The sequence below is a fragment of the Oncorhynchus tshawytscha genome, linkage group LG14, assembly GCF_018296145.1.
Source record: "Oncorhynchus tshawytscha isolate Ot180627B linkage group LG14, Otsh_v2.0, whole genome shotgun sequence".
NCBI classification, from domain to species: Eukaryota; Metazoa; Chordata; class Actinopteri; order Salmoniformes; family Salmonidae; genus Oncorhynchus; species Oncorhynchus tshawytscha.
In genome coordinates, this window is record NC_056442.1 from 2,551,335 (window position 1) to 2,622,288 (window position 70,954).

Consider the following 70,954-nt stretch of genomic DNA (forward strand, 5'->3'; position numbering starts at 1 on the left):
CAGTGCCTCCTGAGAGAAGATGCCAGACATTATTGCTTCAGAAGCAGATCTAGTGTCAGTTTTCACCTACAGAAGGAGGATAGGGCTGGGGTAAAGTTGGCTGACTGTGGATCAGTGGCTGGAAGCCTACTGTGGCAGACCGGCTCATCCCTTCAGAGTGTCTGCTCAAAGTGGGGTTTATAAGCTGTGTTGTAACGCTTGTCTGTTTGGTTCGTTAGATTGACAAGTACAAGGTTAAAAGGGGGCATAAGAAATAATATAAAGTAATTTCCTCTCCCTTGACTCCTCCCCTTTATCCATGCCAATCTAAAAAAAAAAAGACAGGTGAAAAAATAAATATATATGCAGGTTCCTCCTTGCATACAGCGCATAATAATTCAAAAGACCATTTATTTGTCCTTTTCTTAAAGTATAATTTTACAGTGTGGTGTGTTTGTAGAGTGCGCCAAGGCAGATTGGGGGGGGGTAATAATAACCATCCATGCATGTTTCACAACAACAAAAAAACTATAATTATTCAAACAAAATAAGAAGGCAGTTCTGATCCTGAAATAACACCTTACACAAAGAAGATGCCAAAAAAAAACAATCTAAGACCTTGCAGTCTAAAAAATATTATGGAAGAAGTGAGGGGAGACATGACCTGTAGTGCTTTAGGGCAGGACCTGGAAGGATACAGTCCATACAGCATTCTAACCCCCCATTAGGTTCTAATCTAGAACCATCAACAGTCTTGTCCTCTCAGGAGGTTCTGGGTTGCCACTTTTTTCTCCCCAGTATGCTTTTTGTTTGGGGGGGCGTTCCCTCCTCACTTTGCTCCTCCACAGCTCGTCTGTCAAGGCCACAGTTTTAGCAGACATGTTGTGTCTAATCCATTGCGGTTTCAACCCAGTCCCTTGGGGCAATGCCATTTACTGTTGGCAAATTCTCTCAACGAGATATTGTTTCGTCACTGTCACGTTGTATGTCCTGATGATTTTTTTTTTGCGTGCATTGGGTATTTACAATGTATCATAGATGAAATATGAAACCACTACAATGTAAAGATGGCATTTTCCATGTATTCTTGGTAGTGGGCACACTGCTGTATAGACAAAAACAACAACTTCGAAGTGTGAACTGTAGCTCCAGAATTCAAAATCACACCATGGCCAAAACTATTGTTAGCAAAAACGGTTCAGGGCAGATGGAACTCAAAACAATTATTAACAAAGTATTAAAAAAATTTAAGAATTGGACCAAAAAGTTCCTCTTCAATTACTTTCTACTTCCTTTCAAATCAGCAAAAACAACATCTAGGAAATTGAAATAAAATAGCCTATGATTCTTCATATCAAGGGCTTCTTTTTTTGCAGGGATTTTGCTCGTTTCAGACAATTCTCCCAGTAAAACAAAAAAGAAATTACAACAAACCACACATTCATGTTACCAACTGAAACACAGCCATCTACTTTCGTTGCAGATAGAATCCTCGAAGAACAATCAGAAACGCTGGGCGAGTCAATTAGCTTGTTTACCAGCAGTTACTGTAGATCATGACCCTGCTTTAGAATGCTTCTTCTGTTATTCTCAACGGGCAGACATTTGTAAGACTGTAGCTGTGTTCAAGTAGGACAAAATGTGGAAGGGAAAAAAGGTAAGAAAACCAAGAAGCAGAGTTATTTTCACTTCAAGTGAGCAGAGATCAAACAAGCCTTCACCCGCCCTGCCATTGTCAACTGGTGCACACGGGGTGATACCGGTTTTAATTCTCTATTCAACATGTCCTCACTTGAAACCTACTATAGTATAGTGGTGGAACTGCATCAACCAAGACCCGGTCAGCCAGTGACAGGCCAAACCTCATCCCCATGCACTACAAAGCAGAGAAAACAATAGCAACGCTTATTATTTTCCCCATTTGATTTGACATTGGTCTTCCTTTTCAGTTTTGAAGTCACATACCAGGGGCCAATCCAGGACAGCCTTGCTGCATCATTGCTGTAGGTTGGGAGGGAGGTCGAGGGAAGGAAGGTTTTAACGATTCCAAAACATTAACAAACTATGTACACCTTCCCATCACCGTTCTGTTTCACTTCCTGTACACACATTGCACACACATCATTGTCTTTCATCTCAGTTTCTCAAAAACACTGTACACACAACCCTGCAGACAGGAGTATGTTTTTTTTCTCTGTCAGCAGTGATGTGTCTCTATGGGGCAGAGAGAAAGAGAAGGTCGAGATTCTTCCCACTCAAAGTTCTAGAAATCATAGAATTCCAATTCTACGATGGAAACAGAGACACTTGAAGAGCTTAATTGGCCCGATCCAGAGGGCAGGAGTCAAGGGTGACAAAGGACGCTGTTCCTCCTGGAGAGAAGAGAGCGCTCCGGCCTGGGTCTAGTCTTAAATCGACTGTTTGATCAGCCGATCAATAAACTGGGTGTCTTGAAGGTATTGAGTGATAGTGTGCAAAGAGATTTGGGGAGGTGAGTTGCAGGTTAAAGGGGTTGGTTGCCCTCGTGTCATGCTGTTACTCTTTTGTCGTCTGGACAGCGGGTGGGGGCGCCACGGGCCCCACCTCCTCTGTGGTGCTCTCCCAGCTCTCCTGTGCTCTCTGCGGTGGCCGCTGGGGCGTGTTCATGTGCTGGGCAGCCGGACCCGTATAGGGCTGGGCGTGGGGGTGGTTGTTCTGCTGCAGAGAGACATGGAAACAGGGAGAAAGAGGTGTCAGCATTCAATATGAGCTTTCTGTAAATTCTGGAGCAGTGCCACACAGTGTGTGTGTGTGTGTGTGTGTGTGTGTGTGTGTGCTACCTGCTGAAACTGCATGGCAGGAGCAGGGTTATGGGGGTACAGCGCTGTGTCCTCGGGAGGGGAGGAGTCGTGATCTTCTGTTGCCTCCTGATCATCTGGCTCCTGAAAGAAAATACAGACAATGGAATCAGCCAAGGAGAGCTCTGTTACATTACCACACACACTGACAAAAACATGCAAACACCCATCCCACGCGCACACACCTTCCGTACCTCCTCGGGGCAAAGTTCACAGGCCTTGGCCAGGGTCATGCGTGCGGAATGTGAGCGCTCCAGGAAGTACCCGTTGGAGGTCTCGTTGCTCTGGACGGGGGGAGACCAGTTGTTGTAGGTGTACTGGGGGTTCCCTGTGTAGGGCCTCCTCTCCAGCTCGTCCCCCAGCCACTCCACCGCCCACGTCCACTTACGCTTCAGGTCCCCGTTACTCTGGGAGCACAACAGAGAGAGAGAGACAGTTCTAATGTTAACACAGTTCTATTCCTGATACACCATTCAAGATATCCAGACACAAACATACTGTACATACTTGAAACACCATTCTAAAATGACTGATCTGGTAGGCAGAGAGGAGCAAGAGGTGACTACCATATCTAGTCTACTATTGTCATGTTTACCTGTAGTATCTGGTAGGCCACAGTACAGTTGCTGAACAGAGCCACCATGCACTTGATACACTGGTAGGCCCGTTTCTGGTAGTGGTTCTTAGAGCGCTGAATGGTGTCAAACAGGCCATCCCTGTCGTCTGGTATACCCTTCAGCACGTTGTGGATCCTGTGGGTCTGCCAGGAGTCCTCTATCAGCAGTATCTGCAGCAGCAGGTCCAGGTAAGGCCTCAGCTCATACGTGTAGGAGTACGCCACCTAGGGGTCGAGACAGGTAGACGGGTGAGGTAAACAAAAACGCTGTGTGTGAGTGAGAGTCATCCGTGTTAACCCCTTACCTGCCAGAGCAGCTCAGACAGCACGGTAGAGGAGAACTGGGGGTTTTCCCAGCAGCTGAAGCGCAGCAGCTTGACCGTCTCCTCAGAGTTGCTGCAGTCCTCGATGATCTTCTTCACATAGCTGGTCCTAACGAAGAGGATCTCTGACACCAGCTGTTGCAGGGGCATGATGGGGGTGGTCAGGTTAGCGTCTCCATACGGGTTGGCCAGGGACGGGTTACCTAGAGGACAGTGAGATACATTTATATCCATTTGCACACTTCGCTTTATTCTAAGAACGCAAATAAGAGTAAAGAAACAGGAGAGAGAGAGAGAGAGAGAATGACAGACAGTGAACCCGAGAGAGAGATTGGAACCATTAGAGAATGAATGAAACACAGAGATAGAGAGAACGAGAGAGAAAGAAAGGAGAGCAGAAGAGACAGCAACCATAAGGCGGTGACAAAGAGAGTGAAACATACCATTGATGGACGACTGCATGCGTGTGGAGACGTCACAGCAGCGCAGTAGCTGGGAGACCACAGCGTAGAGCTTGGTCAGTTCTGCATACTGGTACTTTATGGGAGGGCCAGGCCCCTCGTCTAGAGCCACAAGCATGAAGGTAGCAGGGACACTCAGCTTCAACAACTGGGTCTTCTCTGCCAGACCTGGGGGGAGAGGGAGGGAGGAAGAGAAACCATGTTTTATTCCAGCAAGAAACAAACCAACAGCGTTTCTCCTGCACACGCACGTAGTCTTACCCAGGTTGGCGTACATGACGAAGAGGTTGAAGAACTGCTGCAGGTGTCGGCCGTGCTCTGACACCTCTCTCCTAAGCAGGTTCAACACTGCCCTCAACAGGTGATCACTCAGACTCAGGTTATCACAGCCCTGATGCAGGAGGTCAAAGGTTACAGGTCATTTTTTAAATTTACCCATGCACCCCCTGTCGGATATATATATATATATATATATATATATATATATATATATATATACTTATTTTTACAGCTTTTCTGCTACATATATGTACATACACTTAGCATCCATGGGACTTTCATATAAAGCAGTCACATAACGATACATTACCAACCATAAACTCTTTAATCCCGCCCCTCAGCCACTCTCAGCCCATCCCACCTATCACCCTAGACCATCCTCGTTTGGTTTCCATATATTTTTGAATTGTGATGTTTTACATAAGTTTTTTAACCTTTCTAAAACGTATAGTATCCACAGATTGTGAGCTAAAGATGAAAACCTTTTCCATGAGTATTATATTATTTAGTGACTACGGCTTTCCAAATCGCCAAACGCTGCTATTTGTAAGGTTAATTTTAATTGCATGTTATGACTTTTTAACCATTCCGTGAACCTGTGACCAGAAACAAGCTACATTGGGGAAATACCAGAATAAATTATGTCTTCGCAGCAAAATCTACAGAGCTGAGATTGCTGTATGCCCCATATATATAGCATTCTGATGGTGGCAAGAATTTTATATACATTTAAATGTAAAAACAATAAGTGTTCTGTTTCTAATCATAATATCATTAATAAATATAACACCATTTTCAAACATTTAATTTTTTCCATAAAGATTATTATTTTATTTTTTAATAATCAGAATATTTGTTTAACCATAACATTTGTTCTATCTTTTCTGGAGGATAAAACTGAAATTGTAACCAGCTTTGTATGGCTTAGAGGTCAAACGGTTATGATTTTTCAACGCCGATATCGATTATTGGAGGACCAAAAAAGCCGATACCGACAAATCGGCCGATTAAAAAATAATAATCTTTTTTACATTTTTTAAAAGTTTACCCCTTTTTCTCCCCAATTTCGTGGTATCCAATTGTTGTAGTAGCTACTATCTTGTCTCATCGCTACAACTCCCGTACGGGCTCGGGAGAGACGAAGGTTGAAATGCGTCCTCCGATACACAACCCAACCAGCAGCTTCTTAACCTGGCAACCTTGGTTAGCGCGCACTGCGCCCGGCCCGCCACAGGAGTCGCTGGTGCGCGATGAGACAAGGACATCCCTACCGACCAAGCCCTCCCTAACCCGAACGACGCTAGCCCAATTGTGCGTCGCCCCACGGACCTCCCGGTCGCGGCCGGTTACGACAGAGCCTGGGCGCGAACCCAGAGACTCTGATGGCACAGCTGGCGCTGCAGTACAGCGCCCTTAACCACTGCGCCACCCGGGAGGCCCAATAATGACAATTACAACAATACTGAATGAACACTTATTTTAACTTAATATAATACATCAATAAAATCAATTTAGCCTCAAATAAATAATGAAACACGTTCAATTTGGTTTAAATAATGCAAAAACAAAGTGTTGGAGAAGAAAGTAAAAGTGCAATATGTGCTATGTAAGAAAGCTAACGTTTCAGTTCCTTGCTCAGAACATATGAAAGCTGGTGGTTCCTTTTAACATGAGTCTTCAATATTCCCAGGTAAGAAGTTTTAGGTTGTAGTTATTATAGCACTTATAGGACCATTTCCCTCTATACCATTTGTATTTCATTAACCTTTGACTATTAGATGTTCTTATAGGCACTTTAGTATTGCCAGTGTAACAGTATAGTTTTCGTCCCTCTCCTCGCTCCTCCCTGGGCTCAAACCAGCAACACAACAGCCACCCTCGAAGCAGCGTTACCCATGCAGAGCAAGGGGAACAACTACTAGAAGACTCAGAGCGAGTGACGTTTGAAATGCTATTAGCGCACGTTAACTAGCTAGCCATTTCACTTCGGTTACACCAGCCTCATCTCGGGAGTTGATAGGCTTGAAGTCATAAACAGCGCAATGCTTGACGCACAACGAAGAGCTGCTGGCAAAACGCACGAAAGTGCTGTTTGAATGAATGTTTACGCGCCTGCTTCTGCCTACCACCGCTCGGTCAGATACATATGCTTGTCAGATTATATGCAATGCAGGACACGCTAGATAATATCTAGTAAGATCATCAACCTTGTGTAGTTACCTAGTGATTATGATTGATTGTTTTTTTACAAGATAAATGTAATGCTAGCTAGCAACTTATCTTGGATTACTGCATTCGCGTAACAGGCAAGTCTCCTTGTGGAGTGCAACGAGAGAGGCAGGTCGTTATTGCGTTGGACTAGTTAACTGTAAGGTTGCAAGATTGGATCCCCCGAGCTGACAAGGTGAAAATCTGTCGTTCTGCCCCTGAACGAGGCCGTTAACCCACCGTTCCTAGGCCGTCATTGAAAATAAGAACGTGTTCTTAACTGACTTGCCTAGTTAAATAAAAGGTATATATTTTTTTTTTTTTACATTGGCAAATCGGCGCCCAAAAATACCGATTTCCGATTGTTATGAAAACTTGAAATCGGCCCCAATTAATCGGCCGACCTCTAATGGCTTGTTTAACAAAGGGCAATACTTTAAACAAAATTTAATTTTCAATTCATAAAAAATGAAAATTTGTAATCTGTATAAATCTGTATACATTTTTTAACAAAGGATGAGCCTTAATCTACTGGAGAACCATTTTGGGTTTAAGTACAACTTATACGTAAGTGAAGCTTTTAGTTAGAGGTTTAAAGTGTTAATATTTAAATCATTTTAGCCCTCCAAAGTGATATTCATTATATAAATAGGTATTTGCTCATATGATTTTTAAAAACGAGTCATCTGGAGTAGGCAGTGCCATTATTAAGTAAGTAAACTGTGATAGGACCAAAGAGTTAATCAATGTGATTTTTCCATAAATAGACAAGTATTTACCTCTACATGGTTGCAGAATCTTGTTTTTTGCTAACTTTCTATTGAAATTGATTGTGGTAAGTTCATTTATATCTCTCACTCCCCCTTTACTCCCTCCGTACCTGTGTGGACCCGTCAGGGGAGCTGGCAGGGGCGGGGCATGGCCCGTCCGCCAGGGAGAAGTGGGCGATGAAGACGATGAGTTTGGCGAAGGCCCCCCGGACCTCGGCACTGGGACACTCCAGCAGGTACTCAGAGAAGCGCGTGGGGTACGCAAACAGAACGTTGTGGGCAAACCAGCAGCGGACGTTCTTACTGTGGCGCAGCAGGATGCACAGGGCGTCATACCTGAGAGAGAGGGAGAGAAGGTGGGGGAGGGAGGAGAGTAGACAGAAAGAGGGAAAAGGAGAGAGACGAGGGAAAGAGAGTTACAAGGCTGTCTTGCAATATAAAGAAAGCACACACTTTCTCCCTCTCACAGACAACCCACTCACCAGTCACCGGCGGGCCCCCGGACTACTTTCTTGGTGTGAAACCCAGTGGTGAAGAGGAACCTAGCTGCTAGCTGGATGCTGATCATGGCTATCTCCTCTGCCTCTGGCAGCAGGTGGTCCTGACCCGGGGGAGGGTTGAGGTAGACGCTGTTGCAGGTCAGCAGCTTCTTGACGAACTGGAAGTACTCCAAGCTGTACTGCATGCGGCTGTGCATGAACTGGACGTTCTGCTTCCTCACACTGCATTCAATGGCCCCCGGCATCGTCACCTGGGAGGGGGAATTCATTAGTATGGTTATGAGCATTACGTCATTTACACACAAACAGACTCATTCACGCCCACAGGTTCTTGCCTCTGCACTTTATCACAAACAAATACACACTATCACACACACACACACACACAGTCCTGATCCCCACCTGTCGTGGTGTAGTGGGAGACACAGTCAGCTCTGAGATGCACCTGGCCAGCTCTCCGTCTGCCTCCACTGCGGCCCCTCCCCCTGCCGCGTCCATCCTCTCATAGAACAGGATGTAGGCGTTCCACCATCTCTTCTGCCTCCTGTAGGACATCTTCTTCATCATGTGGTCAAACACCTCTCCCATGTACTCCCCCCCGAAGCACTGGCTCTTCATCTCCTCGTCGTCGTCCATCTTGCACTCCGTCACGTCACCGTCGTCAAACTTGTACCAGCGCTCCTTCTGCCCGCTGTCGGCGCTACCGCCGGTGCCACCGTCTCGCTGGCTGATATAGGAGTAGTAGTGGCCGCCGCTGGCCTGGCCTGAATGCACCAGCACCCCCACCAGGCGGTACTTAGAACTGCAGCCTGGTGGGTCGGGTTCCGATGGTTCGTTCTGCATGATCATCTGAGAGGGAAAGAAGGAGGGAGGAGTGACTGACTAGAGACAATGTTTGGACTAATGATGAGTTTCCTTGCCAATGCTGCTTCTGTTTACTCTTTCATGGTTTCTGTTTAGAACTTTGTGAAACATTTATAGAGCTCTAATACACAAATCAAATTTGATATAAAAGTAATCTACCTGGCTCTCCGGGTTGCCGTCATCTCCCTCCAGCTTGGCCACCCCGGCCACAGTGTAGGGCTCCATGTCCAGCTCCCTGGGGAACTCAAAGTAGTCGTTGAACTTGATGGCACACTCCCTCTCCCAGTCGTAGTCAAACCTTTTCAGCTGGATGGCCAGCACTGGAGGAAGCTTCTTGATCAGCAGACGCTTCACTGTGTCCACCTGTAGTGGATAAAACAAAACAGTAAGAAATGTCATCCTAAAGTATCTATCCATATCGACACTGCTATTTTGCAATGGAATGAAAACAAAGGACTGAGTACTCAACAGGAATGATGAAGGACAGGAGAAGAGTGAGGTACCTTCTTGTTACACTTCTCACAGTGGTATGCGTTGGCTCCCTCCAGCAAGTCTCCTTTGACGTACTGCTCCATAGAGTCCAGCAGGTTCTGGTGGTTCCTGATGTCCACGTTCAACGTGGTGAATGACTCCTCACACTCATACCTGGGAACAAGATGGTGGAACAGTTTCACTTATTATATTTCAGGCCTGTGATAACTGAGAACTATTTTTGTGTCACTAACCACATTTCCATCCACATTTCTGAGAGTAGTCATACCTTATATATACACACTTTTTTTTTTAAATGATCACGACAGCTAGTTTCAGTACAATTTTATAAAAGGCGACACAGATCATTTGTTCGTTTAACATGGTGGGATCTTTGTTAAAAATGTATTATGCGAGAAATGGCGGTGAAAACACTTTTATGCACAAACATTTATATAATAATCATCACATGGAAGTAGACTTGGAGTCATGCGATGACACGGTGTGGGTCCTCCCACTACGGTTCAGGAAACCATGCCGTTTATTAGGCTACAGATTAAAGGTGAAGAGCTTGACGCTCCTTTCCAATAAATATCATGGGTCTTATTCTGGTGACAAGACGATAAATACATGACTGCTGTTGGACAAATAAAAAAAATCCAGAATAATGTCATCATTGTAGACTAGCCGACCCACACCGACTCAGAGCTGTTAGCTAGAGCGCACACGTTAAGACCAGAGTAGGCACATTGTCTACTTAACAACAGTTTTTGTGACAAAACTATTGGTTGAGTGGAAAATCCAATAGAAACACATTGCACTTCAGATTTTTATTCGATACACGAGAAGTTATGCAAAAAAGTACATTTTGTGTGCACTACGTCATCACACACTAATTTTTTATATTTTTAAGTCCATTTGGTGGAAATACCACACTGGTGGGAAAATGCACATATTTTCTTTATACAGGTTTTAGAATATTCGCATAATAAAAATCTGGAGGATGAGTGGTGGTTCATTTGGTTCCACCAGTGTTAGTAAGTGGATGAAAATCACTCACCTGTGTGGGCAGTCACGGCAGATTTTCTGGTCAGCAAAGGAACCTCCAAGCACCTTGCTGAGCATGGAGGAGTGGCCCATGGCCTTCAGAGCCTCATCCAGACTGTCCACTAAAGAGTTGAAGAACTCCAGGGCATCGTGCTGCTCTCGCAGATTCACCGGCTCACCCCATAACCTACAGGAGAAAGATCAATAGAGATAGCTCTTAGTCTTCCAAGACCGTTTGTGTGAAATTGGTTTTAAAATAAACAGCTTGTAATCTGTATACCACTACATTCCTTGACATTTCATTGTTTTACCTCAGCCTGCTATCGTTACAAATCAGCTGGGCTTGACAATCTGGACCCTCTATTTCTGAAACTATCCGCCGCCATTGTCGCAACCCCTATTACCATCCCGTTCAACCTCTCTTTCATATCGTCTGAGATCCCCAAGGATTGGAAAGCTGCCGCAGTCATCCCCCTCTTCAAAGGGGGAGACACCCTGGACCCAAACTGTTACAGACTTATATCCATCCTGCCCTGCCTATCTAAGGTTTTCAAAAGCCAAGTCAACAAACAGGTCACTGACCATCTCCAATCCCACCGTACCTTCTCCGCTGTGCAATCGGGTTTCCGAGCCGGTCACGGGTGCACCTCAGCCACGCTCAAGGTACTAAACGATATCATAACCGCCATCGATAAAAGACAGTACTGTGCAGCTGTCTTCATCGACCTTGCCAAGGCGTTCGACTCTGTCAATCACCATATTCTTAATCGGCAGACTCAGTAGCCTCGGTTTTTCGGATGACTGCCTTGCCTGGTTCACCAATTACTTTGCAGACAGAGTTCAGTGTGTCAAATCGGAGGGCATGTTGTCCGGTCCTCTGGCAGTCTCTATGGGGGTGCCACAGGGTTCAATCCTCGGGCCGACTCTTTTCTCTGCATATATCAATGATGTTGCTCTTGCTGTGGGCGATTCCCTGATCCACCTCTACGCAGACGACACCATTCTATATACTTCCGGCCCGTCCTTGGACACTGTGCTATCTAACCTCCAAACGAGCTTCAATGCCATACAACACTCCTTCCGTGGCCTCCAACTGCTCTTAAATGCTAGTAAAACCAAATGCATGCTTTTCAACCGTTCGCTGCCTGCACCCCTGACCAGCATCACCACCCTGGATGGTTCCGACCTTGAATATGTGGACATCTATAAGTACCTAGGTGTCTGGCTAGACTGTAAACTCTCCTTCCAGACTCATATCAAACATCTCCAATCGAAAATCAAATCAAGAATCGGCTTTCTATTCAGCAACAAAGCCTCCTTCACTCACGCCGCCAAACTTACCCTAGTAAAACTGACTATCCTACCGATCCTTGACGATGTCATCTACAAAATTGCTTCCAACACTCTACTCAGCAAACTGGATGCAGTATATCACAGTGCCATCCATTTTGTCACTAAAGCACCTTATACCACCCACCACTGCGACTTGTATGCTCTAGTTGGCTGGCCCTCGCTACATATTCGCCAGACCCACTGGCTCCAGGTCATCTACAAGTCCATGCTAGGTAAAGCTCCGCCTTATCTCAGTTCACTGGTCACGATGGCAACACCCATCCGTAGCACACGCTCCAGCAGGTGTATCTCACTGATCATCCCTAAAGCCAACACCTCATTTGGCCGCCTTTCGTTCCAGTTCTCTGCTGCCTGTGACTGGAACGAATTGCAAAAATCGCTGAAGTTGGAGACTTTTATCTCCCTCACCAACTTCAAACATCTGCTGTCTGAGCAGTTAACCGATCGCTGCAGCTGTACATAGTCTATCGGTAAATAGCCCACCCATTTTTACCTACCTCATCCCCATACTGTTTTTATTCATTTACTTTTCTGCTCTTTTGCACACCAATATCTCTACCTGTACATGACCATCTGATCATTTATCACTCCAGTGTTATTAATCTGCAAAATTGTAATTATTCGCCTACCTCCTCATGCCTTTTGCACACAATGTATATAGACTCCCTTTTTTTTCCTACTGTGTTATTGACTTGTTAATTGTTTACTCCATGTGTAACTCTGTGTTGTCTGTTCACACTGCTATGCTTTATCTTGGCCAGGTCGCAGTTGCAAATGAGAACTTGTTCTCAACTAGCCTACCTGGTTAAATAAAGGTGAAATAAATAAAAATAGCTCACCTGAACTGTTTCCAGAAGCCTCGGGGTACGTAGTACTGCAGTCGGGAGGAGGCCAGGTGACCAAAGATGACCTGTAGGTGGCGTAGCACCCCAATGTTGTACTCCTTCCTGTCCTCAGACTTACTCAGCGAGGGCTTGTCGTCAAACTGGTGTTGGTAGGCGAACACCTCCTCCCGCGCCGTTCCGTCTGCATTAGTCTGAGGAGGGAAAGTAACAATACACTGGATAGATTATTTAAGTTCAAATTGTACATCTTGGTTCTTCTACACAACATCCATAAACACTCGGTAATATGAACTTCAGAGGGATTTCATTTCCCTAGTCCCTTACCTCTATACCAAGGGTTGGGGTTGCCATAAAAAGCATCTCAGATTGTAGCTTTAAGCGAGTCATTTTGCAATTATTAAATCTGAAGAGTGAATACAGTTTTGATTGATTCCCAGTCAGTCCAGTCACCTCGTTCTCCTGCTTCTCGTCCCCGGACAGTTCATCGTCCACGTCGGTGCCGGTGCCCTCCACGGCCAGGACACCGTTACGGATGGGCGGGATCATGTAGAGCTGCTGGATGACCGAGTTCATGTAGCAGGTGGCCCCCGCGTTCTTCAGCCCCACAAAGCCTTTGGTGGGCCGCGGCCCCACTGGGGGGAGGTATTCCCACTCTGTCAGAGCCTCACAACCTGAGAGACAGGGAGAGAAGGAGAGGGAGTTGTTCAACGTTTATCCATTCCACATATATGATCAACACAACAATAAATATCAGAAAAACATTTATAATTCATTGGGGAGAGGTACAATTTACCAGTATAGAGAGGAATGTGTGAGATAAATAATAATTGGGAATTTCAGATTAAGTACCTAGGTAGTACATGTCAGTGAGTGTATAGTCGGTGTACCTAGGTAGTACATATCTGTGAGTGTATCAACAATCTGCTTGAGGTTCCGGACACAGCCGACCGGCAGAGCCACCAACAACTCGAAGCCGGCGTTGATGGAGGCGGGGCTGCTACAGACAGGGATGGCCTGCTCCGTAGGGAACTCCCCACTCTTCACGTACTGCAGGTACACGTTAGACGCCGGGAAGATGAAGTCATCTATCAACTCCTGGAGAAAGAGTGGGGTGAATTAACAGAATGGACAAAGCATCATCTTATGGTGGCTTGTCCTGTGACTATATTGAGTGAACTATTTGGCAACCATATTGGATTTCATAAACAACACAATGACCCACCTTTATGAGGTTGGCCCCGCCCTTCTCACAGCCAATGTAGTACTTCTTCTCTGGTGTCTGGAAGGCCAGCAGCTCCTTGGTGACCCCCAGGTGACCTTCTAGAATGGTCTCCTCCACCCCCGTCTCTCCTGTCCGCTTCACCTCATCCTAACGATAAAAACACCAAACTGCCATTTAGCGGTAATATTTATGAGAGATATGAAAGCCCATCTTAGGCCTTCTCTAAACTACATCATATTAAACTGCATTTCATTTCCTAATAATGAAAAGACTTCTTGTCCAATACCCTGATCTTCTTGAGCCAGTCGATCTCATTGTTGAGCAGCGCCTCAGCGTTGGGCAGGTTGATGTTGCTGTTGTAGGCGTAGTTCAGCAGGTGCCTCAGCAGCGTAAAGTAGTCCCCTGCGTGCTTCGCCCTCTCCTTTGCCGTGCTCTGGAGGAGAGAGGAAGGATACGTGTTACAACAACAAGGGGTCCCAATGGAGTGGGGTGAAGAGTTTCAGTGAGTTACATTTCCTCTTCTAATTATGAAGGCTGGGATTGAGAGATGGTAAACTGATCCGAGGTCTGTCCTTAAGGGCAACTTCTACCCAGAGCTGAAGAATGACTATTGTGTCAGTAGGGGAGAGGGAAGAGATGGGAGATGGAAGGATACGCACCCCTAAGACAGTGAAGAGGAGGGTGATGAAGAAGAGGAGGGGTCTGTGTCCCATACAGCACCTAGTGGCCATGAGGAAGAACTGTTCCTGAGCCATCTGACGAACTGACCTGGAGACAGACAGGAAGATGACAACAGGTTGATTTCTCTGTCAAAAAGATGCTTTTAACCTCTTGAGCTTATGGCTCAATACTGCCCCCGTTGGAGGAAGTGCGTGCCCATAGTAAACTGAAAATATTTTTTCCAAAATTGCTAATATATGCATATAATAATAATTATTGAATAGAAAACACTCTAAAGTTTCTAAAACCGTTTAAATTATGTCTGTATGTAAAGCAGAACTCTCAGGGCAGCCTTTCTCCCAAACTCTCTCTTGTCAAGAGAAAAGTTGGGTCAACTTTGACGTCATCGCCCCCACCCTTCCCAGGCAGCTACCGATCTGGGAACAGTATGTATTTGTTCAGCGCGATGTCTGCTTTCAATTGGCACGTTCATTGTTTGAATTTCGCGCTCCCTCATCCTTTGGCGGGCGAAAATGCCCGGTTCACTCTCACATACATGCACTCTATTGCGCGCGGCCGATTTGGAGAACGTTCTTTTCCGATAGACACCAGTTGAAGCCGGTTCGTTTGTTTGCGATTATCATTGTTTTACATGATAAAAACATCATTTTGCTCGATTCTGCACTTAGTTTGACCAGTTTAGTCGACATATAATATGTAATTTTGAAGTTTGATGCGCAAGAGTGCGGGACCAGAAGGAGCAGAAGTTATTTTGGGTGCATTTCAGCTGAAGCTGTTAGCATATGCTAATACAAAGACGCACAACTTGAAACCAAACGATGTATTGGGTAAGTATGACTCCTTCTACGTCTTCTGATCGAAGAACATCAAAGGTAAGGGAATATTTATGTGGTTATTTTGGGTTTCTGTGGACTCCAAACGTAGAGGAGACACTGCTAATATCTGAGCGCCGACTCATAGCATAGACTAGAATTCTGTAACGTTAAAAATAAATGTAACACAGCGGTTGTATTAAGAAGAAGTGTATCTTTGTAACTATATGTAGAACATGTATATTTAGTCATGTTTATTGCTTGTTATCTGACGTTATCTGTCGGAGCTATCATAATTTCTCCGGACATTTTGAGTAGCATTTTTTGAAATGTCGTCATTGTAAACAGAGATTTATGGATATTAATGGCATATTATTGAAAAAAAAAAATGTACTGTGTAACATGTAATATTACTGTCATCTGATGAAGATTTTCAAAAGGTTAGTGAATTATTTATTTTTTAATCCTACTTTAAAATTTTATATTTTCTGGGACAAAATGGCCGCCGCTTGCCTTTTGTTTCGGTGGTGGTCTAATATAAATGTGTGCTATGTTTTCGCCGTAAAACATTTTAGAAATCTGACTTGCTGGGTAGATGAACAAGGTGTTTATCTTTCATTTGAGCTATTGGACTTGTGTAGGTGTGGAGGTTAAATATGTCTAAGAATATTTTTTCGCATTTTGCGTTATGCTAATGAGCTTGAGCCGTAGTCACGATCCCGGATCCGGGATGGGTAGCATCAAGAGGTTTTAACATAGTCTGATGACATTTTTATATCGGCTTGTTTTTGTGAGATTAAGTTTGAACACCAAGAGGCGGTTTTCCCGACACAGATTAAGCCTAGTCCTATACTAAACTCAATGGAGAATCCATTGAAAATGCTTTTCAGTCCAGGATTAGTCTGTGTCCAGGAAATGCCCTGAATGAACAGATCCACAACACAGACATAGATTAACAGCCAGATGCAGACATACTTGCTGTGGCAGTGCAGTAGCAGGTCTATGATGTAAGTCTGCCAGGCCTTCTCCTTACTGAGAGTGTCCAGAGCGGTGGGCAGCAGGGCAAAACACAGGGTCATGATCTCCAGTGCCTCACAGCACACCATCTCATCCTCCCCGTCCGGCTCCTTACCCGCATTTGTCTGTAGAGGTGATGAACACACACCGCTGTGAGTTTATAGAAGACACAGAAACTCTCCATACAAACCCCTAGAAGTCTGCAATACACACCTTAAGAACCAAGCACACACCATCTCAGTTTAGAAAGGGTTTTACCTTCTCATAGATCTGACTGATCTCTTCATTAGAGCTGAAGACCAGCTGTACCGTGCCACAGCCTGAAGCCCACACGATCTTCTGCACCGCCCGGATCACACAGAGGTCTGGGATGTACTTGGATGCTTGGAAGAAGTTCTGGGCGTTCGGGGGCAGAGACTGCCAAAAAAAGTGAGCAGACGTTTACGGTCTTACTCTTTTTGACTAGCCGTTGTTACCCGGTTGAACACATGTGTAAGCACTCGTCTCAATAGACGCGCCGTCTCACCTCGTCAGAGATCTGTTGGGCCAGTCGTATGGCCACGTTGCGGAGCATGCACTCCGAGGCGGGGTTCGGGATATTCTGTAGAGCACTCTGGAGGACCAGGGCCTGGTCGTGGGTCGCCTGGTTGATCTGGAGAGGAACAAAATCAAAAGACAGTGGATTGAGAACACCAGTCATATTCAAGCTCATTCAAATACACAATGAAGGTACGTTGAGGTGATCATGGTCTGTCCATTCAGGGTCTGGTAACAAGGGTCCTGCTTAGAGGTCGACCGATTATGATTTTTCAACGCCGATACCGATTATTGGAGGAACAAAAAAAGCAGATACCGATTAATCTGACAATTTTTTTTACAACAATACTGAATGAACACTTATTTTAACTTAATATAATACATCAATAAAAATCCATTTAGCCTCAAATAAATACTGAAACATGTTCAACTTGGTTTAAATAATGCAAAAACAAAGTGTAATAACTACCCCGCTAACTAGCTAGCCATTTCATATCAGTTACACCAGCCATTAGGCTGATAGGCTTGAAATCATAAACAGCGCTGTGCTTGCGAAGAGCTGCTGGCAAAACGCACGAAAGTGCTGTTTGAATGAATACTTACGAGCCTGCTGCTGCCTACCATCGCTCAGTCAGACTGCTCTATCAAATCATAGACTTTATAATAACATAACACACAGAAATACGAGCCTTTGGTCATTAATATGGTCGAATCCGGAAACTATAATTTCGAAAACAAAACGTTTATTATTTCAATGAAATACGGAACCGTTCGGTATTTTATCTAACGGGTGGCATCCTTAAGTCTAAATATTCTTGTTACATTGCACAACCTTCAATGTTATGTCATAATTACGTAAAATTCTGGCAAATTAGTTCGCAATGAGCCAGGCTGCCCAAACTGTTGCGGCAGGGTAGCCGAGTGGTTAGAGCGTTGGACTAGTAACCGAAAGGTTGCAAGTTCAAATCCCCGAGCTGACAAGGTACAAAATCTGTTGTTCTGCCCCTGAACAGGCAGTTAACCCACTGTTCCTAGGCCTACATTGAAAATAAGAATTTGTTCTTAACTAACTTGACTAGTAAAATAAAGGTAAAATATATATATATATATATATATATATACCCTGACTCTGCATGCAATGAACGCAAGAGAAGTGACACAATTTCACCTGGTTAATATTGCCTGCTAACCTGGATTTCTATTAGCTAAATATGCAGGTTTAAAAATATATACTTCTGTGTATTCATTTTAAGAAAGGCATTGGTGTTTATGGTTAGGTACAGTTAGTGTAAAGGCTTTTGTTAAATCATCCCCCAGCGTTGCATCGATTATATGCAACACAGGACACGCTAGATAAACTAGTAATATCATCAAGCATGTGTAGTTATAACTAGTGATTATGATTGATTGTTTTTTATAAGATAAGTTTAATGCTAGCTTGCAACTTACCTTGGCTTCTACTGCATTCGTGTAACAGGCAGGCTCCTCGTGGAGTGCAATGAGAGGCAGGTGGTTAGAGCGTTGGACTAGTTAACTGTAAGGTTGCAAGATTGGATCCCCGAGCTGACATGGTGAAAATCTGTCGTTCTGCCCCTGAACAAGGCAGTTAACCCACCGTTCCTAGGAATGTGTTCTTAACTGACTTGCCTAGTTAAATAAAGGTATATATATAAAAAAAAAGTTTAATTAAATTAAATGTATAAAAATTTAATTGGCAAAATCGGCACTCAAAAATACAGATTTCCGACTGTTATGAAAACTTGAAATCGGCCCTAATTAATCGGCCATTCCGATTAATCGGTCGACCTCTAGTCCTACTACCCTCATTGTTCTGCACTCGTCTAAGCTGTAGTAATACAAGGTTTTCCCCGTATTTACAGAGGTAATATAACGGCAATACAAAAGCGTTATTTACCGGCGATGCAGGGCTGGTCCCCTCCACTACGGGCTGGCAGGCCTCGGCCACAGCTTTGACGTGTCCGAACCCCACGGCGGTCAGCAGCAGCTTGGCGATCTTCAGGGCATTGAGGTACGCCCCCCGTCGCGTCTCCATGTCGGCCGACGGCAGGAAGTTGTTCCTGGTGAGCATACTCAGTACGAGTGGGAGGCCGCCGCTCTTCAGGAAGTTGTACTGGAAGTCGCTGGCGTCCTCGCCGAGGGTGCCGCTGGCCGGCATCAGCAATGCATACACCACCTGGGGAATCAATCCAATCAAAGGTGGCAGGAGGATGTGAAGAGTGTAAGGGGTAATGAATCAATCGCGTAAACCACCACACACACAGTGGTGTGTGTTACCAACCTCAGTGAGGTAGAGGACTTGTGAGGGCGAGGGGCCAAAGAAGCGGGAGTCCAGTGTGGGGCTCAGGCTGTTCTCTCCCAGCTTGGCATGATCCAGACAGATAGCGCGCAGGTTCTCCATGGTACCGTTGTCTACACACAGCTCAACCAGAACATCAGTCAGTCAGGATGAATCATTTCAAACCACAATAAGAGAGAGAGAGAGAGACGCAGAGGAAGGATGAGAGATGCTGTTTTGGGGCCACAGAAGGACAGCAAGCTATAATGAGAAAGAATGAGAGCGTGAGAGAGAAAGACAGTGTACCTGGAGGCATAAGCTTCATGAGGAGCCTGGCTCCATCTCGCAGCAGAGGCATGTTGAGGGTACAGCCCAGGTCTGCTACCTGCCACAGGAACGAGATGTAGCGCAGGTGGAGAGACATGATCTACAGAGAGCAAGACGTTACTCAGGAGAAGATGACACATTTGACATTTCTCACGTGAGGAAAGGTGTGTGTGTGTGTGTTTCTTACCACTCCAGGCAGGCAGCCCTCCACCTCTGGGTTGGGCCCTTCGCTGAAGTGGTTGCCATGGTTACTGGGTGAGCCGGTGGAGGAGTCCGAGGAGCTGTCAGGACTGGAGGGCACGGTGGCACTCACCTGGGTCAGCTTGGCTGTGATCAACTACACACAAAATACCGATTTGAACCAAACGCTAACAGATACCAATTACTTTGCAGACAGAGTTCAGTGTGTCAAATCGGAGGGCATGCTGTCCGGTCCTCTGGCAGTCTCTATGGGGGTACCACAGGGTTCAATTCTCGGGCCGACTCTTTTCTCTGTGTATATCAATGATGTTGCTCTTGCTGCGGGCGATTCCCTGATCCACCTCTACGCAGACGACACCATTCTATATACTTTCGGCCCGTCATTGGACACTGTGCTATCTAACCTCCAAACAAGCTTCAATGCCATACAACACTCCTTCCGTGGCCTCCAACTGCTCTTAAACGCTAGTAAAACCAAATGCATGCTTTTCAACCGATCGCTGCCTGCACCCGCATGCCCGACTAGCATCACCACCCTGGATGGTTCCGACCTTGAATATGTGGACATCTATAAGTACCTAGGTGTCTGGCTAGACTGCAAACTCTCCTTCCAGACTCATATCAAACATCTCCAATCAAAAATCAAATCAAGAGTCGGCTTTCTATTCCGCAACAAAGCCTCCTTCACTCACGCCGCCAAGCTTACCCTAGTAAAACTGACTATCCTACCAATCCTCGACTTCGGCGATGTCATCTACAAAATGGCTTCCAACACTCTACTCAGCAAACTGGATGCAGTATATCACAGTGCCATCCGTTTTGTCACTAAAGCACCTTATACCACCCACCACTGCGACTTGTATGCTCTAGTCGGCTGGCCCTCGCTACATATTCGTCGCCAGACCCACTGGCTCCAGGTCATCTACAAGTCCATGCTAGGTAAAGCTCCGCCTTATCTCAGTTCACTGGTCACGATGGCAACACCCATCCGTAGCACGCGCTCCAGCAGGTGTATCTCACTGATCATCCCTAAAGCCAACACCTCATTTAGCCGCCTTTCGTTCCAGTACTCTGCTGCCTGTGACTGGAACGAATTGCAAAAATCGCTGAAGTTGGAGACTTTTATCTCCCTCACCAACTTCAAACATCAGCTATCTGAGCAGCTAACCGATCGCTGCAGCTGTACATAGTCTATTGGTAAATAGCCCACCCATTTTCACCTACCTCATCCCCATACTGTTTTTATTTATTTACTTTTCTGCTCTTTTGCACACCAATATCTCTACCTGTACATGACCATGACCATCTGATCATATATCACTCCAGTGTTAATCTGCAAAATTGTAACTATTCGTCTACCTCCTCATGCCTTTTGCACACATTGTACATTGTATATAGACTCCCCCTTTGTTTTCTACTGTGTTATTGACTTGTTAATTTGTTTACTCCATGTGTAACTCTGTGTTGTCTGCTCACACTGCTATGCTTTATCTTGGCCAGGTCGCAGTTGTAAATGAGAACTTGTTCTCAACTAGCCTACCTGGTTAAATAAAGGTGAAATATATTTTTTTTTTTTAAATAAAAGATACACTGCTTTCATCATCTAATCCTAGTAGATTAGTGATTTCAGGAGGGAGTAAAATTGTATTTAAACACATCGGAACTAAGCCCTAATTCAAAACCAGTGCATGGGCCATTGATTACGAAATGACTAGCTCACTGCTTTGTCCTTGAGGTTGAGCTGTCCAATCAGCTTCCTGTCATCCGCTGGGTCGACAACCTCCCCGCCAATGAAGAGCTCTATCTTGGTGTGCGTGGCATTGGCCTTGATGCGTGTGAGGATGCCGCGGCGCACCGAGCCGATGGTGTCATTGGTGTGAGACCAGATGTCCAGGTCATCCACCTGACGACCCTGGTTAGGGAAACGCACGATCAACGTGATGTGCTTCCCCCGGAACGCCCTGAGAGAAAGAAAGGGGAGAAAGAAAGAGAGGGATTGGTCAGTCAAAATATTGGCGCTGAGACTCTGACAAACTTAGTTAGACCTCGCTTTTACAAGTGTGTGTTGGTGTGAGTCCGTGTGTGTGTGAATCTCTCTCCTACCTGGACATGGGCAGTATGGACCTCTCCTCGTGGTAGTCGCTGTCACATTCGTTGATGTACTCCTTGAGCACGGTGAGCACGCGAACCATGCGGATGGCCTCCTGCCGGGCACAGTTGATGCTGTCCTTGTCCCCGTCCAGGACACACAGCGTGTCGTACGACGCCTTCAGACGGTCAAAACACAACTGGATGAAGTCCTCGTGGATCTCCACCTGGTTGACCTGCAGCTTGGGCCCCAGGTTGGTGTAGATCTCCTTCAGCAGGTCGATGGCTCGGCTGGCGATGTCATCAGTACCCTGGATCACCACCTGGTAGAACAATGCAAAGCGGTTTTGTGCACTATCCTCCTCCAGGGTAAATCCAGGAACCAGATTGGTGTCTATAAAAGCTTACAACAGCGATAAGAGGAGTTTTAACTCAAATGCAGTCCAGTCCTTTGAGCTCCAGGTTCTACAGTATGTTCAGAAATCTTTAGAACATTGATAAGCTTTTTAACACTCACCCTCCAGAGGTAGTCCAGTCCTATGAGCTCCAGGTCATCCATCATGTAGGCCCTGCGTTTGGCCACCAGTTTGCCCTCGCGGCAGTTGACAGCCTTGAAGAACCTCTCGAAGCACTTCATGCCATTCTCCGTGAGCAGGGACGGGTCCAGCTGCAGAACATTGTTCTCAAAGAAGTCCTTGTTGATGTCCGGGTCCAGGTCTGGCTCATCTCCCATTAGCTTAGAGTACCTAGAGTTGGAAAAGACAGTATAAAGACATTATAAAGGCTCATACTTGCCTATAACAAATGATAAAGTATGATCCCAGCAGGCTTTAAGTGAAGTGCTACCAATAACATTTGAGTTGAACTAACCTGGAATATTTAAAAAGGGAAATCATATTTAATATACATCAAAGGCTGGTCTAAACAAATGTGTACGTACCATTTGAAGCACGCCTCCCGGTCACACAGGAAGACGGCGCTCTCAGCCAGACACCTCCAGATCTGCTTGGCCTGAGGAGCACATAGCCACAACTGTCCGTCCTTCAACAGGAACCTGGAGAACAAGATGGTTCAAAGCAGTTAGACACTAACAGAGGACTCAGAACGGCCACTTTCTTTCCCACAGACTGAGAAATGCCAATGTTTTCATCCTGAGATACCTGTAGACAGCCGCCTGCCTTACCTCAGGAAGTTGAGCCTCTCCTGAACCTCCTGAACATGACTGTAGCGACTTCCCACTCTGACCGTCTGAGGGTCAAAGTCTGCGTGTTCAGCTTTGGAGAACGGTCTCATGGTCTCCATGTAGGCAGACAGGTTCTCAGCCACCAGCGTGACCAGGGCATGGTTGTGCTGCAGCTGGTTGATCAGGTCATGACGATAGAACACATGAGGACTCCTCTGGGTCTGACTGTATGGGGAAGAGGAAAGGGAAGGAGAGAAATGTAATATTTCATCACAAGCTTTGACTCAATGGGAAAAAGAGATGAGACAAGAGCAAGAGAGAAAGGGAGAGAGAGTCTTTCGTTACCTGAGGTTCTGAGGAGCTTCCCCAAACAGGCTGCAGATCTCTCTGATCTGCTTCAGGGCTGGTATGACCCACTTGTCGTTGGTGCGCAGCTCCTCGATGAAGCGGTCTATCCACTGGATCTTCTGGGTGTCTCTGTCCTGTTGGAACACACAGAAGCACAGAGCAGGGTCCTAGCCATTAGGGACCATCGTAGCAAAACATTTTGCAACAAAAAACAAGAGATTCTCATTTGACAAGTTCAGGAAGAACGTCCCAGTTTCCGTCTGTTTTCTTTCGTTTGGTGCCTAATGAATACAACCCAGTAGCAGTAACAGTAGTTTTACCTGAGAGCAGCTGTAGTCCAGTATCTTGATGTGTGCGCTGAGGGCCTGGTCCATGATGTCCACGGGGACGTCATCACTGTGAGCCAGGTTCCACAGCAGGTTGAGCACCTTGTGGGCCATCACTCCATCCTTATCGTCCTCCGCCAGACGACGGATCAGCTCCAGCAGCTTCTCACGCTGCTTCTTACTCGCATTCGTCCAACTCTCCTTGAAGCAATCAAAGAGATGGTCGAGCTGCTCTGGAGAGAAGTCCCAGGCAAGTTTGGCCAGAAGGTCATGGACATTCTTCACTATGGCTTCGTGCTTACCAGCCTGACATAGAAACAGACACAGAAGACACTTAGGCATGGTTCTAAAAACAACCCCTTCCCCTACCCATAAAGGAAAAAGTCTCTCTAGCAAAATATATATTTTTCACAAATGAGAATAACCTGTATAGGTTTAATGAATAGGAAGTACATTAAAATTCAAGATGGAGCCATCCCCATATTGCTGAGACCCATTTTCCATGACACGTTTAACTCAGTACCTGCGCTGCCCAGATGTTGTCCAGGTCCTGCATGGTGAGGGCTTTCTCCTTGATGACGAAGCGGAGTATCTTCTCTAGTTTCTCTACGTACTGAGGCTGGTGGAGGCTGTCCCTCAGCACGATGGAGAGGATGTGGTTCTGCTGGATCCACTCCTGAGAGAAAGGGAGAGGAAGACAAACATCAGGCATAGCAGGTGTAAATGAGAACTTGTTCTCAACTTGCCTACCTGGCTAAATAAATACAAATAAATTAGCATTCCTGTGGAGAAATTCCCTGTCCAATTCCACTGACAGGAATTGACTATTAAACTCTGATGAGCAATTTAAAAGCTCTATACAAATCCAGTCCATTACCATTCATAAGGAGTAACTGTGGTGACTCACCGCCATGCGTTCTGCCGTCAGCCACTCCTCCTCCTCGGGGTTGCCATGCCGATGCGTATAGTAGGACACGCTGGAGATGACCTTGTTGACCTCATTCAAAGCATTCATCTTGCCGTTGAACGAGGAAATCTGCAATAACCTGGGGACAAATTAAAAGCATAACCATCTTATCGAAAATTCCACCCAAAAGCTATTTTTTGGTATTTATTTCATTAGTCCATTGTTGACAGAGTCCCAAATGTTTTACATGTCAGAAAAATACCAGCTGTATTTTGAAAGTTACACATATTGAAAAATGTTTTGCATGTCAACAATGGACTAATGAAAGAAATATCTAAACAGTTTTTGGGTGGAGTTTTCCCATAATAATAAAACAGCAGTTGACCGGCCAAAACACTCATCACACGAGGTGCTTAAACCCCAATGTGAATTTTAATTCTATACAATAACAACCTAAAAAGAAAACAACTGAAGGTTTCTCACCTAAGGATCATTTTCAACCGAAATATCTCCAAGTTCTTGACAGTCTCCTCCTGACCAGGCACCCTGGAGGCCAGGTTCTTCAGGGACTTGATGATCATGGACAGGGCATCGTTCTTGGCCTCGTTCTTGGCCTCCTTCTTCAGCTCCTCATCCGTCAGATTCTCCAGGAACTGAGGAACCATCTCGATCACTGGCAGGAAGTACTTCTTCACTGTGTGCAAGGTCAGGAACTCATAGCACTGGCCGAACGGCCTGGAGGGAAGACATACACGGGTTAGGACACGCACACGTCCCTTACATTGGTCCATCTGCGCTAACATACTTGATGAGGGCAGCGATGATCTGTACGTTGAGTGCCTGTCCGCTCATGAAGCGGTCGTGTAGAGTCTGAAACCCGTTCAGCGTGCCAAACTTATTAATCAGGTCCACCAACCAGCCCTGAGAGAGAGAGATGGAGAGAAAACAATGAACGGCTAATTACTGACGACAGCTTTATTCATGTTGAAAACTTGGATATACTGTATCGAGCGAGGAATCCTGAGTGAGCGAGGGTGAGTTGGGGCCTACCTTGGGTGAGCGAGGGTCAGGTGGACGGGCGAAGAGCTCGTCGTCGGCCAGCGTGGCCCCGGCGGGGATGGTCTCAGAGGGCCGCGTGCCGTTGTAGATGTGGAACTTGCAGTGGGGGTTGGTGGCTGTGGCCAGTAGCTCCAGTAAGGGGAACCAGTCCTGAGGAAGCTTGGTCACACACAGCTCCACCAGCCGGTGTGTGTTGGTGATGATACACCTCTGTGGAAGGAAGGACAATCAGTTGTAGTTCAAACAGGAAGTGCTAGTGTGCGCACACACACACACACACACACACACACACACACACACACACACACACACACACACACACACACGAGGCCCTTACATGGATCTCAAACTTCCACCCGCTGACAGCCTCGTCTGTGAGGATCTTAGTGAAGGAGATGGTCAGGCCGTCCCTGAAAAACCTCTGGCACGCCTCACACTTCACATCAATCCCTGCAGAAAGAGGCAATGATTAAAGGCAGAAAACAAAGAGAGATCAATAGAAGACAAATTAAAAAGATGTTGTCCTATATGGATGTATATTGTATACGATGATGGACACACCTTTTTTACATAAGTCTATAGCAGCTTCAAGTAGAACTTCTAATTCCCCCTTTGGCAGGACTGGGACTACCCATCGGGGCCTGTTGATCATGTCGTCCAGCTTGGCCAGGTCAGTGTGAGGGAAGGCAGGCTCCTCCTCCTCCAGAGCAGGGGCAGAGTCTCCTTGGCCCTGCTCCTCCTCCGCCGCCGGTGGGCTCACAGGAGACGGCTCCGTGGTCGACGGGTTGGGGGACACCGCCTGCAACGCGCACACACATTAATATTAAAACTAAGTAAGTACGAAAGCATATGGCATTGCAGATCGCTCCATATTAGTCAGTCAACTTCACGCAGACATACAGTTGATATGCGGGTAACCTTGTTCACTGATAATTGGGGAACTATCCATAGACAGACACACATCACCCCGACACTCACCTGGGCCTGTGTGGGTGGGGGCTGGCTCTGAGAATCAGCAGGTGCCTGGCCCTGGCTATCATTGCCCCCCACGGGGGAGCCACGGGTGGTGACCGTCATGATCGACACGGGCAGATCTTGGCAGTCTTGTCCGCTTTAGGAGGCCCTGGCCTGGAGGGGAATCACTGCCTGGGTAGGGAAGGAGAACCAGAGGCCGGCTGAGAGGGAACGCTCCGGCTGCTGAGGCTCAGGGAGGGTTGCAGAGACCATCGCAGAACCTGTGGGACAGAGATGTGATGTTCACTAGATTGTACACAGATTAGCTGTGTACAATCTAGTGAACATCACATGGTCAACTTCAGACCACTGTTGAGGTGTAAAAATAGCTGAGAAACAACACAGGTGCATCCAAAGGCCATGATTCCACAGTATGTTTGCAAGACAACTAAGTGAGACCAATTCAAATGACTCTCACTCTGCCACTATCTGGGTCTAGACATTAAAATGCTAATACGCATGCTTGACAACGGGGTGGAATTATGACATACAGACACACACACCCTAGCCCTAATACCAACAGACAGAACCCCCCGCCCCACAATGCCATCACCTCTCCTATTTCCAGTTTAGCTGTGCTGCAGACAGCACAGGACTATCAACCATATGCCACACTGGCCTATTAATAGTCTCTGTCGAACTGGTTCAGAGATATCTAGACTGTGCAAGACAGTATACAGCTACTGACAAACTGTTGATTGGTCACACAGAGCATGACCCTACCCTAACAAACTGCAGCTCCTAGGTTACTCACATCTCACTACAGCAAGACATGCATGGGATATTGAGGTTTCAAGATATCACCTGGCTATATTAGCCAAGCCTAATACAATAACTAAACAAGAACAATTGAACAAGGAGAACAAGCCATTGTGCGCTTACTGATAAACAATGTATTCTTAATAATTGCCCAAAATTATTAATAATAGCATATTGGATTGAAATCAGGCCATCTATGCTTAGCTGCCAGTGCCACTGACATAAAGTTGTGGTAGTCCAACAATGTGTCCCAGTACTGTAACAGTGTTTCATAACTCCAGTCCTCCAGTAGCCCCAACAGCACACATTTTTGTTGGAGCCCCAGACAAGCACACCTGATTCAACTTGTCAACTAATCATCAAGCCCTCAATGAGTGGAATCAGGGGATTTTGTCCAGGCCTATAAGAAAAATGTGTGATGTTGGGGGGTACTGGACTGGAGTTGGGAAACACTGCACTATAACATAAGTGAGTCTGTATAGAATATTGACCTTACACAACAGCAGAGTGACAAAGCAAAACATCTTAAATCACTATGAGTCAGGATGGAAGAGATAGGCCCTAAACCTGTTGTTAGGCTGAGGCTCCTTCAATCCACTCAAGTGCCTCAAGGTAACATTAAGATTAGGGGATAGGGTTTCTGGGTAGGAAAGGTCTGTGTGTCTAGTTGTGAGACACTGGAAGTCTTGAGACACATTAAGACAGTCTCCAGCTGAGTTACGATCCTCTGGGCTCAGTTTACAGGTTTATTATTGGCTGTCTTCAGTTTCCCGTCTTCAGATGTATCCGCTTCCATCTAATGGAAGAGGTTAGTATTAGGGAAGGGGAATCTGATCCTAGATCTGTGGTTTGGGCCGACTTCTACCTCAAGCATCATCAGGCAAGCCGACAGGAGTAGGCTACAGCTGACAGCTACAATGTGAATGGAAGTTAACAAGCCAATCGGAATCAATGACCCAAGGAGCAAGACCGGTTGAGGAACCAATCAGATGAAAAGAAACCTTGAGTCTTGAGAAAGCACCTAACCGGGCCATAAACCAGGGTTTCCCCAACCCTCTCCTCAGCACCCCCAGACGTTCCACATTTGTGTTCTAACCATAAACCGGCACACCTGATTTAATTAGTCAAAGGCTTGATGATTAGTTGAATAACTGAACAAGTGGTGCACGTTTAGGGTTAAAACTAAAATGTGAAAACTTCTGGAGGGGGTTGAGAAACACTGGTTTTCAGCTTACTGAAAATATAGTAATTACACCTGGTACAGCTGCCATGGCAGTTTATTTGCAGCAAGTATTCAGGTCATCATGGTCAAGGCTTAGTTTTGCTGACTTGAGTAAAACTTGAAGTGAGCCCAGCTAGGTCAGGACTGAGGAAACGCAAACCTTTTCGGTGGAATGAAGTCATTTGTATCCGGAAATGCACAAAGTAAGCATATTACCAGGCCTAAAAATCGTCAACAATGACATATTGACAATGCCTTGCTTGCAAATAACTCAAATCGATTCTTTGTCAATAGATATAATGCCAGCCCCTACCTTGGCTAGTCTCAAAAACCGACACTAGGCAGAGGCAACTACAGTCGGGTTTTGAAGACTACCCTTGGCTACACCTTCAGTTTCCGTTTTGGAGACATGTCTGTCTGCATCAAACTGTCAAGACATTTGGACATTCCTTGTGACAGCCGTTGGTTTTACAAGGAGCTTGGCACAAAGGAAAACATTTATGTAACGACAAATGACAAGGTTGTTTGCATGATGTGTGTGAATAAAAATGTACTTGGTCTTAGGCTTGCTAATCATTCTTATCACGATCCGCTTTCCTCACCAGAACCTCTTTCTGTGAGGACACGTCATTGAGTAACATTGTGCAGCTAACTAATTAAATCAAGTAATTTGGGGACTGGAGTATAAGGAAAACTTGATTTAATTACAGCAAACTCAATCTCAAAATAAGTGTTACTGTCACATTGTATGATGTATTTTAGATATGAGAGACCGCTAACTAGCCAGCATCAGCCAACAACTAACGTAGCTAACTACACTTGCTAGATTAAAAAGCATTAGCCAAATATTTCAAACAATGCGAAAATAACCAGCCTGCAAACACTGCCTGGAACACGGTTAATTGATGTGAAAAATAACTTCATGCAACAGGAGTCTGGACGATAACTAATGCATAACGATAGACAAGGCCCGTAACGTTAGTTAGCTACTGACAAGCATTGCAAGGGCCTTCTCCTTACTCAACATCGGTAGTAGCGCTAACATGCTAGTTAACGTTAGCTAATGGCGCTGCCGTCGCCACAACAATCAACCGTCTGTGTGCATTGGTAGGTTGTTGATCAAACACCAGCCCATATCTGTCAACACCACTAGTCCAAGAAGTTAGCCAACATCTTGTCTGGTTGAGACTGACCTTGAACTAGCTATGTGGAAACCGTTATATTTCAAAATCCAAACAATTAACAGGTTGATATGGGAAACGTCAGCCATTTTGCCACAGCCAAAAATAACAGCTAACTTAACTAGCCAACGTTACATACAGAAACAAACCGGCATTTCAGCATTCATTCTGCCGATGTCAGGCACCTTGCTTGCCATTACTCTCGCCTCTTTATCCAATGAAAAGCATATGTGTAACGTTATACCTTGTAACTAGACCGCTATAACGTTTCATTGTTAATGATTACTCAGATATGTCGTTATCTAGCTATACTAGCCAGTTAGCACCATTGTTGCTAGCTACCCAATGTTACTTACCCCAAAATTTGATGCAACTTCCTTGAGTTGACTTGTCCTGTCTATGAATCTTTCTATTCTGGGTTCCGCTAAGTGTCAACGTGTGTTACATACTATTTTCATACATGCATCCAGATCTGCTAATATGATCTCTCTTCCTTGCTTATTTTTTTGTCTGCACTTGGGTGTTTTTCCTGCGTCACCATCAACCCCCCCTCTACTGTAGTCTAGCACAGTTTTCCCAGCCAGTCCGTGGTAAACGCAGCTGACGGAGGCCGTGTTCGAGAGGATCAAAACCGTCATGTATCATGGGTAAATTGTGACTTGCTGACTGATCTACAAGTAATAATGAGCAGTTATTTACGATGTAAAGTTCCTTGTAGATCAGTCAGTCTGTAGTCGCCTGCACTGTCAGCGCCAATGTCGAACAAGCCCATTAAGGTAACGTTTAACAATTAAAGTGATCGTTCACTTCACATTTAGTTTGTCAAAAAGGTGCCTTCAGAAAGTATTCACACCCCTTGACTTTTCCCACATTTTGTTGTGTTACAGCCTGAATTTAAAGTGTATTAAATTGAGATTTTGTGTCACTGGCATACACACAATACCCAATCATGTCCACGTGGAATTATGTTATTTGATTTTTTTTTTACAAATTAATACAATTTAAAAGCTGAAATGTCTTGAGTCAATACGTATTCATCATCTTTGTTATGGCAAGCCTAAATAATTTCAGGAGTAAAAATGTGCTTAACAAGTCACATAATAACTTGGATGTGCTTACTCTGTGTGTAATAATATTGTTTAACATGATTTTTAAGACACTGCATCTCAGTGCTAGAGGCGTCACTACATACACCCTGGTTCGAATGCAAGCTGTATCACAACCGGCCGTGATTGGGAGTCCCATAGGGTGGTGCAAAATTGGCTCCGCATCGCCTGGGTTTGGCCGGTGTAGGCCATCATTGTAAATAAGAATTAGTTCTTAACTGACTTGCCTAGTTAAATAAAACATACAATTATCTGTTTGGTCCCTGAATTTTAAACACAGATTCAACCACAAAGACCAGGGAAGTTTACCAATGCCTCGCAAAGAAGGGCACCTGGCCACTCTTCATCTATCAGCGAATATCTGTGGACCGACCAAGGTCCACTGTCACCCAGGAGCCTGTGTCCATGACATCGACTCCCTCCTGCCCACGGTTCTGGCCAACTACTCCAATATTGACACCATCGTCACTCATGTAGGTTTTAACGACCTGGTAGTGCTCCAGTTCTCCATGTCAGAATAAGCAACAGAGGACTTGGAAATCATATCAACTCCTGCAGAAAAGGCACTATGGTTATTGTGAGTAACCTAACTGATGTTCCTTTAACCTTCTAGTGAGTTAATACAAACTGTTATCTCCTACCATTCTGATAAAACGTGGTTGTAATGTTAATCATTTGTTTTTTATTCCATTGGTCACCTCGAGGCAGATGGCATTGGGGCAGCAGGGTAGCCTAGTGGTTAGAGTGGTGGACTAGTAACCAGAAGGTTGCAAGTTCAAACCCCCGAGCTGTCGTTCTGCCCCTGAACAGGCAGTTAACCCACTGTTCCTTGGCTGTCATTGAAAATAAGAATTTGTTCTTAACTGACTTGCCTAGTTAAATAAAGGTAAAATAAAAAATTGAATATGGCACTTTTAAATGTTAGAGCAATCACAAGTAAAACCTTTCTTATGAATGACCTAATTACAGAGCACAAAGTTTATTGCATGTTACTCACAGAAATATGGCCGTCATCTACAGCAAGGTAAGATAGCATTTCTTAATAATGCGTTCAGCATTACCCTGTGCTATGGGCAACAAGGTAGCAAGAAATAGAAAGTGGTGATCAGATGAACAATGGAGGATATGTCAATTCAAAGCCCCTTGGTAATAACTAGGTCCAGAGAATGGCCACAGTTATGGGTGTGCCCAGTAACATGTTGGATAAAGTCCATAGAGCTTAAAAGATTAATACATTGAATGGCCTTGGAGTCAGTCTCTTTGTCAACATGAATATTACAATTGCCCAACACTATGATTTTATCATAGTTCTCAAGAGCAATAGACAAGAGTTCAGATAAATCAGTAAAGAAAGTGGGGCAGTGCTTTGGTGGCCTATTGAGTCTTATGGCCAGCCAATGGTGGCTGACATTTAAACACGATGCTCAAAAAACCCAAAGTCGCCAAACGAAAAGTCCTTACAGCTGAGAGCATTACTGAAAATAGAGGCTGTCCCCCTCCACTTTTTCCTTTTCTGATAGAGCATGAAAAGCTGTAGTCCGGGGGGAGACTTCAATAAGAGCAGCACTTTCCTCCACATCCAAATGTAATGAGTTTGCAGTGTATTTCAGAGATAAGATTAGATAACATTAGGCTCGGTATCAGTCAAGCAAGATCTGATTAGAAGTTTGATGACGTGCCCTAGCCTACCAAGCAAAGGCACTATGGATTTATTTTCCCTGGTTGACACAGACATGCTCAGGAAAGTGATATCACAACTTAAGCCTTCTACCTGACTTCTCGATCCTATCCCCACCACCTTCTTCACAACCGTTTTCTATTGCATATCTGAAGAAGTGCAAGCTATAGTTTATCACTCCCTGTTCACAGGCACTTTCCCCACTGCACTAAAAACTGTTAGGGTGAAACCCCTTCTGAAGAAAAGTTGTCTATTATTCAGCTCTTAGCAATTTTGGGGCAAATCTCCAACTTTCCATTCTTAAGCAAAATTCTGGTGAAATTAGTGTTCGAACAGCTAAATGCTTTTTTAAGTGCCAACTGTATTTTTGAACAATTCTAATCTGTTTTTTTTAATGCCCACCACAGCACAGAGACAGTCTTAGTTAAAGTGGTAAATGATCCTAGAGGCAACACAGATGCCAAACAACTTTCTGTCTTTGTACTCTTAGATTAAGGTGCTGCATTTGACACTGTTGACCATGATGTCCTTCTGGAAAGACTAGAGAGGTGGGTTGGCTTCTCCGGTCCAGTTCTAAATTGTTTTAGGACCTATTTAACCAGTCAAGTGTTTTTGTAACATAAAAATTCATATCACATGTGCGTTCCACATGGTTCGATTTTGGGTCCGGTACTGTTCAGTTTATATATGTTACCCCTTGGCAGCATTATCAGAAAGCACAGCATTGATTTCCACTGCTACGCAGACGATATGCAACTTTATTTTGTGTGTCACGAAAGGATTTTAGCTCCAAGGATAAATTATTAGACTGTATTAGTGATTTAAATACTTGGATAGCTCACAACGTCCTCCAGCTAAATCATCATAAGATCAAGGTACTTATTGTTGGAGCCAAAGCACAAAGAGAGAATCTAGTCGCACATTTTAATTCATGCTCTTCTGTATGGTCTACCCAAAAAAGCCATTGGCCAACTGCAAAACATACAGAATGCTACAGCATGGGTACTGACAAAGACCAGACGGAGAGAACACACTACACCGGTTTTAAGGTCTCTGCACTGGCTGCCTGTGAGTTTTAGAGTACATTTTAAGATTCTTCCATTGGTTTTTAAATCAATCCACGGTTGTGCACCCCAATATATGTCAGACATGCTTTTAAGTTATTTACCCAGTTGGTCCCTCTGGCACTGGCCTTTTAACTATCCCAAATCCTTGGACTAAGATGCATGGAGAGACAGCCTTTAGTTATTATGCCCCAAGCCACTGGAATAGCCTGCCAGAGAACCTGAGGGGGGGCAAAACTGTGGACATATTTAAAAATATATATTTTTAGCTTTGCTTTTCCTTAGGGTTCTTTTTGGTTGTTCAGTTGGGTGTCATTATTTTTTACCTGTAAAGCACATTGCATTGCATTCCATGTCTGAAATGTGCTGTATAAATAAAGCTTGATTGGATTTGATTTGACCTATTGGTAGATTGGTAAACATTTTAAAAAGCAGACATTGAATATCCCTTTGAGCATGGTAAAGTTATTAATTACACTTTGGATGCTGTATCAATACATCCAGTCACTGCAAATATACAGGCTTCCTTTCTAACTCAGTTGCCAGAGAGGAATGAAATATCTCAGGGATCTGACCATGAGGCTAATGGTGACATTAAAATAGTTACAGAGTTCAATGGCTGTGATAGGAGAAATCTGAGAATGGATCAACAACATTGTAGTTAATCTACACTACTAACCTAAATGACAGAATGAAGAGATGGAAGCCATTACAGAATAAAAATATTCCAAAACATGCATCCTGTTGTGGCAAATACATTAACTTTATGTCTTGAATACAAAGCGTTATGTTTGGGCAAATCCAACACAACACATCACTTAGTATTATCTTCATATTTTCATGCATGGCTTTATGGGTAACCTAAAACACAAGGCCAAATATATGCTGGAGTTGCTTACCAAGATGACATTGAATGATCCTAAGTGGCCTAATTACGGTTTTGACTAAAAATCGTCTTGAAAATCTATGGCAAGACTTGAAAATGGCTGTCTAACAATGATCAACAATCAACTTGACAGAGCTTGAAGAATTAAAAAAATAATAAATGGGCAAATACTGTACAATCCAGATGTGCAAAGCTATTAGACACTTACCCAGAAAGACTCAGTTGTAATCACTGCCAAAGGTGACTCAAGGATGTGAATACTTACATGAATTAGATATTTCTGTACTTAATTTTCAAGAATTTCTAAAAACATGTTTTCACTTTGTCATTATGGGGTATTGTGTGTAGATGGGTGAGGATTAAAACAAATATTTAATCAATTTTGAATTCAGGCAACAGACTTTGACAACAGACTTTCAGCACACTTATAGGGAAGAACACTCAACAAGCACAGTGCTTACACAAATGACTGATGATTGGCTGAGAGAAATTGATGATAAAATGATCGTGGGGGCTGTCTTGTTAGACTTCAGTGCAGCTTTTGAGTCTGCTGCTGGAAAAGCGTATGTGTTATGGCTTTACACCCCCTGCTATAATGTGGATAAAGAGTTACTTGTCTAACAGAACACAGAGGGTGTTCTTTAATGGAAGCCTCTCAAGCACAATCAAGGTAGAATCATGAATTCCCCAGTATAGCTGTTTAGGCCCCTTGCTTCTTTCCATTTTTACTAATGACATGCCACTGGCTTTGAGTAAGGTCATTGTGTCTATGTATGCGGATGACTCAACACTATACACGTCAGCTACTGCAGCAACTGAAATGACTGCAACACTTAACGAAGAGCTGCAGTTAGTTTTGAAATGGGTAGCAAGGAATAAGCTAGTCCTAAATATTTCTAAAACTAAAAGCATTGTATTTGGAACAAATCATTCACTAAACCCTAAACCTCAACTACGTCTTGTAATGAATAATGTGGAAATTGAGGTGACTAAACTGCTTGGAGTAACCCTGGATTGTAAACTGTCATGGTCAAAACAGTTTACAACAGTAGTTAAAATGGGGAGAAGTCTGTCCATAATAATGCACTGCTATGCCTTCTTAACAACACTATCATCAAGGCAGGTCCTACAGGCTCTAGTTTTGTCGCACCTAGACTACTGTTTAGTAGTGTGGTCAGGTGAAAATGACAGTTGGCTCAGAACAGGGCAGCAGGGCTGGCCCTTTAAAGTTCAGCAGCTAATGGGGATCCTTAATAAATACAAATACAACAACATGTGAAATAGGTCAAGGGCTATGAATAGTTTCTGAAGGCAGTGTATGTTGTGCCCATATGAATGGTAGTAATCATTGAATAGTAGAGACTTGTTTTCTGGTGACAACAGCTACTTTCAAATGAAATAAAACAGAGAAAATGTTAGCAAAATATGGTGTTCTGTTTCTAAGTAAAATGACTGAACATAAAGGTACAACTACATTTGACTCTCGTAATTGCTTCCTTATGAACCTGGATCTGAGGGCAGTTATGGTAACTAACATCTACAGTATTTTCATAGACCTAGATAGATATTTCATAGACCTAAATATCTATCTTCACTATCTGGAATGGACCTACATTGAATGGAAAGGAATAATGATAAGAAACAAGTGCAGGCCTATTCTATCCCTATTGGTTAATAACATCAACACAGAATAGAGTACAGGATTCATTCCATGCCATCCTGTTACAGTGTTCCAGTGATGGTGAATGTTAAGGCTGGCTTCGTCTCCATCAATAATAAATAGTTGAAAGAACAATGTATAAACACTGCACATTTAGTCAATAAATGAACATCCTTCAATCAAACAAATGCAATAAGCAATAGGCCTATAGGGCTATTTAATTCACAGGAAGGGTTAAACAGGATATCAAGCACAGGTTATTATAATTTTTGTTTGTACTTTTTACCACTTTTTCTCCACATGTTCGTGATATCCAATTGGTAGTTACAGTCTTGTCGCATCGCTACAACTCCCGTACCGACTCCAGAGAGGCGAAGGTCGAAAGTCATGCGTCCTCTGAAACACGACCCTGACAAGCCACACTGCTACTTGACACACTGCTCGCCGAAAGCCAGCCCCACCATTGTGTCGGAGGAAACACCGTACAACTGGCGATTGTGTCAGCGAAAAAGCACAGGTTATGAAGGATAGTGAAATGACATACAAAATAAATAACATTGTTCCATAAGCCACTGTTAAATATGTCAATGGAGAATTAAGAGGCAAATTTTACACTATATCGTTTTTAGTGCGACTCTGCGAGAGACTTGGAGATGAAGTCTGACAGGGTACCAGTGTCCGTCCGGCTCCTGATGACTTCCATCTCCCTGTTGGTCCAAATCGATCTGTAGAATGGGGTGATGCCATATTCCTCACTAGTTGGTCTCCTGGGACCAGTCCCCTTTCTTGAGGAGCCGATCTCTGTTTCACCGCCTCTTTCATTGTATGGTTTTCCATATTTTCCCTGCCATCAACCTCGATGTTGGCGCATTCGGAGAGATGAGGGTAGAAACTACCCCGGTCTGATGTTGGCTCTGATAGGGACGCGTGAGGAGGAGTGAGTTCTCTCGCTAAGTCTTCATGGTGATCCATGCCCCAGAGTGCGCTTTCACACAACATCCCTGTGTAGAACAAGACAGTAAATATAGTATGAGTTTATACTGTATTTTCTGCTGTAGTTGAAGTGTTACTCGAATTACAACTGAAAAGCCTCCATGCTCTAAACTGTATTTTCGCCGTGTTTTAGTATCTCTACCTTATCAGTTACACCATTGTCATTGCGTTGCCCTCCATGTCAAATGACTCACGCTGATTACAAAACCCATATAACACAAAAAGCGTTGAGAATGGCTGTGATGTGTTGTCGATCGTACAAACTCAGTATTTAAAGAAATAAACGTTCAAGGTCTTACCTGCTTCACCTTTGGCAATGCTGCACTTGATTCAGCTGTAGGCTATTGGTTCTTATCTTCCTGGAGTTACACTATAGATGGTCTGGGAATGATTTCTCTACTGTCTCTGGTTACACACCGCGCATAAGCACTTTACTGAAGGAAGGGATTTTTTTTGGAAAAGTACATTGAATTAAAGACGAACAGGAAATACTGCCAACTGTTATGATCATTGTAAAATGAAAATTGCTGTGACGTAATGTCAGAGCAATTTTATGTTAGTTTTAAAAAAGTAGTTGGTTCACGTGTTGGTTCACTACAAATCAATGTTTGTTTGATTCCAAATCACCTTGACATTTGACCCTCCTTGAAGGGTCTGGAAATTTCCCGACAAAACTGAACATGAACGTTACTTTGATCCTGAGCACTAAATCCACCTTTTACAGCAATGATCAAAGTAACTTTGCATCAGTTCACACTTTATTTTAGGGAGCCAAATGTTTTTTGGAAAGCATACCAGGAAGTATCCGTTTTTACAATTTAGTGTCTTGTCTTGTTTTGTCTTGTCTTGTGTTACACGTGGTGTTGTGACACTTGTAAAAATGTATTGGGGGAACAACAGCATTTATAGCTCGTGGGAAAGCATCATAATTGTTTCTTTGAAAGCGTTGGGATTCAAAACACAACAGTGTAGTTTATATTGCCACTACAAAATGCAGGGCCTAATCTGTGTGTTCAGTCATGAAAACGCTCAGAAAAGACAGACATCTAAACTTTACAACTGTTTATGGTTTTTGCAGACTATGTCAAGTCATAATATATTAGAAAAATAAAATAGCTTCCTTTTGCATCCAAAGACTGAAATGCGTTATTTACTTCAAATACACCATATTCCTATGAGGCTGTTAACCCTTAATCTCACATGCAGCCTGCAACATTGACCTGGACACTATTTCAGGACGACGGACAAGGACTTCCAACCAATAACAGTTCAGGCAACTGTGTGTGTTCTATACTACTGATTTACAGACCTACAAAACATTAGGAACACATTCCTACTATTGAGTTGCACCCCCTTTTGCCTTCAGAACAGCCTCAATTTGTCAGGGTATGGACTCTACAAGGTGTCGAAAGCGTTCTACATGGATGCTGGCCCATGTTGACTTCATACTTCCCACAGTTGGGTTAAGTTGGCTGGATGTCCTTCTGGTAGTGGACCATTCCTGATACAGATGGTAAACTTTTGAGCGTGAAAAACCCTGCATCGTTGCAGATCTTGACACAAACCAGTGTGCCTGGCACCTACTACCATCTCCCGTTCAAAGGTACTTAAATCTTTTGTCTTGCCCATTCACCCTCTGAATGGCACACATGCACAATCCCTGTCTCAATTATCTCAAGGCTTAAAAATCCTCTTTAACCTGTCTCCTCCCCCTTCATCTACACTGATTGAAGTGGATTTAACAGATGACATCAATAAAAGAACATGGCTTTCACCTGGATTCACTTGATCATTTTATGGAATGTTTTGTTCACTCAGTGTATATTGTATCCACAGGAGGTTGGTGGCACCTTAATTGGGGAAGACAGGCTTGTGGTAATTGCTGGAGCAGAATAGGCAGAATGGTATCAAATACATCAAACGTGTGGTTTCCATGTGTTTGATGTCATTCCATTCACTCCGTTCCAGACATTATTATGAGCTGTCCTCCCCTCAGCAGCCTCTACTGATTTGATCAACTACCAAGAGAAAGAATACACATTGAGAATAATAAAATAATTGGAAGAATTGAAGATAGGATTCATGCAACAAGAAGATGGGACTGATGATGGGATGATGGGAGATGGGATGCCATGTAATGTCTAATTCTCACCATATGGTGGCAGTGTAATCGTGTGTGTGTGTGTGTGTGTGTGTGTGTGTGTGTGTGTGTGTGTGTGTGTGTGTGTGTGTGTGTGTGTGTGTGTGTGTGTGTGTGTGTGTGTGTATGTGTGTGTGTGAGAGAGAGAGGAGTTAGGGGTTCTGTACATAGAGAGTACAAACCAGGAGGACGAGGACAGAGAGATACCAGAGAGATGGTGAGTATGTCTGTTTGTTGATTTTAACATCAAGTCATTCTAGTTTTGCTTTAGACAACTATGATATCTCATATCGCTCTCTTCTTCTTCGCTGTTTGTGTTCGCAGTACGGATTCATAAACACCTGTCTGAAATCACTGGTCATTGAGAAATTTGGTGAAGAAACATGGGAGAAACTGAGGTCTGGTATTTTGTGTACTAAGTAACTGTTGATGTAAATTTGAAACGATTCAGGACATGAGTATGCCAATTCTCTCTATCTCTTCAGGACCCTGGCAGAGGTCCAGGACACGTTCATGACTTATGAGATATACGATGATGTCATAACTCTGCGTCTGGTGCAGGAAGCATGTACTATGCTGGGTAAGTACCAGTCTCTACGTTCTTTACAATTCTATAACAGTGTTTAATCTTGAACCAGAAACACAGGTCAGTGTTTTTGATACCCTTATATCAGTGGTTAGGAGTGTCTACCTCCTCGGGGAAGGGGGTGTGTTTGGCCAGGTGTTAACAACGTCCCTGCTGAGGCCCTCCAGGTGAGGTCAGGTGTTAACAACGTCCCTGCTGAGGCCCTCCAGGTGTGGCACAGGTGACCCAAGTGTGGCCCAGGTGTTCTGTACCCGAGGGGTCACCCCAGAGCCTGTGGACATGACACGGTATCAGGGTTAGAATTATGGGACAGTCTACAGTCCCAAACTAAGGGGAGAGATAGGCACCATTTAGCTTGACAGTTGGTGATGATATAGTGATGACAATGATGATGATGTGGTGGTGTTGTGGCCACAGACATGCCTTCTGAGGTGGTGCTGAAGCTTTTCGGGGAGTACTTCTTCAGCTTCTGTAAGATGGCGGGGTACGACACCATGCTGCGTACGCTAGGGGGGAACCTGGTGGAATTCATTGAGAACCTGGATGCCCTTCACAGCTACCTGGCTCTCTCCTACCAGGTGACCTTCTCTTTACGGCCTCTACAATGGATCAACTACTACGTATTTCAATCCATTAGAGCCCAGATATTTAAAAAAAGATTATGTATGCAATAAATATCCTTCTTCCAGGAGATGAACGCTCCCTCGTTCCGTGTGGAGAAGAACGATGATGGAAGGATGTTGCTTCATTACTACTCGGACAGGAAAGGCCTATATCACATTGTGCCAGGTACGGTAATCATCCATACCTAAAGTGTACCTTTAATCTAAGGAGGTTATCTCTTTTCTCTCTGTGCAGGCATCATTGAGGCGGTGGCCAAAGACTTCTTTGACAGCGAAGTGAGCATGACCATCCTTAACCAATCAGAGGAGGACGAGCGCACAGGGAAGAAAGAGCATGTGGTCTTCCTGGTCTCTCAGAGGAGCCGAGGGTCAAAGAGGGATTTCCGGCCCCAAAGAGAGAAGAAGGAGGTAACCAAGGAGGATGAGGAGATTGATAGGAGGGTGAGTTTATTTTTTATTTAAATTTGTCATGGTTCAAAACAAGAGTCAAGTAGCAGTGTTTAAGTATTACATGTTTATAATGGAATGAAAGTAGAATGAGGTCTAGAGGGTTAAAAAAATAAGAGCAAAGTAGTCTACACCCAGCAGACACTGTGGTCTCCAGGGGTTCAGTGTGAGATCTCTGGTGTATTCCTCTGGTCTGGTAACAGCATCAGGCAGAGGCATTGGAGAGGATGAGAGCCAGGTGTGCCAGTCTGCCCCACTGCCCTGCTGGGAAAAGATCACGCTGGGACATGGTTAGGAGCGTTGTCATGTTTGGAAAAGGTCGGGTTCTTTCTTTACTTGAAGTGTTCACCCCAAAAGCAAAGTTTGTTGGACTCTTTCATGTTGATATGAGAACATCTAATGAGAACGATTCTTCTGTGCCCCCCCCCACAGAGAACCTTCTGAAGTCATTATTCACACCCTGCTACCCAGATAAGCTGTGGATGGAGGAACAAGCATTCTGCAATGCCTTCCCTTTTCACATTGTCTTTGATAAACATGTAAGGCAACTTGTGTCTTTCTAAGTTTATGCAAAACAATAATTAAGCAGCTATTAGTCCTATTGGTACATTGTTACCAGTACTCTTCTCTATGTGTGCCCAGCTCAAGGTGAAACAGACTGGGATTAACATCCAGAAGTTTGTCCCTGGGCTGCAGACGATGGACAGCCGTCTGGATGAGTACTTCAGCATTGTCCATCCGCAGGTGACCTTCAACATCGAGAGCATCAGGAAGTTCATCAACAGCCAGTTTGTCCTGAAGACCAGACGGGAGATGGTGCCGCTGGCCTCTCAGCATCAGTCCATGCTCAAACTCAGAGGTTCAGTCAAACTCCCCTTCTCTGATCCGATGTCTGATTGTGCAGGTTGGCTCTGTATTGTGTCCATGTTATCACTGAATAACTCCCCTGTACCCAGGTCAGATGGTGTGGATGGAATCTCTGGGCTGTATGGTGTACCTGTGCTCCCCGAAGCTGCGCAGCCTGCAGGAGTTGGAGGAGAGGGGTCTGCACATCTCCGACATCGCCCAGCATGACACCACCCGGGACCTCATCCTGCTTAACCAACAGCGTCTGGCAGAGATGGAGCTGTCCAATCAGCTGGAGCGCAAAAAGGCACATACATCTCTCCTACTTTGTCCGTTTCTCATCTCACTGTTTTCTCATCCTCTTTGTCTATCATGTTGTAATTTCACAGGAGGAGCTGAGGATCCTCTCACGCCACCTCGAGGCGGAGAAGAAGAAGACGGAGACTCTGCTCTACGCCATGTTGCCTCGCCACGTAGCCAACCAGTTGAAGGAGGGCAAGAGGGTGGAAGCAGGTACGATGGCAATGTCTGCCTAATTCCATATCTACCTGGTCCTCCAGACAGGGCCAGCATATCTGCTGCCTTTCATTTTATTCTACTCTTCAAATGAGCTAGAAGACCTGTGTAATGAAAAGTGTGGCCGTTACAAACATCTCTGCTTCCCCTTTCTCCCTCTATTTCAGGTGAGTTCCAAGTGTGCACCATCCTGTTCAGTGATGTGGTCACCTTCACCAATATCTGTGCTGCCTGCGAGCCCATCCAGATCGTCAACATGCTCAACTCCATGTACTCCAAGTTCGACCGCCTTACCAGCGTCCATGACGTGTACAAGGTATACAGAGAGAAAGAGAGAGGTACATGAAGGGGTAAATGAAAGGTTGAATGAAGGAGAGGAGATAAGGGAAGGAACATTATTGAGATGCAGCCAACCTTTCAATGAGTGCTATGAACGCCTCGGCTCTTCCAGGTGGAGACTATTGGAGACGCCTACATGGTGGTGGGGGGGGTTCCCATTCCAGCTGACAGCCATGCAGAGCGGGTGGCCAACTTTGCCCTGGGTATGCGTATCGCTGCCCGGGAGGTGACCAACCCTATCACTGGGCAACCCATCCAGGTGACTTTATAGTCCAAAATGAGCTGTTCTTTAATGAAGCTATGGAATTGTGATTTAAAGTGACTGTGTGTGTGTGTGTGTGTGTGTGTGTGTGTGTGTGTGTGTGTGTGGTGTGCGTGTGCTAGATTCGGGTGGGTCTGCACACAGGTCCAGTGCTGGCTGGTGTGGTAGGGGACAAGATGCCTCGATACTGCCTGTTTGGAGATACGGTCAACACTGCCTCCCGCATGGAGAGTCACGGAGTGCCTGACCACATACACCTCAGCCCCTTCACATACAGGTAGTGCCAACATGGCTCCCATTCAGATTTGCAAATATAGTTGGCCGAAGAACTTAGTTCTTATGGTTCTGATTCTCTCTAACTATACCTATCTGCAGTGCGCTGGAAGATAAGGGCTTTGACATCCTGGAAAGAGGAGAGATCCAGGTGAAGGGGAAAGGCCTGATGACCACCTACTTCCTGCTGCAGAACCTGTGTGTGTCTGAGGACACCATCATGGCCAGAGGGACAGGAAAGCCCTGTGTGTACAGAGACAACCAGCAGGGGGCGGGAGAGAGCGAGAGAGGTTAGGCAATTTGGGCTTGTTCGAATTGCTAGCTAGTAGGGAGAAAAAAAAGGTTATTAAACAACAAAATGTGTTTATTATTGGACAAGTTATACAGCCTTCATTACATATCAGAAGATATGAAATATTCAGATTCATATGATACAGCCAGATAAAGGAGTCTTTCTTGTCCCATTTAGACACAGAAGAACCAGACAGTGTGAGAAAGGAAGAAACGAATGGCCAAACCATGGCATCTGCTTCTTCTTCGGGTGACCTCACCAACGAAGACACACCTTTTCTGGGAGACACTACACCTTTTCAAAAGGGCCACCTCAACGACGTGAACTCACGATTCTGCCGACTGCTCTAAGTATGTGGAGTTGGACCCCATTTGTAAGCACATTATTTGAAAATCTGAGACTATTTAGGAAATGAAATGTTGAACTCCACAAAGGTATGCTAGTTCTGACAGTTTCCAAAGAATCAACAATGTGTCTACACATGCTTGCTAACCCACTGGGCACAGATGTCAATTCAATGTCTATTCAATGCTGGTTCAACGTAATTTCATTGAAATGACGTGGAAACAACGTTGATTCAACCACTGTGTGCCCAGTGGGAAGTTTTATAAATACCGTAGACAGAAAGTGATAAATCGGTATCTCAAATTTTTGTTGATGATACTATGGTCTCCACGTTGATGCAACATTGTAACCACATTAACATGATGATGTTTAGATATTCTAAACAGGTTGATTCAATCTGTGGGAGACTCCTGCGTGAGCTCTGTGTTGTTGTGGTGACTGCCGCCTGCTGGGGGACACCTGGGGTTGCCATGGGGTGGGGACACCTGGGGTTGCCATGGGGTGGGGACACCTTGTCGGTGCATCATTGCCTTTCCCTCATTAGCACTTTCCTGGGCCTTCAAATGAGTGTAAATGAAATAAGAGAAATCTGCATAAGGAGGTGTTGTTATATAGCCTAAACCTTGTACAGTTGGGATGTTCTTAGACGTGTTTAGTTTAGGTCTGGTTCCTCATTTTCCAACTCCCTGTGGCCCTTTTCGCTGACTAAAGTAAACAGATAACAGTTGAGAAAAAGTGTCATGTGGTGTGTGTGTGTCTATGTATGTGTGTGTATGTTGGGAAAGTGGCTGTCATTAACATTTTAATTACCACAAATACCAGCGATAGCGCAACAATTGACGCGTGAGTTGGAGAGGTGGAGACTCTTGTGACTTTTAAGCGCACCTAGGTGCAATCGCGCTACAGGCAGCGACACAGAGAGGGGCACAAATGGAGACAGCAACGTTGCAGTACAGTCCCATGGAGCACCAAACAGAAGCACTGAAGTTGCTACAGAATGTGCGCCCTCACCAAACAGCGATCAGTAGGCCCAGTAAACTTGGACTAGAAAAACAAGTGACAACCATCCACGACTCGTCAGCAGCGGCCCGCACAATAGCAGAAAAGGCGCGTGAAAGTGTCATTACGCAGCTAATCGATATTCTAACCCAAATACTCACAGTCGAGGAAGAAATCAGTCATAGTTTGTTTCAGGATCTGAGGACATTTCTGCACCCTAAAGTGAGTGTTTTATCCCTTATATGAAATTCTAATTTCTTGGTGAGTGGTGGTTTGCATAATTTGACAAAAAGTTTGATATCTTTCTATTTGGTTGATAGGCTAGAGATTAGAATAAAATGATTATGAATGAGAAAACAATATTGTATGAATATCAAAATATTTTGTATATGTTAAAAAGAAACTGCATTTGTTATGACTGACTCATGTTGGCTAGACGTAAAAGCTTCCCAGTCGAAACAGTTCACGGATATATTATGACGACGTTTTTGTGGCGTTTTGGTCTTTTTTTCGTGAAGGGTATAATTGCAGACCGCAATTAGAGGCGTTTTCTGATATAGGTGTTTCTTGATATCAATTTACACCAATTGATGCTAGCCATTGGTCTGTGGCCGTTTATTTTATGTCGGGACAACAGTTGTTGACAATTGTAGCTAAGCCTAACCCTTTTCTTAATTTTAACCGTTAATAATCCTAACCTGACACGTACGTTATCCTAACCTTTATGTTTTGTATTGTAAAGCAATTCAAAATGTCAAATATAGAAAGAACAAACAAAGAGTGTACAAACAACATTCCTTGTCTGCTCTTACCAGAGTTTCTAAACGGTCGTCACTAGTTACCACAGCCACAAAGTGATGGCTTCCTACAAGAGCACGAAACGTGTACATTTCTAGACATATTTAAAAGCAAATCTAGAGCCGATTCTGTAATAATAATGGTATGGTAATAATAATGCATTTCATTTTGTAAAGTGGTTTCTTGTATCAAACAACAAGAACATTTTCAGTCACCTCCTTGTCTGAAGGACAAGTGAATAAACAGGATAATGTCAAACCCTGATTTTTTTCTTCTTCAAAGGTCTCATGGAATGTTGGCCTACATTGAACACAACACATTGGCTACTACTGTAGGCTGAATGATAGAACAGCCATTTCCAAGTTCAAATGTTATGGGATGCATTTTCTCAGTTGGTTTTGATGGTAGGCCTAAATTATGATCAAATTGCCACAGTAGCTTACTTGAACAATGTCTGAAACTGTAACTTAAAGCGGGTACAGCCTCAGTGTTCACAGTAAACTCGAGCTGGAAGTTGAAATTTGCTCAGTGAAATAAACATTTTGAGGAAACATTGCTTCTCTTACTTTATTAGTTAACAAATATTTATGTGGATTAGTCCACATTAGTTATCCTAAACTGCGACGTAAACAAACCATCTGTGGCAAGAGCCCATCAGTCTAGTCTGACTAGTTTTCATGCACATTACTTCACTAGAGAAATACTGCACCAAACATCTAGATGTAAATAGACATTAAAAAAATGTCAATTTGTTACAGATTTCTTGATTTACCTTAATTAATTGAAGCTATTTTGAGGAACTGTACTGGCTATGTTGTTGCTTTGATGACACGAGCGACAAACAATAGTAATATTGCCGCTTTTTCTTTTTTTTCAAACAAAGGTCTTCGAGAGTAGGCAAGCAGAGATGTTCGCCTAGCCGAGTTCTGCTAGGAGCAAACCGAACCTATGTATGCGGACGCCTCTACCAAATATGTTTTATAACTAACGCAAGATAGACCAGAGCCTGTCGTTTCCAATGGGAGCAAATAAATTATAGCGGGCAAAACAAGCAAGGCGGTGAACAGAGCCAAGCACGACCTAGTGAGAACCTATTGGCTCAATCTAGCATTTATTTGCATATTTCCTTTAGGGAACACCTACTCTGTGAAATGTGCGTGTGCAAGAACTCAAGTCTCCCTTGCTCTCATAAACAACACCATTTTTAAAACTTTGGCAAAGTGTAAAGTCTACAAAACTCAATCCATTCTGTTTGTTATAGATTTTAGTTTTGGAAATTTTATGAGATTTGGTTTCATCAACCAAAATCCATCTCGCTCCATCTACTCCCACTGCCGGCCACTGGGTTTCCTCTCATCACCATATTTGGTAGTGAGTGGAAACGCCAACCTGATACTTCACATATATACATCCGGTGAAATATCTGGCTCGTTGTTCTATCTGTGCCTCTACTCTCTCCACCTAGGAAAGCATAGAGCTGAGGAACATCTGTGTGCGCATGGCAATGAGGGACTCTGACTGTCAGAAGGACCGGGACCTTAGAGATCTGCGGGACTGTTTAAAAGCCATGGTGGACAGTCTGGTGTCTTCTCTCATCAACATGAACCATCCCGTGGCCGTTCAGACATCATGCACGCTTGAAGAGATATATCTGAGCTTCCCTGAAATCTGAATAGCTAATATCTCACTTTACCTAATCTCAGGGCTGACAGCCTATTGTTTACTTGAATGTACTTTTTAAATAATTTATTTTATTTCAAATTATTGGAGGTGCAACTATGTAGGCCTCCTCTGTAAAAAGTAATGTCAGAAGAAATAATACTGGGACAAACATGTGTGTTATGCAAAGTGTTTTATACAAATCCTCCAAATCCTCCTCAATTTGAAAAACCTACCAGTAATTCCAGTTCCCAACAGTTGTGTACTGTAGACCTGCCCATGGTGGGTTGGCCTTTCCAAAGTATAATTATGTTTCATTGGGTAATAAACATTGATTGAATCGTTGTATGATGTTGTTTCTTCACATTTCCGTGGATATATGTTTAGATCTGACCTTTAATACAAGGCGTGACTAAAAGGGCTATGTGGATGAATGAGAAGCATGGGGCATGCCCGCACATTACAGCTGTTGTCACCAGATGGCGCTATTTATCAAGGAAGTAGTTCAAATCCATTATCTTGGTATTTTGTGCTAGCCCAGCACTGAAGCACCTGATTCAACTAATTTACTATACATCAAGCCCTACAGCCCGTGTTTAGACTTTGTAGATCCCAGGACCAGGACTGAAGAGCATTGCTCTTAAGAAATAGTGGTTCTTAAAAGGCTACAAGTTGTAAAATGTTTTTAAATGTTTTATAGTACTACTGTAGATACAGTGGGGCAAAAAAGTATTTAGTCAGCCACCAATTGTGCTAGTTCTCCCACTTAAAAAGATGAGAGGGAGAGAGAGACTATGACAGACAAAATGAGAAAAAAATACAGAAAAATCACATTGTAGGATTTTTAATGAATTTATTTGCAAATCATGGTGGAAAATAAGTATTTGGTCAATAACAAAAGTTTATCTCAATACTTTGTTATATACCCTTTGTTGGCAATGACAGAGGTCAAACGTTTTCTGTAAGTCTTCACGAGGTTTTCGCACACTGTTGCTGGTATTTTGGCCCATTCCTCCATGCAGGTCTCCTCTAGAGCAGTGATGTTTTAGGGCTGTTGCTGGGCAACATGAACTTTCAACTCCCTCCAAAGATTTTCTATGGGGTTGAGATCTGGAGACTGGCTAGGCCACTCCAGGACCTTGAAATGCTTCTTACGAAGCCACTCCTTCGTTGCCCGGGCAGTGTGTTTGAGATCATTGTCATGCTGAAAGACCCAGCCATGTTTCATCTTCAATGCCCTTGCTGATGGAAGGAGGTTGTCACTCAAAATCTCACGATACTTGGCCCCATTCATTCTTTCCTTTACACGGATCAGTCATCCTGGTCCCTTTGCAGAAAAACAGCCCCAAAGCATGATGTTTCCACCCCCATGCTTCACAGTAGGTATGGTGTTCTTTGGATGCAACTCAGCATTCTTTGTCCTCCAAACACGATGAGTTGAGTTTTTACCAAAAAGTTATATTTTGGTTTCATCTGACCATATGACATTCTCCCAATCTTCTTCTGGATCATCCAAATGCTCTCTAGCAAACTTCAGACGGGCCTGGACATGTACTGGCTTAAGCAGGGGGACACGTCTGGCACTGCAGGATTTGAGTCCCTGGCGGCGTAGTGTGTTACTGATGGTAGGCTTTGTTACTTTGGTCCCAGCTCTCTGCAGGTCATTCACTAGGTCCCTCCGTGTGGTTCTGGTATTTTTGCTCACCGTTCTTGTGATCATTTTGACCCCACGGGGTGAGATCTTGCGTGGAGCCCCAGATCGAGGGAGATTATCAGTGGTCTTGTATGTCTTCCATTTCCTAATAATTGCTCCCACAGTTGATTTATTCAAACCAAGCTGCTTACCTATTGCAGATTCAGTCTTCCCAGCCTGGTGCAGGTCTACAATTTTGTTTCTGGTGTCCTTTGACAGCTCTTTGGTCTTGGCCATAGTGGAGTTTGGAGTGTGACTGTTTGAGGTTGTGGACAGGTGTCTTTTATACTGTTAACAAGTTCAAACAGGTGCCATTAATACAGGTAACGAGTGGAGGACAGAGGAGCCTCTTAAAGAAGAAGTTACAGGTCATGAGAGCCAGAAATCTTGCTTGTTTGTAGGTGACCAAATACTTATTTTCCACCATAATTTGCAAATAAATTCATAAAAAATCCTACAATGTGATTTTATGGATTTTTTTCTCTCATTTTGTCTGTCATAATTGAAGTGTACCTATGATGAAAATTACAGGCCTCTTTCATCTTTTTTTGTGGGACAATTTGCACAATTGATGGCTGACTAAATACTTTTTTGCCCCACTGTAGATACTGCATTAAAGCAAGTTAGTTGACAGCCCTATGAAATATAGTTGTGAACGCAACTTCTAATACCAGGTCGGCCATTCACAGGTGGACTCCATTACACGGGCACATACAGAACTCTAAGCTTGTGACACATCCTGTTCTCAGGGTCTCAGATGGTCCTAGACGGCTGAGTCAGGAGTCAGGGCTCGGGCCAGGGCCCACCATGTGGTGCGTGGGTGTCTGGAGCAGTCTGCAGTCTGGCTTTAGGGGTTGTCCCAGGATGTATGGACCCCCATCCCACTCGTTCCACTCTAGCATGTCTCCATTGTTTCCTAGGAGTTCTAGATAAAGTGCAAGATGATTCATTCAATAATTAATTCATCCATTGAGTCATCGTCTGTAATCTGAATTTCATTTTTCACCAGTTGTGGCTAATTGAAGACAATGTAGCCTGGCAGGTAGCCTAGTGCTTAAGAGCGTTGGGCCAGTAACCAAAAGATTGCTGGTTGGAATCCCCGAGCCATCAACAGGGTGAACAATGTGCCCTTGAGCAAGGCACTTAACCCTAATCTCTCAGGTTATTAAGAGCGTCTGCTAAGTGATGTTAATGTTCTGTGTACGTGTGTTGTCTTTATGTACACTATGTATTTGACTAGTAGGTTATGACAACCCTCTGAACTCTGATCCAGTCTTTACTGCAACTCTGGGAGTATTACAAAAAGGATCCTTTCTTTTCAAATGATATTCTCTAAACCCTGCACCTGTATGGAGTGATGTGTGTATACTGTGTCTATGTCCATTTGAATGGTTCCAGACAGAACCTGTGTGATAGCGGGAGAGCCATGCAGTGACTCACCATTGTGGGAAAACTGTAGGTTCAAGAATCAGTCCCACAACAGCATAGGACTGTGTAGGTGCCAGACAGTGGGCGGTAGGTGGTGGTCAGAGGGAATTTCCCCCCTTGGTCTGATATGGGTCTAGGTAGGCCCTGACAGCTGATTGGACCTGTAACATGGTCTGGTTTGGTAGTTTAGTGTTAGCACTGTAAACCACATAGAGGGTTGTTGAAGCATCCTGACAGTTTTGGTACCGTTATCGAGTTTCTACGTCTAGCTGAGTGAAATCAGACAAGTCACGAGTCACCTTCTCCTCTCCTGGGGTGGGAAGGGTGATGTCATGGCTTAGATGTTGGTTGCCATGGTTGCTGCACACAGACTGTGTGTGTCTGTGTGTGTGTGTGTGTGTGTGTGTGTGTATGTGTGTATGTGTGTGTGTGTGTGTGTGTGTGTGTGTGTGTGTGTGTGTGTGTGTGTGTGTGTGTGTGTGTGTGTGTGTGTGTGTGTGTGTGTGTGTGTGTGTGTGTGTAAATGTATGCGTGGGTGGGGGACTGAATTGACTGGTGGGTTTTCGTCCATGATGTCATTCTAGCAGGGTGACTTTGGCATGTGTGAATATGTGACTGATTGGGATCTACTCTTTACCCCACAGAAGCAGTCCAAGAAATGATGTGCCTGCTTCTTGTGTACCCTCCAGAGAGACTTAATAAGGATTTGATTTATAACCCATAGATGGTCATTTGATCAGCCGCACACCCCAACCCCTCAGGTGTCTCTCCCCTTCTTCCATCACTCCTCTAAGGTGCCGTTCACAAAGGTACCCAATTCAATTCTCACTAATTGGTCTTTTGACTAATCAGATCAGCTCTGAAAAAGAGCTGATGTGAAAATATCTGGTTTGATTGGTCAAAAGATCAATTAGTGCAAAAAATACCAGAATTGGGTTGTCTCTCAATTAAATTCAAAGGGCTCCATCTCTTCATCTCTCTCTCTCTCTCTCTCTCCCTCCATCTCTTTCCATCTCTCTCTCTTCTCATCTCTCTCACTCGCTCTCTCTATCTCTCTTCCTCCATCTCTCTCTCGCCATCTCTCTCTTTCCATCTCTCTCTCTCTCTCTCTCTCTCTCATCTAGCTCTCAGAGTTTTTAGGAAGGAATCTCATCTCTCTCTGACTCTCCCTATCTCTAGCTGGAGGATAGCAAGGCTAGTACAGAGTTAGTGTACACTTTTAGGAAGGAATCACATTCATTCTCATTAGATCTGAATTATGTCAGATGGAAGGAATAATATTCATTCTCATTAGATCTTGATTATGTCAAATGGAAGGAGTCACGTTCATTCTCATTAGGTCTTGATCATGTCATATGGAAGTGGACGGAGCATGACAGGGCAGAAATCCATAAAACCCAAACCGCCTCCAGGCTTCATGATGACCTCATGCAGATACAGAACACCCTGACGCCATCAGTCTGTCAGTCTCACCTTCACTTATTGAGGGGCAGGGCCGGCTCTAGCCTTTTGCGGGCCCTAAGCGAGATTTGGTAAGTTTTAGGTTTAATTTCTTGCAATTCTACCCATTTTGCCATGGGTGTAGAGAAAATGTTGCAGTTTTATAACAGATGACATGCAATTCTAACCATTTGCCATGGGATGTAGAGACAACTTAGCATTTTTATAACAAATTTCATGCAATTCATGCCTCCTGGAGGTCAGGGCCCATGGGCACGTGCCCTGTGTCCCCGTTCGGTATTCGGCCATGACTTACTACAAGTTTAGATACCATTCAAATCATTGTTAGCTGGCATGACTAATGGAGTGACTGACATACAGTAGCAAGAGAAAAACTGCTGATGCACAACTGCATTTCGAAATTGCACCTGCTGTATTCTAGTATTCTTAGTATATTCAATAGTAAGTGGAGACCCCGGGGGCCCTAAGCAACCGCTTATGTTGCTGATGCTTATATCGCTTAGGACTTTGGCCCTGTTGAGGGGAAACATCTAATGGACATGAAACAGCTAGAGACGGTTCATTTAGATGAGGATTTAGAATAGACTACAAGGGAATCAGTCAAGTTTCACAGAGGGGGTTTTCCGTTTGTTGTAGTGTATTAACAGTAGTATATCCTTATTTTTAGTCGAGTACACTACCATTGCTAGCCAAGCAAAACTTTAGAACTCTTATAGCACTTTGTTTTCCCAAAGCAACTGCAAGATCAGATCCCTGCCTTGAATGAACTCCCAACCCAGGTCTCTAGGGACTCGCTGGTCTCAGTCTTTGTTTAGTCTACTACTGCACAAAAGACAAAACACACCACTGGGGATGAGATGATGAGACGATCACTCGTCACTTCACTTCTGACCTCTCAGCTCTCAGCTCTCTCAACATTATCCTTACCAACTGATACTGAGCCTAGTATCTGTGTTGTCATGACAACGTTATACGCTTACAAGAGATTTCTATGTCATCGGATGAAAACGTGACAAGAAGCCTCAATGTGTATCTCTGTGTTTAAGAATCCCCAGCAACGGTCGCTTAAGGTCGCTGCAATCATGAACCTTTGCTGCAATCCTGATTTTTTTTGTGACCTTACAACATAATTGGTTTCTATGCTGACCCCAAAGACATCTGTGACACAGGAGACCAGACCCAGTCCACCAGTAGACCCCGGTCCACCTGTGGGAAAACTCACTACAATACCTGTCACACGATCCAATTTTCCAATCAGAGTGATTGATAACCTTGTCTATACCAATCACCCTGAGGGGCTCATTGTCTCATTCAGCAGATTAACAAAAGTCAGTGAGATGATACATTTTCTTATCACTCAGTCAGTCTGCAAAGCGATGATATCATCCCATAGAATGAGTGGAATAAATGCTATGACAATATAGGTCCAGTATTCATCACATTAGTTCTATAATATACACTCATGGCTCATCTTCTGTTCTGATAAGCATTGAATTGCTTCAGAACACCCATATCGATTTGAAAACCATGTTGAACTGTTGTAAAAGGAACCAATGAAATGTTTGACTGGGGAATAAAAGAGCAGCCATCCAGGGAGATAATCAATGTCAGTTCTCTCAGTCTGAGACATGATGATGTCACCCTGTTCTGTAGAGTGCAGTGGGAAGGATAAACTGAGGCAGACTGATAGACGGTATTTATCTCATTAGCTGTTTTTAGACTCATGAATCATTTCAGACTCTGGGGATCAGGGTGAATTACAGGGGCATTCCCATTAAAACCTCAGACCTCAAAAGAAAAATGAACACTTCAAACACACACACACACACACACACACACACACACACACACACACACACACACACACACACACACACACACACACACACACACACACACACACACACACACACACACACACACACACGTACATGCACACATAAACACATGGTTTTTAGGTCAACCTGAGTCAATGTGTATGAAGCCCGGCTTGGGACATCATACCAACACTACTACCCTATATTAGCAGATAAACATTTTCCCTTCTCTTTGTCTGCCACAGACTGAATGTAATTTCTCTCCCAGTGCGTTTCTCACAAAGGATGCTCATTCAGACATTCACAGTATATACACCAGGGTAGGGGTGAGTTAAACTAATTTAGACAACAGTGCTAACTAACCACGCTTAATTGTACCGTATGAACTGTAACTCAGTAAAATGGTTCCATGTTGCGTTTACATTTTAGTTCAGTATATTTGGGCGAGGACATTCCTGATGCTTTGTGGCTCTGTGTCATCACACCAGGAGCAGTTCATTGTTGGGAATGACCTCATCAGAATGCTGAGGTGATTTTGTTCTTGTTTGACTGTCTTACGGAACGTAAGACAGTCAGTAATGAATTCGAGGTTGAGGAATGAATGGAGAAATACAGGCTTAAAGACCCCAGACTGCGACGCAAACGGAGACAGTCGGAATGAACGGCAGGATGTGTGGGTCATGTTTCATTAGACATTGCAGGTTAGTGTGACTCACTGAGACCCCAATAACCACTCATACACACATGGGCACACACACACACAACACAACACACATACCACTGATATACAGACAGGGTATTGTGACCTGTTGCTCTTAGGTGACGTGAGACTTAACCAGTAACATGTCTTCCAAGAGGCCCAGACGTCTAACTGATTTTATTTTATATGTGGCTGTTTGCTAACAGTGTCGTATTCTAGGTTTCTAATTTCTCCCTGCCGCTCTCCTCAGAGGCTTTTGGATAGGTTTGCTGCAAGTCGTAATTGCGGTTGAGAACCGTTTATGTAAGAAGAGACATGGAAGAGTTTGTGGAAAACAATAATTATCGAGGCAGTTTGTAAAATGTAGCGTGAGATAGTTCATCTAACAAGGCCCATCTTTGATGATGTTCTTCCTTAAAGTAACTGTTCAGTGTTTCCAGATTTCTATGCAATATGACCTAAAATGAACTACAATATGAGTGAAATCGTTTTCCTTTCAAACAATTGTAATGAAGTATGTTAAAAGATTTTATGTGTTTGAGTGGTGTGGGCGTACCCCAACAACAGAAATGTGTGGGCTAATACCGGTCATTAAAAATATTTACGTGAGTAAAACCACTGATTGGCCGGCTCAGCCAATGAGCCAACATGACATCATGTTCTATGAGGAAATAGCAAGCATTTTTTAAATGTTCTGTTTGAGATACAAGTTTGAGGTGGAGTTTTTGAAGTGTTTTTCCTCCAATTTATGCTTTGGCCACAAATATGAGTATAGGAAAAGTCAACAACATTATTTGGGTATGAGTTAACAGAATATGAACTTTTATAAGTTTGATTTTCACTCCACAGTTACTTTAAATGCTAAGGAAACATGGAAACCTTCATGTACTATAACTCACCAAGCCTTTTGGAAATGTGCTGAGGGCTTATGTCAGCATTCATTTAGTTTTTTTGGTTGTAAGTCACAAATTGACGCTGGCCTGTTTTTCCAAAGGAAATATCAAAGGAAATGTGTTCTGTTCTTTTTCAAAATAAGGATGTTGTTCAGTACTACAAGTCACAGGTCACATACCTTTGATCCATCATGAAACAAAATAAAAAAGAATGGAAAAAGTTCCACAAATGACTGCCAGTTCTACAAAACATTTACTGTAAAGGTTGGGGGTCAGAAAACAAACCAGTCTTTAGGTCTGAGAGAGAAAATACCTCTGTGATGATTTAGAGAATATCAGACATTCCATTCACGCTTTCCATTCATTCCTTGGCAGAATGTTGAGGCGACATTAGACACGGGCCCATCGTTATGAATGCACACACACACACACACACACACACACACACACACACACACACACACACACACACACACACACACACACACACACACACACACACACACTGGATCACCCTGCATTCTTTCCTAAAACTACAGTAGGCCATTCTTCCTGCCTATATTTGGTAGAGTGAAGAAGGGAATACCCTGTGATGACATCATGACTTTCTCCTGCCAAAGGGGAGCTTACAATCCAGAGGAGGACTTCGTAAAGTAAACTACATCTGTGTGTTTTTCCACCTGACATTCATTTGAATGGTTATCAATTCAAAGTTGCTTTTCCACTGAAATAAACCATGTTGATCTGTTAGTCAGAATGAAGCATGAAACAGTGTATACTGCATTATTATAGATTCGCCATGCATCTCAAGAAGACAGGTCATCAACCGTGCAGGGATGTTTTGGTGGGTTATTCTTTTAGCTCTGTCTTGGTCTTGGCAGGCATTTTCCACACTTCAGAGCTCCTAATGTAAACCGTTGTGGGTTTGAAAACAAACAAACAGCAAAACCAGAGATTATAATCAGGGTGAATGTGGAGTTTAACAGCACTCAGATTCAACTGTTGTTTTCCCTTCTCTGGACACGCCCAATCCCAGAGGAATATGGTGATGCTGGCTCTTTTGTTGCGGGGTGGGTGGTGGGGAGGGTTGGAAAGCGAGGTTGTCTAGGGAAGTTTGTGGCCTGTCTGCCACTTTTTGGGGCACCGGCCAATGGAGCCGACCAAGGGCTGCCTGCCTTTCAATGCCAAAGAGTTTCCCCCTACACTCTGCTACCTGCCCCTGCTCACTTCTTGTCACAGATCTGGCTAAAACAAATAGGTGAATTGCAATATAGCCTCAGCTAGGTGGACCTATCACTGACTTACTTGAAGGGAAGTGACGGAGAATAGAGGGCATAGGAGGAAAGGGAGCGACTTTCGGGATTGAGATGAGGCCCTGGGCTCTGAAAGCAGTGAAGAGAGAGAGAGAGGCCTGTTATTTCCCTGGCGCCCACGGGACTGAGCGGTGTGAGGGAAGGAGGGAGGAAATGACGCCTGTCCTTTAATTAACTTCTACTACTACTACTTCATCCACTAGAAAGCAGCAGCAGGCTGGCTGGCTGGGTAGACAGATCAACAGACTGTTGTATTGTGGAAATGGTTAGTTTTCTAGTTGAGCTGTAGGCTATATGGCTATAATAATATTGCTATGAATTTGGTTTATTTGCTATTTTAAAAAGTACTTTAAACACTTAAATTAACAATCATGTGGATTTTAGAACTGTGTACACTTCTAGTGGTTCTATTTCTATATTTGGAGTTCCCAGCCTCTCTAACCGACTCTCAGGATAAAGACTCCCTTTGTTCTCTCACAGACATAAAGAGAGAGAGAGAAAAAATATGCAATTTTTTTAGGAGAATATAAAAAGGAAGGCCTCCTGTAGTTCCTCTCAGACAGCTACTGTCACGGCGTGTTACTAGCTTTCCCTGAAGATGAAGACATCGGGCCAGCGTCAGAGAGAGAGAGAGAGAGAGAGAGAGAGAGAGAGAGAGGTGGAGAGAGAGCGTCCACCTACGCCTCCATGTACAGTGAAGGATCCACTCATCCATGGTGTGAGTAGCTCTTCAGAGATATTGTAATAGAATGACTTCAAAGCTGCCTTGATCACATGGTTGCCTTTCCTAGCCTTGGGGTAAACAAGCTAATTAGCTAACACCAAGTTAATAGGCCATGCCATTGAAGCCATTAAGATTAGTGGGCTTTACACACTGTGTTGGGCAATGGAGAAATGTGGTAGTACAGTAATGTCGGTGGTTAAGAGACAGACACTTTGGGCTGTGGTGCACCTAAAGTGGTGCACAAGGGGGCGATGATGACACTGCATGGTGAAGTCATTAAACATGACATCATTTTCTGGACAGCAGCAAGGAGAGATGGTAGGCTTTCATCTTCTCTCTCTCTCTCTCTCTCTCTCTGTGCCCACATTTCTCTTAAGACAACACAGACTACCTCTGTCAATCAGTCTCTATTTTCTGTCTTTCTTTCTATCTCTTTGTTTTCTCTCTCTTTCTTTCTTTTTAAGTGTCTATATTTGGTGTAGCCATTTACCTATCCAGGCTGCCTGACTGCTTCTACATTCAACAAGGAGTTGGCCAAAACAGAAATGGAAAATACTCTCAGGAAACCAGGCAAGCCACTATTCATACTTCTCCTCAATTCATACAAATTGGGGTTCACCCCTGAGGCAGATTGTGACTGTTGGGCCTCTCTGGACTGTGTTCAGAGTCACACGATGGTGGCAATGGTCCCCTCCAGAGGCCAGTGGCCCCCTCTATTTATACAGAGCCCTGTTCTGGTGTGACGGCTGCTGTTGTCTGTGGCCTGGCTCTCTGAATAACCAGCTTTCTCCTCTGTAGGACCACCATGCTAATAGGGAGCATGGGTTATAGGGGGACAGAGGGGCACTGTGGACTGGGTGCAAATGGAACACGCTAACAGAACGTTAGACTGACTCTGTCTCTTTCGGTCTCTTACACTCTCTTATTATTCTCAAACACTCTCTTTCTCTCTTTTGCTTCCTGTCTCAACCTCTCTCTCCCTCTCTTTCTTTCTTTCTCTCTCTCTCTCTCTCTCTCTCATACTCTTTCTCTTTCTCTCTCTGGCATGTTATCCTTCTTGAATGTCTGTCGACATACAGTATGGTTGCATAGGTTTTGATGTACACATACACACACACAACTAATGCCACTAACGCATACCCAAACTTGCGCCATGCTTCAGATTACTTCGTCAGGGTGGAGCATTGGCTGAACGAGGGAAATATTCCAAAAGTCAGAATTTCAGGCATTTGCTGTCGTTTGATCCGCACCTGGTTATGCAGGCAGGAGCAGCTGCTGTCATTACAGACACTGTACTGTGTGTGTGTGTGTGTGTGTGTGTGTGTGTGTGTGTGTGTGTGTGTGTGTGTGTGTGTGTGTGTGTGTGTGTGTGTGTTTGTCTTTCCCTACCAACGGCCTGGGAGAAACACTCTTGCTGCATCAACCAGCCACTCCCACACAGGGAGGAATGGGAATAGGGCGATGTTGACCCAAGCCACTGATCTTTGTGTTTTATTGAGTTTTATTTACGTACATTTCCACATGAAGTAACAGAAAACTAGTACTGAAAAACAAACCTAATTGGCCCATAAAAATGTACTCATAACAGAATACCTGCAGAATAACTACAGGTTTATAACCATAATTAAAACTAAGGTTTGGTTTGGACTACATAGATATGAGACTACTTTTAAAACCTGACGATGTTCTTATTATCACACACAGACACACGTTATTCCCTATATCGCCTCTCACAGCCCCACACTGCACTTGCTGGGCATTCCCAAACTTAAAGAGTTAAGACCTGGTGACAACTTGTTCTGGCTTTATTTCTGTACATCGCGTTTGTCGGCCATATTTGTTTATGCTGTGGGTGTCTGGTGATCACAACCCTGGATCTGGATTCTGTGTCCTGTCTTGTGTTGCATTGACGGGTTGGGCTACTGCTACTGCACAGATACTGTTAAGCCCAGTCCTAAAGGAATCTCTAGAACCTTCTCTCCCTACAGATGTAGGATCTTAAATGGATCAGCCTGTTGCAAGAGAACTTTCCTGCAATGCAAGGGGGAATTTAAAACTTGTGGTGTATTTGAGGTTTAAAAAGTATTCTGAAGTTAGTCATTTACACTGTTAAATTTCGTCCTTGATTTTCCCTTCCAAAGAATGTATCAACCCCTACAAAAAAAATGTCTATTGATTATAATCCACATAATAATTCAAATGTCCTGATGCTGCAACACGGTTTTCTGGCTCAAATTAAGATCCTACATCTGTAGCCCACCATATGTTTGTAGATCTGAGGGAAGTGGATAGCTGTAAGCAACATGGTGAAGCATCTAAGTCCATTTGGAAGACTAATAAAATCCTTACCATATTGCTTAAACCTATCCAGCCCCTTCATATCTGAAATCACTAAATGGGAAGGGACCTATGGCTAGAGGATAGGTCTCAGTATGGAAAGGGATGGGGACTAGTGTAATCGAAGAGGGTAGCAACTAGTCCTTTATAAATAGTCAGGAAGCAAGCACACTGATTGCTCAGAAATGCAGACAAAGTTTTAACCTGATGGGACATGAAGAAAGATAAAGATAGACAGAGAGAGGGGTTGAGAGGTGCACAGGGGATACAGGACACCTTTTGCTCCTGTGTTGTCTTGTCTCCATTGACTTTAGTCCGCCATTTTACCTCATCAGTTGTTTATACAGAAATGAGCTTCATTACCTTCTTTAGTTTTCATGAACTAAATATACTGAACAAAAATATAAACAAAACATGTAAAGTGTTGGTCCCATTTTTCATGAGCTGAGATTCCTGGCTGAAATTGGGGAGAGAAAAAAAGAAAAAATTAATAAAATATTTGTTTTTCATCCCCTGTTAGTGAGCATTTCTCCTTTAAACGATAATCCATTAACCTGACAGGTGCGGCATATCAATAAGATGATTAAACAGCATGATCATTACACAGGTGCACCCTTGTGCTGGGGACAATAAAAGACAACTCTAAAATGTGTGGTTTTGTCACACAACACAATGCCACAGATGTCTCAAGATTTGAGGGAGCGTGCAATTGGCATGCTGACTACAGGAATGCCACCACCAGAGCTGTAGCTAGAGAATGTAATGTTAATTTCTCTACCAACGTTGTTTAGAGAATTTGGCAGTACAATCAACCGGCCTCACAACCGTTGACCACGTGTAACAACGCCAGCCCAGGACCTCCACATCTGGCTTCTTCACTTGCGGGATTGTCTGAGGAGGGGGATGGGGGTGCTGAGTAATATTTCTGTCTTTTTGTGGGGAAAACCTCATTCTGATTGGCTGGGCCTGGCTCCCCAGTGGGTGGACCTGGCTCCCAAGTCGGTGGGCCTATGCCCTCCCAGGCCCACCCATGGCTGCATCCCTGCCCAGTCATGTGAAATTCATAGATTAGGGCCTAATGAATTTACTTCAATTGACTGTTTTCCTTCTATGAACTGTAACTCAGTAAAATCTTTGAAATTGTTGCATGTTGCGTTTATATTTTTGTTTAGTATATACTTTATTCATACAGGGGATCCCCACTCTACTAATTCCACTGAAACATGGGCTTTCAGTTGTCCCTGTAAACTGGGTAAATTTCAACACTCATTGCATGTAGGCTATGTTTGTTGATAGGATCCACTGTCATGTTTTGTTTCTACTTATGGGACATCAACTGCTCTCGAGGCTGGCCTTTGCAGATACTGCGGGTATTCTGTTGCAATAGCAGATATGTCTGTCATCTCTGATGCCTTTGTTTGATACAGACACATCAGAGAATGTGATGCAACAGTTTGTCTTTATGCCATGTTGTTACTGTACTTTGGTAAGAATGCAGCCCAATTACTCAGCTGTAATTGCAAGTAAAGTATAAGACAATGACTGAATTGTAAGAAAGCTGGACGAATTTATGTTTCAAATTCGTTCCATGTAGAGTAAAAAAAACAAACATGAATACAATCTTCAGGTCGCACGCGGACGGCAGGTGTCACAGATTAATGCGGGATTTAGTAATAGGCATGATATTTTACAGTAATTTGATCCATAGGCCTATAATGAAGATTTGGATAAATTAAAAACACCTTTGTAAGACCAATGTTCCATTACATAGGCCTCCGATACATTGCATACATTATTTCAAGAATTAAAAGGGTTCATAGACTATAACCTATATAATGCATTCCAAATATTAGCTCATTGCTATTTAAATGAAGACGACATATTCAGAGTTTTGTTTTCCAACACATTTTTCTTTTCGATAATCAGACTGGGCTAACTTATTTCAGTGAGCAGGCGAAAATACTCTTCCAAGCAGAGTTGATGCTCGTTTGTTGAGTAGCCTTACGATGTCTGACTACAAATATTTTCGAAAACGAATTGTTTCTATTTTGTGCATATTCCTTTCAGATAGACTTTCAGCCTATAGCTATAGCGTGTACATGAATTGAACTGTAATGTAAACTGTAAACTGTAATGTTTTAATTTAACAACTAGCTAGAAATGTACTACATTTCATGTAGCCTAAGTAGTGTGATATCAAAATGTGACATTAAAATACATTATTTCAAATAAATTAATGAACTAAGCGTGAAACTAAGCGTGAAAATGTATATCATTTACGACTAAACACATGCACCTTCAAAATACTAAATTTGGCTCTTACAAATCACAGAAAACGAGAAACAAAGTGATGATATTGAAAATATGTGCTACATGGAACGAGAAGGATGTGGACAACAATGTAAAAATGTAAAAGATTATGGCAATTCCACCAACAACACTTTCAACTGCTATTTCATTGTATGAAGCAACTTTAAAACGACATTACCAACGAATGGAATATTTTCATCATCATTGCAATGCAGTGCAGCCAGCGTCCGTTGGCGTTGACGTGCGAGATACAATTCCCCACTGTCGGGCCTCGGTTTATCCAACCACGCAAAATTACGCCCCAAATAGTTCATAATACAGAGTTAAAGAAAAGGCCTGACAGCTCCTGACGACCAGCGGTGGAAAAAGTACTCAATTAGATACCTTAATAAAAAATGACTCAAGTAAAAGTGAATGTCACCCAGTAAAATACTACTTGAGTAAAAGTCTAAAAGTTTTTGGTGTTAAAAGTGTTAAAGTAAAATGGAATTGCTCAAATGTACTTAAGTATCAAAAGTAAAAGTACAAGTATAAATAATTTCGAATTCCTTACATTAAGCAAACCAGAAGGCACAATCTTCCTTTTTTTATTGGATAGCCAGGGGCACACTCCAACACTCAGACATAATTTACAAGCAACGCATTTGTGTTTAGTGAGTCCGCCAGATCAGAGGCAGTAGGGATGACCAGGGATTTTCTCTTGGTAATTATGTGAATTTGACCATTCTTGTCAAAATTTAAGAATACTTTTGGGTGTCAGGGAAAATGTATGGAGTTAAAAGTACATTATTATCTTAAGTAATGTAGTAAAGTAAAAGTAAACGTTTCCATAAATATAAATAGTAAAGTACAGATACCGAAAAAAACGACTAAAGTAGTACTTTCAAGTGTTTTTACTTAAGTACTTTAAACCACTGCTGAAGACTATAGTCATCACTTAACCGAACTTCGAAATGCGACTTCTTCTCCCCCCGAGGAGCACGTCTTTGGAAGAGGATCGTAAAATTATGGTTTTAAATATAAAGGGGGTGTGGTTGCGACTCTGTACTATATATAAAGTCGATGGAGGATACATTAATCTGATTATGGTTTTTATCTCTTGTTGCACTCGGCTGAGGATCCAATCTGTGATCTCCCTTTTTCTTCAAATGCCTTCGCCCCGCCTCCCTCGCAAAACTAGCGCTATGGGGGGTAGCATATAAATAGGCTACTACAGTAGTAAACAAAAGAATAGAACTTCCGCGAAGCATGATGACCGGGCTGGTTAAACTCACTGGAATATTATGTTGTTTCAATCGGCGGCTTCCTGTGCACATTAAAGAGCCTAAACGGAATCATTTCTGATAGCTACCGTCTCCAGGTGTCATACGCGCAGGTAAGTAGCACGATGTCTACCATGTATTCTCACTCAGTTGTTCTGTAACATTTTTTCCTCAAGTCCCGGTGTGTGACAGTTGTTGTGACCGTTATTCTCACTCAAGTAGTCGGTCTGTAACATTTTTTCATCAAGTCGGTGGGTGCAGCTGTTGTTATGATCGCAGTGTGTGTTCCTCACTAAACACATTGTTTGAAATAGCCTACCTTAAAATATTACTTCATTCATAAATGGCAATTATACTATAGCCTGTACACTCTTATTTGTATTTGATTAACAGATACATACTAATATGTGATGTGGAGGGTCGACTGTTTACAATAACAATGACCTCGTGTAACAGACAGTAGACTCAGCCACTGGAGAAAAACAACTTTTGAGGCATCAATAACTAGATCAATTTTAAAAACGGGTAAAAAAAACAAAAAAAACGGGTTACATCATCAACTGTAACCAACAAGAGGCGGACTTCCGTTTCAGTTGCGGTGGAGTTCTCCACATCAACTGCTGTTTTATCACTGCCAGAGCCTAAGAAAATATGTATTATGATAGAAATAAATATTAATTATTTAAAAAATATATCCATTATATTATATAATGCAACAATGCATGGACTTGTCAATCTCAACTGTTCATTTCTGTATTATCAATAGTGGTGCTTATAGGGTAGACCGAGCTAAATTAACACTTTTTGCCTTTTACTTATTTCTGAAAAGATTGTTTGTTAGATTAATAATATTTTTATACAAACAACACACATGTCTTAGCAACCATTACACACTGTAATTACGTTTCTAGGACATACAGACGTTTACAGTTCAACGAGAGGGTAGAAGTGAATGTTATAAATTAAATGTAATAGGCTGCAGGGTTCAAACAGGCTGCTCTCTTCAATTGTAAAAACAAGTGTTAATTGAAAAATGTTATGATTTGAAACTGATATTTAGATGAGAATACACTAAGTTGACAAAAAAAATGTTATAATTAAAAACGAATTATCCAAAAATTAATATAAGCATTCAAAAGTATGAACTGTACTTAAAAAAAAGGTATTATCTCAGTTGTACTGGGAAACTTGATGCAAAGAAGTGAAATGTTATATCATTATGTGAATGTGTCTAAATATCATATAAAATACCAAATTATAAAATGTTTAATTTGATCCCCAATTACTAATTTTAATCTAATCTGAGTCTTTTGAAAAAAAATACTACAATAATTATTGTCATCAACTAATCAAAAGATCTATTCTTATGGATACATTATATATGATTAGATACATGGGGAATGTTCCACTGGTCATAAAAAAATGGAGGCATCAAGACTATTCACGTTAGGCCTCAAAACACTTTTTGGTCAATAAAATAAAAAATGATTGACTGGTACTCCTAAAACGTCTCAGGTATGTAGAGACATTAACCAAGTATTAGCACATTGAATAACAGCTTTCTAAGTGGTTTCCAATTTGTAGGTGTTACAACTGACCCTGTGCACACTACCACTTGTGCCATAAAGGCCCATGCCTCATGGCAGAGGATGCAGCATGCTGTTATTGTTCCATGACCATACTATCCCAACCTCATTGGCTTTTCTTGTCTTGTTTCAGATAGAGGAGAACTCTAGCCATCCTTCATACCCAGCTGATGGGTATGTGTGAATGTGTTAGTGTACATGTGTCAGGCCTTGCAGTGCTGAAGCAGCACAGAATGGTTTGTGGGTAATACAGGATACAGGCTGTACTGTGCTGTTGCAGTAACGCCTGGAGAAACATGGAAAAAGGATTGGAAGAGTGAAAGCAATACACAAATAGTTCCACCTGCTACGCTAAGCCCTGGAGGGCCACGGTGTATGCAGGCTTTTGTTACAACCCAGCTCTAACACACCTGATTCAACTAATTGTGTTTTAAGACCACAATCAATTAAATCAAGTGTGCCGGAGCACAAGCCTGCATACACCGTGGCCCTCCAGGTCCAGAGTTGCCCAACCTGTGCTTACACCCACCCTATCCCCTCCGACCTATGATAAGTGTCTAAGGCAAGGACTTGAGAGTTCAGCCTGGGTACAAGAGAGGATGGCTGTGGTGTTATGTGCATGTCTGTGACAACGTGAGCGAAGCCTGGACATCCGAGGCTTGTGACCGCCATTCTGTGACTGGCTGCCTTGCTGTAGCAGCACGTAAATATTGGAGTTCACCACTGCTGAAGCCTCCAGTATTGACGGTGCTGTTGAAGCAAAGCATTGCCGTTCGACATCAGTCTATGGGCTACCTGGTTGAATTAAACAAATAGTTTTTTATTTTTTATGTTTTATTTGTGTTCTTGATCAAATACATTCTCAATTCTATTTCAATTTAGAGAATTTTACTTTTGGAAATATACTTTAGGACACAGGAAATTGATGTCAAATAAAATATACTGTATAAATTGAGACAAATGGTGAGGTGAAGTGTATTGACATTATGGCCCTCAACATTATTATCCTTTGTCGCCATCTGCTGGTCAATCCAGTCTGACTCTCAGAGAATGGATCCATCTCAATAGTCTGAAATCCACTGATTTCTCACTTCCCTGCTGCTCCCTGCTGCTCCGCCAATGGACAATCCCTCAGGGACATGCTACCTGCCCCAATGGACATTTGCCCTGCCCCCAAATATGACTGACAGTTTAAATCATTGCAGACAAGAGTGGGTCTAAGGAGAGGAGTGGTATTCAGTGAACATATCCTGGCAACACCAACCGTAGACAAAACAAATCTCATGCTAGGTGAGTGCAGTCACATAACTTCAATTGGAGAGGCTGGTGACAGTACAGAATGTTACCACTAGGAGCTAATATGAGCCACAAATTGAGATTGATCATTGAGGCCCAATGGAGTAAATTGAGTAATAAAACACAGGAGGTTGGAGGCACCTTAATTGGGGAGGACGGGCTCGTGGTAATGGCTGGAGCGGAATAGTATCAAATACATCAAACACATGGTTACCATGTGTTTGATTCCATTCAATTCATTCCGTTACAACCATAATTATGAGCTGTCCTCCCCTCAGCAACCTCAGGTGGTACTAAAGTTACTAAATGGAGTACAGTGAGGTTGGCCCCCCAGGTGGATGGTTTGGCTCCAGACAGTAGACATTGGTCTAAAGTTACATCTACATTCATTCAACATGGGATTAGCATTATTCATTTTTTGTTGCATTGTTTTTTATGTTTTAGCTTTGTGTCTGTTTTATTCAGACTACACTCCTGTCTGTTTAGTTCAGTAAATGACAGTGAGTGGCACTTAATCTGCACTAATCTGAAAAAACAGGAGGGGTAATATGTGAGAATATGTTTCTGTGGTCTTCCCAAGTTCAATATGATCATGTTTATTTAGTTGTAGGTAATAAATTAAAGCAATGCTAAACAACAAAATGTAGTAGTGATTTGATTGTTTTTTGTTCACATATTAGTGTAGCTACATTTGTGTGGATTAACAGTAAAGTCAATTCATTTTTTGTTTAATTTGTGAAGCATTGATCTTCAGTGATTCTTCATAATGAAGTCCTTCCTCCCTTTGGGCTCAAATCCAACCTATCTGTCAACAACAGCAAGCAATCAGTGTAAAGTAGCCAGCCATAGTTGATTAGCAAGTCGTTTGGTAATAATGTACAGTATCTTCATTGGAGACTAAAAAACAACTGGATATATTGCAGCAATTTAAAGGTATCAACTAGTTACATTGCGCAACTATGGTGCAAGGAAGTCGGTTACACCATGCACACATACTAGCCATAGGTCCTCCTCCCCCAATTGACAGGATTCCGTGGCTCCTCCTTGACGAGATTATCCCATCGCGGTGTATCACGTCTGGCCAGCCACCCTTCGGCAAAACAGCAGTACGTTTTCTCTTTTCCCACCGGAGCTTCAAGTGCAGGACTAGCTAAACATCCCGAACACAGACAGCCATGGCAGAAAACGCCGACTTGGATAACCACCGAATTAAGAGCTTCAAAAATAAGGGGCGCGATGTCGAGGTGAGAATCTGGCTAGGCTAACGTTAGCTGGCTGGCTAACTAGCCGTTAGCAACGAGTGCTTGCGAACACTCGGGGTTACCTAGTTCTCAATTCGGTTTGGTTGCTGCAGTATTCATTGTCCGTCCGTGTTGAAGTTTAATTTTTCTATAATGTGTCGCCGATTATGATATCATCCACATTCACTAACTAAAGTGTATCATCCGGAGCGGGCGCGGCTTTCGCAAGGCCTGCTAGCTAGCCAGGAAAGTTGCTAACTCTGTGCTTGCTAGCAGCTAGCTAGGTTGTGAGGAACATATTTTTGGAAATTAACTATTCTGGCATCAACTAAACTAAATGAAAGTAATAGTTATAATTGGTAAAAGGCACCAGACAACTAACTATCTTGATGTTGGTCATGGGCATGACATTTGATATTTCGAGTTGGCAAGTCAGTCACTAATTTAACTGAGCTAGATACGCTTACCAGCTAACCAAACCAGCTAATTATAGCTAGTTTTATGTGTCAAAATGGGCGGATGATGCACATTAACTGTTACAAAACAACTAGCACAACTCAACTTCCACGGCTGCAACAGTTGAGATTCGCCGTTATTAATCAGTTTATAATAATATACCTAACTAACTCATACGTGAATGAACAGCTTGAATTGCAATGTCCCAGTGACCGCAGGGTGGGTGTTTAACAAACAGTGAGTTAGAGCAGTTGCACATCTGGAACTAAAGCTAATGATGCTACTGTCACCATGCTGATTCAATACACCTCCAGAGTGGCGCAGCGGTCTAAGGCACTGCCTCTCAGTGCTAGAGGCGTCACGACAGACCTTGGTTCGATTCCAGGCTGTATCACAACCTGCCGTGTTTGGAGACTCAGGTCGGTGCACGATTGGCGGGGTAGGCAGTCTTTTGTAAATAAGAATTTGTTCTTAACTCAAATCAAATCAACTGACTTGCCTACTTAAATAAAGGTACAATTAAAACCTCATACTCGATGATTAGGGACACACATTTAATTCAAAGGGACATGCCATTTCCCTTGTATCTGTATTGATCACACATCCTTAACATAAATATTCCACTTTTGGGATGACATTACATGTTGACTATCCCATATTCTTATGTATTAGAAACACAGTAATCTCAGATGGAGATCATGATGGATTACTGTCCATCTGGTATGTGCTATATTGAGCAGAGAGGAAACAGAAGTGCGGCATGGTTGTTTTGGGGCCAAGTGCCAGTGTGACTTGCACATGTCTGACGACCCACCAGCCCTGCTGATAAGCTTGCAGCAAGCAGCTAAGCCAAGAATACGAAATGGATCACTTGTTGTCAGAGATGAAAGGCCTTGTCCAGATACAGCCCCTATCCTTTAAGCACAGTAACCTATCAGATCTATAGAAGTGCCCCAGGGCAACACACTCACCCTGCTCCTATAGTGCTGAATTCTACTGCATCAAAGAGGACACACACAGCATCTTCAGTGAGATTTAGGCTGTGTTTAGACTTCAAGGAATGTTAAAAGCTGTAGGATACAGAAAATGTATCCCTTTCACAAGTTCTGACCTACACCACCACAGAGGGCCACAGTGACTGCTGTGTATGATGTTGTTACAATACAATAATAATCCCAACATATAACAGGATACTCCACAATCAACATTGGCTATGCAGAATAAGTAGTATTGAAATGTAAACAAAGGTTGAAGACCTCTGGTGTGTTCTCCAGGAGCTGAGGCAGTCTTCCCTCTCACAGGAAGTCGCCCTCTTGTCCCAGCATGGAATGAGTGTCCCAGAGAAATGCTTGGAATTCCATAGATTTGATCGATCGTTGTTGAGTTTCAGAGGTCTCTGACTTCCTCCTCCCAGCTGGCCAGCTGAGCCACTCTCAGGCATTCTCTCATGGCTGATTCACTATCCTCCCTAAACACAGTTCCCACAAAAGGCAGTGTTGACAAAACATTGTGTTCCGTCTTCAATAGATGGAGTGTTTCAAACACATACGGAACCACATCTGTTTTTTACTGCAACCTTGAGTTAGGGTGTCAGATCAGGGGCAGGGTTTTGCCAGCAGCAGTGGGTCACACCTTTGATTTGGTGGATAAATGTAAACAGAATCATTGCTTGCATGAGGGAGGTTACACAGCGTTAGTAATATGAACCAGGATGCCCTGACTGGCAATCAAGTTAACATGATCCTCTGCCGCCTGTTGCCAACATGCAGCAGTACACTTGTAATCTAAAGCCCAGTCTGTAAACAAAATGGAGCCAGTTCCAATTGACTAACATTGCATGTGGTTTGTTTGAGTGTATGGGCTGTCTTTTTAATGCTCCAGTAGTTAGGCTCATCTCTGACTGTTCTCCTCTCTCTCTCTTACAGACTATGCGAAGACATCGCAATGAAGTGACAGTGGAGCTGAGAAAGGTGAGCCTCGGCATCTCTATTGACTGTTTATAGTTCAGTTGCATCCAGTGGACTAACCCATTAGCCTACTTCTGCTCCTCCCCACACTGAAATTAGAAAGGCTAAAGCTCCACACTATCCTCTTGAGTTTCACCCTTCACCTCCCACCCTACCACACCTCTGGTCTCTGTTTGTGTCCTGGCCCACTCCACAGATGCCATTCCAGCGCTGCCGTGTCTGTCATGTACCTCTTATTTTGGTATGCGTGGCACAACTGTAAATTGAATTGATACATGCAGGCCCTTTTTCCAGCCTGTTAAGTCTCTCTGGGACTTGGATGTTAGGTGGAAGCAGGGTTATAGAGTTAATTCACCTTTATTTTGACGGGAAATGTTGCAGTCAGACTGGTCTTACCCAGAGGCCAGACTGGCCAGACTCTTACCCAAAGGCCAGACTGGTCTTACCCCTCAGCCTTGGGGAGGGTTTCCCTCTCCTGGCCTGCGGAAGCGCAGAGCTCTGGCCGGGGGCCATTAAGTAGGTTCGTCAGACACACAGGCTTGTCTTTGACGTATGACTCTATAGCAGCTGCTCTGGGTAGAACCATGACCATTCCTCTGGATGTATAACTCTATAGCAGCTTCTCTGGGTAGAACCGTGACCATTCCTCTGGATGTATAACTCTATAGCAGCTGCTCTGGGTAGAACCATGACCATTCCTCTGGATGTATGACTCTATAGCAGCTGCTCTGGGTAGAACCATGACCATTCCTCTGGATGTATGACTCTATAGCAGCTTCTCTGGGTAGAACCATGACCATTCCTCTGGATGTATAACTCTATAGCAGCTGCTCTGGGTAGAACCATGACCATTCCTCTGGATGTATAACTCTATAGCAGTTTCTCTGGGTAGAACCATGACTATTAGAGGGGATGGTGCCAAACTGAACTTAGATCACATCTGGGGGACTTTGAGTCTGAGCTAGAGCTGAGATGATACAATGTATCGATTGACACCGACCATGCCGTCACTTATTGCAGGCATTTATCTGATATCGTTCATTACGATAAGAAGCCTATATTAGAGAAAAGAGAAGTTTGAAATCAAATACATTTTGCTAAAATGGGTGATTTGAAGAAAATGTACAAGCATCATACTAGTAGTTTAAAGGATCATTTTAAACTGCGCTGCACATCCAATGTTCCAAACGTATCATTATTGCATCCAATTCAGACAATTTAGCGG

The 70,954-nt window shown here is 43.5% G+C and overlaps 4 protein-coding genes and 1 long non-coding RNA gene across 7 annotated transcripts in view; 3 read left to right on the top strand and 2 right to left on the bottom strand.

The window, feature by feature from the left end:
* Nucleotides 1–372: 372 nt before the first annotated feature.
* LOC112267673 (probable ubiquitin carboxyl-terminal hydrolase FAF-X) lies at nucleotides 373–30,317 on the bottom strand. Of its 3 annotated transcripts, none has more exons than XM_042296790.1 (42): nucleotides 30,090–30,317; nucleotides 26,536–26,792; nucleotides 26,119–26,356; nucleotides 25,895–26,007; nucleotides 25,549–25,767; nucleotides 25,304–25,419; nucleotides 24,982–25,233; nucleotides 24,499–24,637; nucleotides 24,115–24,267; nucleotides 23,586–23,897; nucleotides 23,263–23,399; nucleotides 22,918–23,142; nucleotides 22,675–22,788; nucleotides 22,252–22,480; nucleotides 21,750–22,057; nucleotides 21,367–21,607; nucleotides 19,633–19,782; nucleotides 19,425–19,545; nucleotides 19,122–19,252; nucleotides 18,738–19,016; nucleotides 16,812–16,937; nucleotides 16,544–16,702; nucleotides 16,244–16,410; nucleotides 14,435–14,543; nucleotides 14,062–14,208; nucleotides 13,776–13,922; nucleotides 13,441–13,648; nucleotides 13,004–13,224; nucleotides 12,548–12,744; nucleotides 10,369–10,542; nucleotides 9,341–9,482; nucleotides 8,997–9,200; nucleotides 8,376–8,822; nucleotides 7,956–8,224; nucleotides 7,584–7,809; nucleotides 4,478–4,607; nucleotides 4,199–4,384; nucleotides 3,738–3,958; nucleotides 3,412–3,657; nucleotides 3,011–3,223; nucleotides 2,799–2,900; nucleotides 373–2,676 (listed from the first exon to the last, which is right to left on the bottom strand). In XM_042296790.1, the coding sequence occupies exons 2-42, from the start codon at nucleotides 26,632–26,634 to the stop codon at nucleotides 2,515–2,517; spliced, it is 7,779 nt and encodes a 2,592-aa protein (XP_042152724.1). In that variant the 5' UTR covers nucleotides 26,635–26,792; nucleotides 30,090–30,317; the 3' UTR covers nucleotides 373–2,514. The 3 variants fall into 3 exon arrangements, with proteins under 3 accessions (XP_042152724.1, XP_042152722.1, XP_042152723.1); XM_042296788.1 differs by having other exon boundaries at nucleotides 3,002–3,223; XM_042296789.1 differs by having other exon boundaries at nucleotides 3,002–3,223; nucleotides 26,536–26,848.
* Nucleotides 30,318–36,264: 5,947 nt separating this feature from the next.
* Nucleotides 36,265–37,703, bottom strand: LOC121839180. The gene is made up of 2 exons (XR_006078732.1): nucleotides 37,420–37,703; nucleotides 36,265–37,128 (listed from the first exon to the last, which is right to left on the bottom strand). It is a non-coding gene; the product is annotated as an uncharacterized LOC121839180 (long non-coding RNA).
* A 1,349-nt stretch (nucleotides 37,704–39,052) lies between these two features.
* On the top strand, nucleotides 39,053–44,270 carry gucy1b2 (guanylate cyclase 1, soluble, beta 2). Its single transcript, XM_042296791.1, has 16 exons — nucleotides 39,053–39,477; nucleotides 39,585–39,658; nucleotides 39,746–39,840; nucleotides 40,264–40,424; nucleotides 40,536–40,635; nucleotides 40,705–40,877; nucleotides 41,132–41,239; nucleotides 41,351–41,455; nucleotides 41,559–41,775; nucleotides 41,873–42,069; nucleotides 42,152–42,275; nucleotides 42,446–42,594; nucleotides 42,730–42,876; nucleotides 43,002–43,156; nucleotides 43,255–43,442; nucleotides 43,622–44,270. Exons 1-16 carry the CDS (start codon nucleotides 39,475–39,477, stop codon nucleotides 43,792–43,794), a joined length of 2,169 nt encoding a protein of 722 aa, XP_042152725.1. The 5' UTR covers nucleotides 39,053–39,474; the 3' UTR covers nucleotides 43,795–44,270.
* A 102-nt stretch (nucleotides 44,271–44,372) lies between these two features.
* Nucleotides 44,373–47,590, top strand: dleu7 (deleted in lymphocytic leukemia 7). The gene is made up of 2 exons (XM_024443766.2): nucleotides 44,373–45,010; nucleotides 47,052–47,590. Exons 1-2 carry the CDS (start codon nucleotides 44,720–44,722, stop codon nucleotides 47,256–47,258), a joined length of 498 nt encoding a protein of 165 aa, XP_024299534.1. The 5' UTR covers nucleotides 44,373–44,719; the 3' UTR covers nucleotides 47,259–47,590.
* Nucleotides 47,591–67,026: 19,436 nt separating this feature from the next.
* kpna3 (karyopherin alpha 3 (importin alpha 4)) overlaps nucleotides 67,027–70,954 on the top strand; it is a 14,511-nt gene continuing 10,583 nt past the window's right edge. Inside the window, 2 exon segments of the mRNA XM_042296792.1 lie at nucleotides 67,027–67,309; nucleotides 69,688–69,732. Coding sequence (XP_042152726.1) covers nucleotides 67,241–67,309; nucleotides 69,688–69,732 — 114 coding nt within the window. The 5' untranslated portion in view covers nucleotides 67,027–67,240.

Coding starts and splice junctions, on each gene's coding strand:
- LOC112267673 (XM_042296788.1), bottom strand. CDS start 26,634: ATGACGGTCACCACCCGTGGCTCCCCCGTGGGGGGCAATGATAGCCAG. Junction 22,481..22,674: donor CGGGAGGCGTGCTTCAAATG/GTACGTACACAT, acceptor TTCCAACTCTAG/GTACTCTAAGCTAATGGGAG. Junction 16,938..18,737: donor GGACCAGCCCTGCATCGCCG/GTAAATAACGCT, acceptor GTTCCTCTCCAG/ATCAACCAGGCGACCCACGA.
- gucy1b2 (XM_042296791.1), top strand. Junction 39,841..40,263: donor GGAAGCATGTACTATGCTGG/GTAAGTACCAGT, acceptor TTGTGGCCACAG/ACATGCCTTCTGAGGTGGTG. Junction 41,240..41,350: donor TCATGTTTGGAAAAGGTCGG/GTTCTTTCTTTA, acceptor CCCCCCACAGAG/AACCTTCTGAAGTCATTATT.
- dleu7 (XM_024443766.2), top strand. CDS start 44,720: ATGGAGACAGCAACGTTGCAGTACAGTCCCATGGAGCACCAAACAGAA. Junction 45,011..47,051: donor GGACATTTCTGCACCCTAAA/GTGAGTGTTTTA, acceptor CTCTCCACCTAG/GAAAGCATAGAGCTGAGGAA.